This window comes from Gracilinanus agilis, chromosome 1, assembly GCF_016433145.1.
Source record: "Gracilinanus agilis isolate LMUSP501 chromosome 1, AgileGrace, whole genome shotgun sequence".
NCBI classification, from domain to species: domain Eukaryota; kingdom Metazoa; phylum Chordata; class Mammalia; order Didelphimorphia; family Didelphidae; genus Gracilinanus; species Gracilinanus agilis.
The window spans coordinates 187035111-187107199 of NC_058130.1; the positions used below are offsets into that span (position 1 = coordinate 187035111).

Consider the following 72089-nt stretch of genomic DNA (forward strand, 5'->3'; position numbering starts at 1 on the left):
ATCCTGTGTTATCCTAACTGTAGTTCCCCGATATCTGAATGACTTCTTTTTGGCAGCTTGTAATATTTTTCCCTTGGTCTGGTAGTTTTTGAATTTGGCTATAATATTCCTGGAAGTTGTCAGTTGTGGATTAAATGTAGGAGGTGATCTGTGGATCCTGTCAATTTCTACTTTTCCCTCTTGTTCAAGAATTTCTGGGCAATTTTCTCTGATAATTTCTTGTAAAATGCTATCTAAACTTTTTTTTATCATGATGTTCTGGTAAACCAATAATTCTTCACTTGTCTCTTCTAGCTCTGTTCTCCAGATCTTTGGTTGAATCAATGAGGTGTTTCATATTCTCCTCAAATTTTTCATTTTTTAAATTTTGTTTAATATATTCTTGCTGCCTTGGGAAGTCATTTTCTTCTAGTTATTGAGTTCTGTTTTTTAAAGACTGAATTTCATCCCTTGCTTTTTGGTCATCCGTCTCTTTCTGGTCTGATTTTCTTTGTAGATCATCTTTTGCCTTCTTTGCTACATTTTCAAGCTGGCCAATTCTGGCTTTTAAGACTTTATTTTCTTGTTTTAGCTCATGTATTTCCTTTTTCAAATTGTCTTCATCCTCTCTTGATTGTTTTTTGAGTTCCTGAAGTTCTTGAATTAATTGAGTTTTAAATTCTTGAGTTAATTGAATTTTGAGATCTTCCAAAGCCTGTGTCCAGTTTGCTGGAACTACTTCCTCTTCTTCATTTCTGTTTCATTTGCTCCCTTTTCACTTCCTTGAAAGAAGCTGTCAATTGTCATTTCTTTTCTCTTTTTCTGTTGCTTACTCATGTTTTTTCCCTTCTTTGTTCTGCTAGTTTGAGCAGATGTATTTAATTATCTTTGATGAAAGATCTCCCCCCCCCCAAAGGTTTGTAGTTACTTTCTCTGCCCTTAGAAGACTTCTCTGTCAGTCCAATTGTTGGGATTAATCCTGTATTGATTGGATTAGTCTGCCCTGGGGCTAAAACCTCAAAACCTAGAGGGGAGGGAAAAACAAACAAACAAACAAACAAAAAAAAACAAAAAAGGTGGCAAGAAGGAGAGTTTTCTCTGAACTGAGCTCTCCAGCAGTGGGGTTCCCCTGCACTATCCTCTGTGTTTTATCTGGTTTTCTTTCCTCTTGAAGCCCTGAGTTCTCTATCTCAGTATGAGGAAGCCAAGCTGTCTGAGCTCTGGGGTTTGGCTCTCTCTAAGCCACCATCTTCTGGGTGTTTTTGCTGTGTTTCTCTGGTTTTCTCCTCCAGTCACCTCTCCAGTGCCTGTGTTTGACTCCCTGAGTCCTATGCCAGCAAGGCCCTCTCTCCTGACCAGCGCACCCACCAGCCCTGAGATTTCCTGGCCTCTGTAGACTCCGCACAGCACGTGAGGGATCCTGGGATTCCCCTTCTATGCCCTCAGTCCTGATAGTTCAAGTATTGAAGCCTTTTTCTTGGCGTACCTCTTTAGTTGTGCTGCAGTTGGGTTCCCCCTGCTCTGTCCTGTTATTAGATTTGGTCCTCTTTCTTCTCAAAGCACATTGTTTTCTATCTCAGTGTGTAAGGGTGCGGAGGTTTTAAGATTGGCTCCATCTACCCCGCCATCTTCCCAGAACTCCCCAAGTGATTTTCTTAAAGTACAAATTTGACTATGGCATTCCCCTAAATCAATGAATTCTGATGACAAGTTGTCCAAAACTGGAAAATGGCAAATGTTGTAAGATCTGTGGAAAAACATGCATATTGATGCACTGTTGTTGGTAGAACTGTAACTTTATCCAGTCAGATTGGAAAAATTCATTTAGAACTATGCTCCAATAAGTATTAAGTTATTAATATGCTTTGATCCAATGGTACATCTACTAGGCCTAGTTATCAAAGAGATTAAAGGAGGAAAAGTTCCAATATATACAGAATTCTTTTAGTAGTCCTTTTGGAATAAAAAAAAAACTGAAAACTAAAAAGATAACTATCAGTTTGAGACAGGATGAGCAAATTATGGCATATGAATGTAATGGACTACTGTTGTGCCATAAGAAGTGACAAAAGGGACAGTTTCAGAGAAACTTGGGAAAACTTTATGAATTGACGCAAATGAAGAGGGTAGAATTGGGAAAATGATTTGTATAATAATAACATTGTAAATACAGAAAACACTGAGAGACTTAAGAACTCTGATCTATGCAATGACCAACCACAATTATAGAGGACCAATAATGAAACATATCACCTACCTCTTAAAAGAGAGGTGATGGATTCAGTATGCAGAATGAGCCATACATTTTGGGACATGACCAGTGTGAAAGTTTGTTTTTCTTGACTAAACATATTTGTTACAAGAGTTTTAGACAGAAAAAATAGTTAATTTAAATTGTGAATAATTAACAATTTAAAATAGCATTTTAAAAATAGACTAGTTCAGTGATGGGCAAACTTTTTAAAGAAGGGGCCAGAGGAAAGGAAATGCTCATCTGTCAGTCTGTTTCTAAGGCAACTCTTTCAAAGTTTCATTGTATTGTATCCTACTCATTCTATTTGTCAGATTAGGAATAATGTCATGCAGCCAGATAGAACATTTCAGGGGACTGCATCTGGCCTGTGGGCTGTAGTTTGCCCAACACTGGATTAGGTGACTGTACATTAGTTGGCCTTCCTCTGATGGGCTATTATCTCCCTGGACAATATCACCATGAGAAAGTTCCTCTACTGAGTGAAAGAAACTGAGAAACACAATCAAAGAGGCTAGATGTCAACAACCCAAGGAATAGATCCTTATTGAATTGCTACCTGGCAAGTGCTTCTGCAAGTGCTGCAGACCCTGCTCCTTCAGCAGCTATTGCTACTGACGATCCAAAAAACCAATTTCTGAGTTCTCTACCCAGATGACCAATGTAGGTGATTTGTACTTCACATTTAAGTTGGATGATATAAACCTGGAGTCACATACCCCCAGGGAACTAGAATAAGCACAAACCAGGGGACAAAATGCATTGTTTCTCATCTCTTATGACACTAGCCCACAGCAACAGACTCCAATGTTGTTGGAATTTCTTAATAAAAGTGAAACAAATGATTAGTTAAATATATAAAACTCCTCCCAAACCAAGCCCTGTATTGGCTTCCTATCTTTTCTAGGATCAAATTTAAGCTTCATAACTTAATCCTAACCTACCTTTCAAATTTTGTTCTATAAACCTTACTGCCCCTCTATGGTACAGCTAAACATACTGTCTTAATTGAATGTGTAGTATGTTCGAGAAGGACTATCGCTTCTGTTGTGAGGGCTTCCTGAGCTGTTTTCAAGGCTGCTCATCCACCTTTAACTTAACTCACACCTGTTGCTCCAAGAAGTTGCAGTGCACAGTAGCCACACCTGGCTAAAACCTTCTCAGTAGCCAGGCTAAACAAGGTTAAGGGTAATTGTTGACAGACCTCAAATTGGTGAATTATGGGGATGTTGACCTCAAGCATGTGAAAACTTCCCCTGGTGAAATGAGTAGTTGAGAACAATTTGTTCTAAAAATCATGAAGGAGGCTGAAGTAGTCAATGTGAAATGCTTAGAGCTTGGTCAGGCATGGAAGATGTCAAGTTCATCCACAGCATCCTGGGCCATCACTAGTGGTCCTGACTTTTGTCTTGCCACTGAACTTTGGTGACTCTGGAAAAGAGAGCGAAGCTTATGACTTTGAACAATTCTGACTCACTTAAATTCAATTTATGTGCAAATCAAGACATCACCCAAGGATGTCATCAGTCCTCTTCAAAAATGAAGGACAAACAATACCTTCTAGCTGCTCCTCAAACAGGACACTAAATCTCCAGTCCATGTTTCTTTGCATTGGCTGTACCCTACACTTATCTCACCTTTGCCCCTTAGAATTCCTTGTTTTCATTCAAGGTACAGCTTTTTATGATTCTCTCCACACAGTGAACATTGTCCTTTCCCTTCCTATAATTTGTATTATATTCATTTTTAGTATGTTTTATGCACAGTTCCTTGTATATGTGTTATTTCCCTCAGCTTGAGAACAGAGTCTATGTAATTTTTTTCCCCTTTGGTATCCCTACCATCTAGCACTGTACCTGGCATATAGTAGGCATCTAATAATGCTTATTCATTCATTGATTGGTTAAAAAGGTACTAGGGAAGAATTGAGGAGAACTTTGTGTGAATCATTTAAATGAACTAGAACAAAAAAGCAGGAACAAGATCACCTGAAGGCTGGGGAGAGATCATATCTGGGTTCATAATTAAGATGTCCACTTGGTGAAGTAGAGAACTTGGACATATGCAAACAATCATCATTCTTAATGCTGATGCTAACTTCCTATAATAATAAAGAAATGAGAGAGTGTTCTAGATCCTACTATCATGGAATTGAGATGGGACAGTTGAAAGTCAAAGGACTGAAACATACCATCTTGGTTACTTTCTAATTCTGCAACATTAGATATTTCATTTTAAGCCTCAGTTTCTTCATCTGTTCAATAAAGAGAATGGGTTATAAGGACTTCAGGAGTCATCTAGTCTAACCTGCTCGTTTCATTTTCTCATTTATTTTATTTTTATTCTGAATTTAACCTCAAAATAAATGAGTCCTGCCATATACATTGTAGAACAAGAGAAGATTGTACATGAAACTGTAACTTTCTATTTGGGTAGAGTTTGAAAAGAAATTTTTTAAGGGCTTGCGGGAAGATCCAAGCATGTTTATAAGGAGTAGAAAAGGAGTCACTAGACAGTAAGAGGTTGAGGATAAAGGAGAGAAAATGTAGACTAGGGGAAACAGGGAAGGAAAGGATAGAAGGCAGAAGCAACAGAATTTGCCTTGGTAAAGAGAAGAGCCCTTTGTCACTCAGAGATATGAGACAAGGAAGAGAAGATAATCAGATCATAAATCCTAGATTTAGGTCTAGAAGGGATCTTAGAGGTCATTTAGTCCAACAATCTGACCTCCTATCCCAATTTATAGATGAAGAAGCTGAATCCCAGAAGGGTTAGTCTGTATTTGAGGTATAGAGGAGGGTAAATAGCTAAGGAATTCACAAGGGATGTCCTTGTCCTTATTTTAGCTAAGTTGGAGATGAGTTATTTGCTTAATGAAATAACTTTATTTTGCTTAGAGAAAGAGGATGCTATTAGGAGCCTGAAGAGTGGGGTGGGGGTGGGGGGTTTTAGCCATTGAATGTGCCATGATAGGGAATTAATCAGGGAAGAATGAAAGGATTACTATATAATACTATGTACCTAACTGAGATGAGATGAAATGAATGTGTAGTGGACTCAGCCAGAATAGCTGCAGGGCTTTCTCCAGTGACTTTCAGCAACACAACAGTGGAAACAGAATGGGCTTTAGTGTTGAATGACGTCTTAAGTATGGCTACTTCTCTAGCTGACTGTGATAGAATAAAAATTTAAGATATGGAAGTTGAGTAGGTCAGTAAACTGGGAAACCAAGGTATTCAAGAGGATTTTAAGGGTTGAGGTAAAGAAGACTGTGAGTCAAATACTGAATTCTGTGAAAAAGGAGGATGGATGAACCACACCACATCTGGAGGCATCTGGTAGCAAATAGTGGCATGGATATTTGAACAAGCTCGGAATCATGAATTACAAACCTTCTAGTGACAGAACCTTGCCATCTGCCCTGATGCTGTGCTCTCTAGATATCTGACTTGTCAATGACCCTAAAAGGGCATCAGACTTTTCCATTGGCCCCCTTTTTTATATTTGCATCTCCAGAACTTAAAACAGAGTTATGTACTTAATGCTTTTTTATTTATTTCTTCATTCAACATAGAGGTAGATAAATGAATATAACAAGGGTCTGGACAGGGTGATATGGGCAGGTGGAGTGAAAGACAAAGTTTCTAAGTAATGGCATCAGAGGAAAGATCTGAGAAATGGCAGTGGAAATTAAATAGTAGACCAGCTCTTCTTCCTGGTCCAATGTGTTAGTCGGCATGAGAGAAGGAGCATTTAGCTTTGGAGAGGACAGGGGTGAGCTGACTCTTAGTGGGAATCAGGCTTCTGTGAGGGCAGATAGCAAGAATAAGACATGAAGAGTATAAGATGAAGGGAAGTTTGCCAGGAGAAGTTCAGGGGTTTTAGAAGATACAGTGGAAAGAGAAGGCAGAGATAAATTGGGATTGGAAAGATGTACGGTTAGGCTAGAAAGAAATGAGAATACATAGAGAGGTAAGAGAAGGAAAAGTTTTTCACCTTGTGGACTCTAAATTAGAAGGTTGGGTTAAAAAGTAGGAGTTGTCTATCCAAAAGAAAAGAGAAGTATTATTTTATCAAGCCCCCCACTTCCTGGAGCCTGTGTAGGACCTGGAGTCAGTGGTTGGGTAAGAGAATTGCTGTCCATGCTATGTCCTTTCTCCAAATATAAGGAGATTGAAGCTGAATAAGGCAGAAAGTTGGGAGCAGATGTTTGTGCCAACAGGCACCTGAAACTTGGGTCCTTGAGGGATGGGACAAGGCTGTTATAGGCCAGGTTGCTCTAGGCCTTCATTGTCATTTGGGCAATAAGGGTAGACTTTAAAGGAAGTTTCCATGGATACTATTAAATGGTAATCTGGGTTATGTGGTAAAGATATCCCAGGAAGCCCACGGTTGTGCTTTCTCTTTCCTCAAATTAGGGGTAAGATATCCCTTATTTTTTGTGTGTATTCTTTGGGGTTAAGGAAGTACTTTGAGGCCCGTAAGAAAATCTTATTATTTTGAAGTCATGCCTCAAGAGTAACCCTAGCTAGTTTGGTCATCCACCTTGGAGACTTAGCATAGTTCTAAATGATTTTTGGGTAATTCCAAAAATGAAATGTAACCACAAAGAGTCAGGGAATTTTGGGATTGAGGGGAGACTCAAAGACCATCTAAATCTAATCCATATCTCCAAAAGTACCTCTCCACCATCCAGGTTTTGCTTGCAGCTCTACGGAGAGGAAAAATTTGTTACCTCCCAAGGCTGCCCATTGTACTTTGAGATTACTATAGTTGTTAGGAAGCCTTTTCTTTATTCCAGGCCTAATTTACTTCTTTCTCATTTGTATCTATTGGGTTTGACCATGTAGGTCAAACCGAATTAGCCTAATCACTCTTCCACATGTCAGCCATTCAGGTATTTGAAACAGTTTTCAAGGTTTTCTCATCCTATTCTCCAGGTTAAGCAGCTCTAGTTCTTAATCTATTAAAGATGTGCTGCATTCAGAACTCTTAAAGGAATGTACCACAGTGTCTGGCTACTCTTATATAACCCTCATTTGGATTTATATGTTGTCAAATTTTTGGGGAAAAAAATCACTTTATATATGATCATGTGCTTCATGGGCTAGTGAAGGCAAAAAGTGGCCTTTAGGTCTCTCTGGTTCCTAAAACTCTATCTGAATTTTTTTTTCCACCAGGGTCAAATAGTACAAAACAGTCCCTCAAGTTATAGATGTGAGTGTAAGATACCCCAAGATACAGTTGGGCCACTAGGTGTGGGGAGCGCCATGGGCAGAGCCAGGTAGTGGCAACTGGGAGCAGCAAACTGTCATTTATTTGGTAGCTTCCAATTTTTATTAATTTTTCTAACTGGTTAAATGCTAATATCACTGCTCAATGAATCAACCAAACTTACTTAAAAGAGCCAGGCACTATTCCAGGGACTGACTAGAAAGACAGAAATGATAGTCCTTGCCCTCAAGGAGCTGATAGTCTTAGCCTTGCTTCAAAGATGTTGAAACACTGAAAACAAAGGGTCCCTCTAACTTCTGGAGTCCTGACAACCCTACTGTAGCCCTAGCTATGATGATGCCCAGCATATCATTGTTGTTGTTTAGTCATTCTCAGTCATGTCTGACTCTTTGTGACCCCATTTGGGGTTTTCTTGGCAAAGATCCTAGAGTAGTTTGCTATTTCCTTCTATCATTTTATAGATGAAGAAACTAGGCAAACAGGGTTATATGACTTGCCCAGGGTCCCACAGCAAATTAAGTGTCTAAAGGCTACTAGCTGAACTCTTCTTGACTCCAGGCCCAGTACTCTATCCACTGAATGATCTAGCCCATACTAGGGCCTTGCTAAAGTATTAAACAAAAGTATATCTCAAGGAAAGCACGTAGGATCCCACCTCATGAATCTAACAATGTGATGATTTTTTTTTTTTGTGAAGCCTTGAGAACCTCTGGGTTCTTTTGTGCTTCGATGACCTGAATAGTAAGCTACTTTTGATTAACTGGCACTGTAGAATAAACCCACTGAAATCTTATCTTTCTCATTAGGAAAGCAGTTCACAGAGTGCCAAGAACACAGTGTCTGCCATGGGGGAGGAAGACGTGAGGGAGAATGGCACGTAGTCTCTTCATTGCAAGTCGATCTTTCTTAGGATTTTCCTAAAAGCAATTAAGTATTTCAGTTTGTGTTTACAAAAAATTGAGATATAGGTAGGTTATCTCTCACTGTGTAGAAGCACAAACTTGAGGGAATTTTCGAGATTGTTTTACAAGTTATTCATTCATGGTCCTCTTGTTGTAAAGGATGCTGCTAGATAGTTTCTTCATATCTTGTCTAACTAAAAAGGCAGCATAATGCAAGGGATAAAACTTGGCTTTAGAACCAGAGGCCCCAGGTTTGAAACCTGGCATTGCCATTTTAAACCTTTCTGACCTGGGACGATATAACCTTTTTGCACCTCGGTGGTGTTCTCTATAAAAGGAAGGCAGAAGTAAATTAAATCATCTCTTTGGTATCTTCTGATTTATCTATGTTGCTACATTTATAAGAGTGACATTTGTGTGAGGGAATTCCTATTGGACCATGTTCAAGTGAAATCTGCTGCTTTTTGTATTAAGTAGCACAGTGTTGTTTATGGAAACAGCAATGGACTTCAAATTCTGGAGATCTGGGCCTGAAAGCCTGCTCTGATACTTGCTCTGATACCCCTATGTGTTCCGAGGGAATTACTCTATCGTTCTCAGACTCAGGATCCTAATCTGTAAAATGGGGAAAATACCGTAACTGCTCACCTCACATCACAGTAAAGAAAGCTTCTTTGTAAACCTTAAGATGATAATGTTGAGTTCCTCACTAGTCTCTCATACCTTATTCACACTGATATAAGGTGTTGTCTGGTGAGCCAGTTAGAATGTCAGCTTGTCAGATTAAGTTTCCTTTTTGCTCAAACTAACATTTATCTGGGCCAATTCATTTGGCTCTGGACAAGTTGCCTTGTGAGAAGGAGAAGTCCTTGTTGGGATAAGAAAGACTTGCTTTAGGTAGTCCAAGACTATCTTCTTTCACTGGGTTTTCCTCATCGCCTTGGAGAGGAGAGAGACTTCACAATTCTTTAAATGAACTTCTATTCATTTAGTTCAGCAGTTTTAAACTTGGGCTCCATGAACTTTTAAAAAATTTGATAACTGTATTTCAGTGTAATTGGTTTCCCTTGTAATTGTGTGTATTTTATTTTGTGCATTTAAAAACATTCTACCAAGTGGTTGGCAGAGAAGTAAAAAAGATTTCAGAACTCTATGATTTAGAGAGAGATCTATTTGAGGGAACCAAATGGTTCAATGGACAACCACTGGATCTGGAGTACTTGTGCTCAAATCTGGCCCCAGATACTTACTAGTTGTGTGGCCCTAGGCAAGTCACTTAACCTTTCTCTCTCTCAGTTTTCTCCCACTATAATAAAATGGGGATAATAATAGCACCTATCACACACAGTTGTGAAGATCAAATGAGATCATATTTATAAGGTACTTAGGACATATAGTATTAAGCACACAGTAGATGCTTAACAAATGCTTGTTTTCTTCCTACTTCTTTAGGGTGTCCCTTCACTACAGGAAATGTCTGCCTAGCCTCCTTTTTCAGTTCTGTAACTGATGCTAGGTTTCCATTTTCACCTTTGTAGTCAGATAGGTACTCCTATTAATAGCAGGTAGTTAGAGACCCTGTTGGATATGGTGGGTGTGGGGTGTAGCTCTCCACCCAAGAGCAATGCCTTTAGGGCATGTGCATCCTTATTTGATGAAGAGGAATTGCTAATGTTGGCAAGTTGTAAGGCAGGAGCTTAACTTCTGGAGGATCCCATTTCAAAATCTAGTAAAAGAAAACAGTTTATGAGGGGACTAGAAACCAGTAACTTGATGGGATGCCACAATTGTGGATGCTTAACTTGAAAAGAGAAGGCTTCATTGGGTGGGGTAGGGTCATAGTCATAATCACTGACTGAGTATTTTTAAGAGTTGTGAGTGTAAGAGAGGGAATAGACATGTTCTGATTGGCTCTGGAAAGCCAAACTAGAACAATGGAAGGGGCAGGTGGGCGTGGTTAATTGTAAAGAGGCAAATTTGGGTTTAAGAAGAGAAAAGACATAATTTGAGCCATTTTAAGTGGAATGGACTGAATTGAGAAGTTAGTGAGTTACTTCTCACCAGAGTCCTTCAAAAGAAGTACCTCTTGTCAGGTATACTGCTGAAGAGAATTCATTTCAGTGCCCGGCACATTGTAGTTCTTGTTAACTGAGGAGATTTTTGTCCTGGCTCAAGTTGGAATAGAATACCTCTGAGATCTCTCCCAACTCTGATATTCTCTATTCTCCATATCAGGGATGACTAACCTTTTTGAGATTGGGGGCCCAAACTGCAACCCTCATGCTGCAGACAGGGGAGGGAGGAAACACTCCCATTAGGCTTCTGGGCAGGGGTGAGGGTGATGTGAGAAATGTCCTCAAGCTCAGGAGAAGGGAGCAGCCCCCTCTGGCACACTCTGGCACGTGTGCCATAGGTTTCACACCATGGCTCTATATCCTTTCTCCTTAATTTCATCATGATTTCTAGATTTTCCTATACAGCATCATCTTATAGTTGATAGTTACTTTGAGTCATATTATTTATTAAAGACCAGCTATGTGCCAGGCCACCTAGGTGTTGCCATGGATAAAGCACTGGACTTGGAATCAGGGAGGTTCAGCTTTCTGAGTTCAAATCCAGCCTCAGACACTGGCTATATGACCCTGGATAAATCACTTGATCCTATTAGCCTCAATTTCCTCATCTATAAAATGAGCTGGGGAAGGAAATGGCAAACTATACCCCAAATGGAGGTCACAAAGAGTCAGACATGACTGAAACACACTAAGGATTCAACGAAAGGCAACCAAAAACATCCCTGTTCTTAAGGAACTCACAGAATAAGGGAGGGAGACAACTCAAAGTAAATAAGATATATACAGGTTAAACTGAACATAATCTCAGAAGACAGGCAGTAAGAGTAAGGAAAGAAGCATAACATATGGTGGAAAGGGGTCAGGTTATAAGGGTTTTAAACAAAATGAAAGTGGATTTTGTATTTGATCCCAGAATTAACAAGGAGCCGTTAGAGTTTATTGGTAGTGATGGTGGTAGTGGTGGTGGGGAGTGACATGGTTTGACCTGTGCTTTTAGGAAGGCCAATTTGACAGCTGAAGATAGGATGGACTGGACTGGGGAGAGATTTGAAGCAGGGAGATAGGTAGTAACTGTCTCTCAAATTCATTTTTATGGAGTGACCAACAGGAAATAATTAAATACCTACTATGTGCCTAGTATTGTATAAAATCCCTGACAGTGAGGGGAAGACAATAGTCAAGAGAAACATCACCCTTCAAGCAACCATCATTAAGGCTCATTTTTTTTCTAAACCCTACTCAAAGAAATTACAGGACTTCTGGTACAGGTGGATGCAAAAAGGTTTTTAAGATAAAGAATTAAGCCATAGCAGAGAGCCCATGAGTACATATGATGGTCAAGTAAGACAGAAAATAGCATATATATTTAGCAACAAAGAAGGTCTTTAATGGAAGCAAGGGAATTGTAATTCAGGGTCATCTCTTGGCACTAGTGGGGTTGGAATGTCCCACTTGATCTAGTCTAACTCCCCTTCCTTTTTTTTTCCCAATCAGTATAGACAAACTAGTCATTCTCCCAGTCATATAGGCTGTACCATGCAACTAGGGAAGAAACTCAAGCTCCGGCCTATTCTCAGTGGTTCAATAGGATTGTTTTTTGTTTTCTCTTTTTTTCCTCTAAGTACTCTGGAAATGAAATGCCCCATTCATATTAACTTTCTCACTATTAAGATTTGCAAAGGCTTAAATCTAGGGGGATTTAAAATACAAGCATTCTGATCAAAATTAAAAGCTATAACATCTTCTGTCAAAATGTTAAACAGCTCACACTTATGTCATTTTACAATTTGGAAAGCTCATTTACATACATTCTCATTTGACCTTCTCAGAAGGTGCTATCATCTCCATTTTACAGATGAGGAAATTGAAGCTTAGAGATTGTGACTTGCCCTGGGCCATACAGTTTCAAAGGTGATTATTCGAACCCAGGTCATTCTGACACCTGGTTCAGCACTTTGCTAACTAGCCTTTTCTTTTTGAGAATTCTTCACACCTTCCCTCTCTCCCATCCTTTTGCTTCACCAGACTGACAAAGGGAATCACAACACAAAAATGGTCTTCACCACTCTGAATAGTTTTTCCGTAAACTTTTCTCACTCCCTTTCTAGTTCTCTTGGGGGTATTTAGTCATGGAAGAGCTCAGGCTAATACTGAAAAACAAACAAGGGACCCTAGGTGAAAAAAAAAAGAATATAGCTTTTAATTAAGTTTTAGAAAGGTGTGATGGGGAATGGTGGCAAAAGGGGAGGGGGGACAGAAGAGAAAGGAATTCCTCTGGATTATGAGAGATGATAAAAAGAGAAAGTGCTTCAGTAAGTCCTAGTGACTTTATAAAAGGGTTTTGTACTGTCTTCCTAAGCCTTTGCTTAGTCAAATAAGTCACATGAAGCTAGGTTATGGTTAAAAAGTGTTTTTTTTTCCAAAAAAGGAAGTTTTGTGAGGCTCTTAAAAAATTATACCCCTATTGCCAGGAAAGAGGGATGCAATACCCCAAGTTATATAGTCTCAGTGGAGCATGCTTCTTAAAACCTCATTGCTTACCTTTTGGGCAGGATTGCAAAGCCTGGCTCTAGTTGTTCCCTAGATGTGGATGATTGAATAGTATTCAAAGAATGAATCAGTCAAGAAAAAGGGGCGAAGTAGGAATGTTTCTATTTCTACACCCCTATCTTCAGAATCAGCAATGAAGGGAGAGGCTTATGACAAGATTTTTGAAAAATAGATTTTTATTTAATCATAAGGGTGATTAAAAGGGTTAGAGGCTAAAAGCTCTTATCTACAGATCAGCAGCACTGTACATTTCCCAAGTGGGCTAAAGATCCCAATGTGTGACAGTGGTTTTCTCAGACTGAATTCAGTTTCCAAAAAGTATTATAGGCTTCAGATATCCTAGAATATATTCAAGGGGCTAAAGCAGGGGTTTATAACATGGGGTCTGTGAATACTTTATTTTTCAATAATTTTAAAAACTGTATTCCAACATAATGGGTCACCCTTGTAATTCTATGTATTTTGCGTACTTAAAAACATTCTTCTGAGAAGTGGTCTATATGCTTCACCAGACTGACAAAGGGGACCATGACACAAAAAAGACTAAGGGCCCCCCTGGGTTAAAAGGTTAAAGTTTATTATAGACCATGACCCAGGAGATGAGTTCTCTTCTGCAGGTGTAGATTGCACACATTCATGGATGTCATGGCTGACTTTCAATACAAGAATATGCAGATCCAAGGTTGCCTCTGAATCATGACATCTGTCATACCAGAACGCAATAGTTCCTGCTTGGCTCTGTTCTCTATCATTGTTTTCCTGTACAGTCCCCCCACAAACTCCCAGACCTGTATGCCAGATGGCTAATATTTTTATGATCAATTCCTGTGGTAAAGGCATGAGTAAACATACAAGACAGAATTTTATAGCTGGCTGGGACCTTAGAGATCATCTAACCATCCCTCAAAATTTACCTTTGGGAAAACTTTGTTTTTAAATTGTTCATCAAATAACTTGCTTATGAACACAGAATCCCCCAAATAGCTAGCTAATAACATCCTCCAGGTGTGAAACAGTGCTAGCTCAGCAAAGAGTTAAATCAAAGCTGACATGTCATGGGCCATGTTACAGTCTTGGAACACTGCTATGTTTGGAAGTAAACCTGGACACAGCATTCTCTTACTTGGGCATTAAATGTGAAACATCGTAACAAAGCATTATAAAATTTACAATGGATATCAACAGAGAAAAAGACAAAAAGTGGAATTCAACAGTTATTCTGGGACTGATCATATTAGTTGATCACCTTAAATCATTCACGACTTGTTATTTTTGTTTATCTGTGGCAAAGTTAAGCATCTTAGAGCCAACCTGGGCTCTTGGCTATTCAGTGAAAGCTATCGATGGCCAAACAGAATAAACAGCTCAGGCAAACATTTAGCAAGAATGAAAAAGTCTGATTTTTCCTCTGTAATGTCCTATCTAAAACAAGACCCATTTCAAAAATACTTAACCAGTGGTCCCCACCAGAAGCACCCTTTGTTCTTAACATGAGAGTACCTATTTAATACTTTGAAGAATTTTGAAAAATGGAAGCAAACTTGTCAAAGCAGTTTAATTTGTTCTAGCCATTCCCTAGTTGTGGCTTTTTAATATCTCTATTTTTTACCCTCTCCCCCGAAACTCCATCTTTTAGCTTCTGGCTCTTCCTATAACAAAATCCTAAAGAAAGAATGGGCCTTCCTTTGAGATTGATTTCACATTCTCACTTTACCAAAGAGACAAGATAAATTGCCCAAGGTCACATTGCTAGTAACAGTGCAAAAATTAGAACCCAGGCCTACAGACTCCCTAGTTTAAGGCTCTTTCAAACTGGATAAAAAAGGTCCTGCCTTGTTGTACTTAGAAATTAGACATCAGGGAGAGGTAATGTGTTTGATGCCATTATGTCCTCAGCAGGCACCACAGACAGGAAAAGCAAGCCTACCTGGCTAGCATGCTTCAGTTAGGAACTCTAGGTTAGTTCTGATCCCAGCTTTCATTATTGTTTCCTGCTGAGTGGGCTCCAAAATTGCATGAGCTAAGATCCTAGACACACACACACACCCTACCAATTAGCCTGAGGGGAGAAAGACCTCAACAACTAACCACTGAAGAGATGCCATTGTAAAGATTTTACTGGTCCCTTTTTCTCACTGTATTTGGTCAGGTTGATCCATGTATGTAAACCCTTATCTTTTCTCAGTTACATGAGTGTTGAGACAGTTAGCTATCATTGACTTTATTTGAAGCGATCTGGGGACTCCTTTACTGCATAGCAGAATAATGCAGTTTGCTTTAAATTTTCTTCTACCTCCATGTCCATGTAACCCATTTCGTGTGTGTGTGTGTGTGTGTGTGTGTGAGTGTGTGTGTGTGTGTGAGAGAGAGAGAGAGAGAGAGAGAGAGAGAGAGACCTCAATGCTGCAGTAAGACATTCAGGCTGATTTTAGCTTCAGAACAATATAAAATGAATATACAGAGTTTTATTGACAGTTTTCAAGTTAATCCTGTTTTCCTGCCTTTTAACACCCTGGAAAGCATCATTTATATGTTCCTTCAGGTTGTTTATAGAGTCACCTCCTGTCTTCTCATTCCTCTCCTAATCATTTTAGTTTTTAATGTTTAGATATTTTTTGGCATTCTTTTGCTCACTAGTTCATAGTATTTGCAATTTTGATACTTATTGAAAAAAAAGATTTCAAGAGAATTGTATATAGATTTTCCATATGACCATAGAATGATAATGAAAATATGACATTTGAAGTTAGTAAAGAATGGCCATATAAATGCTTTAAAATTTTCTAAGCACAGAACAACAATCCAGACTAACTGGTAGAAGATAAGAGATCTAAAATAATGATTTTTAGAATAAACTTTAAAACATAAGCCCCACCTCAATTTGATCCCCTAAGGGCAGAGTGAGCAGTCAAATCCAGCCCATCCTTGTTTTGTCCCATGGCTAAAAATGGTTTTCACATTTTTGAAATAAAGTTTTATTATTTAAAAATGTAAAAGCCATTCTTAGCAGTGAGCTGGATTTGGCCACAGGGCCATAGTTTGCCAACCCCAGCCAGTACAAAGACAAGCTATTAAGTAACTTAGATCCTTGATCAGGTAGTTCTTACTCATTTGCTCAATATATTACAAGCAGCCAAAGGAACGTTAACATTATAAAATAACTTGACATGTGATATGATATGATATGCTCTCATTCAAGACATGGGTTTCCAGTCAGAAAAAAAATGCCTTCATAGGGCTTGATAGTTTCATAGAACTTGGAAAGTTATAAATTATACTCAGTTTTAATTTCTTGATACTTCTATACCACCTTCCCACTTCCTGCTGTGCTTACATGGGGGTATAATTTTAAGGTTTGTCTTTAATTGTATTAGGTAAGGCTTGAAATAAATTTATGATGCAATCTAAAGTTCAATATACATTGTTTTGGATTAGTACCAGTGTTCACTTGCATTACCTTTTGTGGTATTTGCCAACAAAGGATCAACATGAAACATCTGGAAGACTTTGTAAAACGTTCCTCTCCCTTTTATCTTAAAATTTTAAAATATGTATGCCAGGGCTGAAACCCAATTAACCTACCTTTTCAGCTATGAGGTACAACTAACAACAAAACCCAAGCAATACCAGAAATATGGCCACCTCAGTGATTTAAAGTAGCCCAAAGTTTGAGAAGGAACTTGATATGAATATAACAGATTTTTTAGAATTAGTTGTACAGTGCCAATCCTTCTCATTAGATAGGCAGAAAGAACAATTTACTCCACTTGTTCTTTTATAATCTGTTAACAAATGAGGTATATTAGTGGATTGTAATAGATAAAAGGATAGCCTTTAACAATTCCAAATTAGCTATATTTTAAAATAAACTTCTTATTCACTCATGCCCATAGTTGCAAAAATTCATTTATTTTTAATCCTTTTGGGAAGTTAGAAAATGGCCAATTTTAATATGTAATTTGTCACTTTTAGTTCTAGCTCATGCAAATGATTATGTAAGTACCCTACCTTAAAGCCAAGACATTAATGGGATCTTGGTTACCTTATATAAAGCAAGAATTTGAGATGGGACTAAACCTAATTCTTCATTTTCTTCTCAGTATTTATGCATTCTTAAGTCATGACCCTTAAACAGCTTCAGACTATTTAGTTATTACATCTAATATGTTTACACATTTGACAAGTTTTCTGATGCTTTCATTTCTATTTTTCTAAGATTAGAGTTATATTGCCAAATCAATAAAGGCTTCTAAGCAATAAAGAGGTGTTTCTTAACTCTACCTTGCTCTATGAAGAAAAGCTAATACTTCTTACTTGGATCCTTCTCTGCTGCCCTGGTCTTCCAAGAGCTGATCTTTTTTTGTTTTTTAGCTTATTCTGCATTTCTCTAATATCATATACATTGACCATCCTTTTAAGAAACCCCCACTGTAGCCTCTACGTCCTATGTATATCTCTGGTCCGTCATCTTTATTAAACCATGGCTCTAAAAAGAGTCCTCTACTCACATGAATACAATCTATGCATGGATTCCATGCAAAACTAATTGTATACTTAAAACTTAGCCTCTTAAGGAAAGGCAGATCATATGGGCAAATAAAGCAGGAGATTTCAGACTGCCAATTCAAGCAACTTCTCACCACTTATCTTTCATGACCTACAGAATGGACTTTCACCTTCCTTCTGCTGCCATTGTTTCTCCTAAACACATTTTTGAGTCTTTGAGAAAGCCCTCTCTATCGAATACATCCTTCCCAGGAGTGGCTCCCTAATTAGCCACTGTCAAAATGAAATCCTTCTAAAAGAACTTCAGAAAAGCAGACTATTCTCACTTTGTCCAAGTTGGTCAAGTAATCTGTAATTCTTGCCTGATGGATGAAGTAGTTCCCCAAACCCCAATACAAAATATTTTCATTTTGACTCCTGGAGTTTTTAAGTATGTGGGAAATGTAAGCATTGCTAGGAAAAAAGCACAGGCTTGAATAGGTGTCACTAATGAAAAATGGACTGAAGAAGGAATATTCTCCAGAGAGAATACTAACAAAAACTATTTGCCGATAGTATAAAGAACCCACTTTTTGGTACCATAAGTAAAATTGAAAGCCAAATTCCCTGGTCCTGGGACATAGATGGGCCAAAAATTACTTCCAAGAAGGATTTGGTGGGTCTAAGTTCTACTTCTCTCCCCACCCCTAATCCCAAGATTAAATAAAAATAAAGATATTAAGCTAGTGGGATTCAGTCCAAAGTAGACATTAAAGTCTATAGACTACTGCATCTCATAGTAATTAAACCTTAAAGCTTTGCTTATGCTTTGCCAAATAGACTAAGCCCAAGTAATGCCACTTGAGGTGGTGACACATGAAATGCACTCCCACCCTATAGGAATAGGCACAAGCCATTGTTAAGCTGCTTGGTTTAATTTTTAGCACTTGGAAAAAAATTGTACAGTGGTTTGCTGAACACTCACCCTCTGCAAGCCTCCATGGAGGTGACAAAGATTTCACTCGCACGTACAAAATTAGTTTACAAATTTTTTTGGCAATTTCATCTTAGTAACCCGTTTTCTCCTATTGCCATTGCCCCAACCATTGAAAAAAAAGTTTACAATAATTTACATAGAAATATTTTCAAAGTGCTTAAGAATAGTGATTGTTCTTCGGGATATTTACAGATGGCCTATACAAGTTATGTACAGGTTGTATACTATATAGCACAAATTTCATTGCTGGAATATGGCTTTCTATGGAAAGTGCATATTTGGCCATTGGTGGCAATACTGTCTAAAAAATTCAAGGGTTACAGATATTTGGTAACCACATCCAGAGCTGAACTAAACTGTGGACAAGAATATTTACAAAAACGTAGAATATAAAAAAGTCGAATACACAAGCTTGTTCCACACAGATAATATGATCATGTTCTTCCAGATGGTAGGAAGAGAACTGTTTTTCAGCCACTGGTTTGGTTACCATCCCAAAAAAATAGGTTTAGGATTTAGTGTAGATTGAAAGGGTTTTCTCTTGTTCAAGCATTCAAGCTAGGTCATCATCTGTGCTTACAACTGATATCTGAAAGGAAAGAAAAAAAAAGGTTACTTATTGGATATATCACAGTAAGTCTACATATTACATTTGGCATTTGTTTGTGAAAAAATAAAGCAGAGAAGGAACAGAAGAAAGTAGCAAGTGTTTAAAGGTAGTATGGGTCACTTCAGGCTAGTTCTAAGCATCATCACAAAATAAAAATTTAACTGTATTTTCTGATAGAAAGTGGAATAAAAACTTAGTCAAACTAATGCTAACTCTTTGTTCCCTGCATGGTGATGGATTAGTCATAGAACAGTGTATATCATGCTAGAACTCCCCAGTAAGAGCTACTGAAGTCTAAAATCTCCTTTCTGTAGGTGAAGGATGGCCCGGATTGATCACCATGAATTATGAATATACACATACATGAATTCATATGGAATGTTTACAAAATCTGATTTGTTCTCACCATTGTTTCTTCCCAAGAGCACCGAGAAAGTATTATTCTACACACATGTGTGTACAGAGGGAGGCAGAGGCAGCACATTTAAGAAACAGCTTCAGATTTACTTACCGCTGGATAAGTATGTCCCACAGAAGTACTGTGTCTTCCGATATCTATCGTGAGATCTTCTTCAGTGGTTTTTAAGTAGACAGGATTGTCGAAGTTCATGCTTTTCATGTTCTTGTGTTGCCAGTTCCTCCACATTAAGTAACCACCAGCAGCAGCCATAGCCAAGAGCACTAGAAACCCAATGGTAGTTTAGTAAGTCCATAGTAGGGGAAGGAAACATGCATGAATATAACACCTACTATGTGCTAGACACTGTGCTAAATTGTACACAAGCATGCATGCATATATGAAATCTTTAATTCAATATTACTTTGTAACTTGAAGACCATTCAAGGTATGTGTTTTGTGTTAGTGAAGGAATAGGAGGAGTTTATGGAAAAGTAGCTAATTAGGCTTACAATGTGCTTTGTACATACATGCCTATTTATTTAAAGTGACATTAGATCACTGAGGCAAATTGACAAGTTATAGAAATGATTAGTTCAGTGGCACTTCCAGTGCAGAAGGATTCACTGCAGAGCTCTTGTGAAGAGGTCTAATTTGCACTGTATTTGCTGGTTGTGTTACTTACAGACAGGAAGGATGGCCCAGGCAGCTGAAGTTCCTCCTAGAGAAACATTTACTCCTGATATTGCAGTCGTCACATTGATTCCTACAAAAGGAAATAACATCTAAGATGCTGCTATATCCATTTGGATGATCTGAGACTTTTGTGCCCTAAACTGAAGGTAATTCAGAATTGAGAATTAAAACAATTGAGATAACTGTGCCTATTGTTCTTTGTTATATAAAGGAAGTATTAAAACTTTAGCATCCCGTGTCAGTTAATAAATATTTATTAAGCACCTCTTCTATGCCAGGCACTGTGCTATGTGCTGGAGATGTAGAGAGAGGCCAAAGACAGTCCTTGACCTCAAGGAGCTCCTAATCTAAAGGTATCATGTAATATACACATTGCTTTAGACTAGGGATTTTTTTTCTTTTCTCTTTAAATTCTTACTTTTGGTCCTATACTTGCTACTATGTATTGGTTCCAAGGCAGAAGAGCTGGTAAGGGCTAGCCAATGGGGGTTAAGTGATTTGCTCAAGGTCCAACAGATAGGAAGTGTCTGAGGTCAGCTTTGAACCTAGGACCTCCCATCTCTAGGCCTGGCTCTCTTTCCACTGAGTCACCTAGCACTCTCTGGTCTAGTGATTTTCTTTAGGATTCTTAAGGGCTTCAAAGGTCTTTAAAGCAGGAAGAAAAACTTCAACCTTTATGCCTTTGCACATTAGTTTTTAGTAAATATTTTTCAAGCACTATTTTTAAATGAATTTCTATATACATTTTATAGATAGGCTTCCTGTAAAAGTTAATAGTCACTAACATAGAAGAGAGGTGGTTTTTTAAATACCACACAACAGTAATTTCTCAATGCTCTTATAAAGGAAGAATGGTGAGAAAAATACATTTTTCATAAATTATTCTATATATTTTAGAATTAGAATCATTTTGAATTATTCAGCCCAACACTTCTAAGAATCAGTCTACTATTTGCTGATTTATGTTGCATTGGAGATCTTTGGACTTATTCTAATTCATAGTTCTTTAGGGTCATCATAGATTAAGAACCTGGTTAACCCAGGTCATAAGAAGATCTAATGTTAGGCAAGCAATACAAGCAGATTAATTTTCCACTTTTTTGCATGAAGTCCAAGAAATTTACTTCTGGAAGAGAAGGTTATCATAATCCAAGTCACACAATAACATCTAGTCATTGCCTATTTAAAAGGGACCTGATATAGACTATTTAATAAGGCCAAAGTGTAAGGCATCTAGGATGCTTCACTAAGAGAAAAGCCTGGTATTAGACAAATTCAAGTAGACTTTTTGAGTATTCTAGACTATTTAGAACTGCCAGGAGTGTGTCTGTGGTTAAATGAAATATGATTATAGAGGCCACACTTTTTATTCAAAGATCCTCAGAACAATCACAATTTATATCTTACAAAAATTTGTTTCTGTACTCTTTGATTCTATTTCTTGGCCAAGAGGCATCACCACGACTAGATCATAAGAAACCCTTTGAAAAATGAAGAGTTAAATAGTGTTTCCAGGTGAGCTTGTCAGTCTTTGGAATGATTCAGCATAAGTCAGAAAGCATTACCAGGTCTTTGTTCAAGTAGTAAAGTGGCCATCTTAATACTGTACCATTTCTTTAAAATAGTACATTTGAAATCTGAGCTAACTTGAGAATTTCAGGCCTTCCTGTAAGATAAGGTCATTTATTGAAATAGAAATAAAGCAATGAAGACTTTAGGTGAATCAGGACAAGGCCAGTTCCTTCTTTCTTAAATCATATATCCTTAGTTCTTTGTATAGAAATCTATGTTAGAAAATATTTCTACAGTTATTATTTGCCAAAATGATTAATTTAAAGAAAGCTGGGTATTGAAGGCCAGCTTGGATTTCAAAGCCACACTCCCTTAGATCCCAATTGATATTTATATAGGCCTTCTATGCTTTGCAAAGTCCTTTATTTATGCTCTCACTTGAACCTTATATAATAGATGATATTTATGAGATGGACTGGGTCCTATGTAAAGACAAAGACTCTTAAATACTGTGTACTTCTTTAATGAGCTTGGACTTTATCTATAGCCCAGCAAATTCCTTAAAAATCTGAATATTATGTGAAGCTTTTTGTTTTTGTTTTTTTTGGGGGGAGAATGGAGGTAGGTGGGAATGAGCGATAGGACAGTCATGCCAAGTATTCACCTGAACAGAGACACTAATTTTCAAATAAAGGAAAACTCACTTCTACATGCCCTGCCATCACCTTCCAGATTATACCCATTGGGACAGGAACAGGCATATTTTGGAGAATGATCATTGATCTGTGGTGCTGGTAGACATAGGTAGTCGCAGCCTCCATTTTCAGTGTCTTCTTCACACCAGTTTTTACCTATTGGAATATAAGGTAATCCTTTTAAGGTTATCTCTATGGCATTTTCTAGTTTAATTTTTGAATCTTCATCTTCCATTCAAGTGGTTACATTCATCTGAGTCATGTCCTAACATTACTATACTATTAAATGTACTTCTTGGAAAAACTGTTTCAGACTAATCAGAATATTGATTTTTGTGTGGCACAAAGGCAATATAGTAGAGGCAGATTGCATAGCAAGTCTATTTGGATGTCAATAAAATTAGAAGAAAAGCTTCTGGGGCTTGCCCACAGTATAAGATTATCCTAAGATTGGTTTTTATGGTGGTCATTAAAAAACATTAATTATCTATTTTTAAAATATTTACATGTAAAAACAATTTAACATTCATTAAAAAAATTTTGAGTTCCAAATTCTCTTCCTCATTCCCATCCTCTCTCATTTACTCCTTCCTTCCACTCCACCTCCTCCCTGATATAAGCAATCTGATAGACTTTACAAAGACATTAATAATCTAGAGATTACCTGCTGGTTGTACGAGTTCATGGTATACAATTATATCTTGAGCATCATTGAGATTGTTAACCAGAGTAGCCAATTCTGATCCTGTGAATTTGTTGGCACCATATACTGCTTCATTCTCACCATCTATCCAATAGACACGGTCCTAGAATAGAATTTTAAAAAATTAGTATTGTTGAAATTGTTTCATACAATAATTAAAATGTTCAGAGTTTGGGGACAGGTAGTTCTTAATAAGGGGACCTTGTTCACAGTCAGAATTAACCTAAGGTTTTCACAAAGTAGAACTATAGAATAAATAATATTTTTCTACACCGTGCTGTGGTAAGTTTGTACTACTGAAATAGCTAATTAAAGAAATGACCACTCCTTATATGAAAACTAAAATCCTATAATTTTTTAGGCATATATTGTGCTTGGTTAAATTTTGATAGAGATTAGATAATAGTACTTTTTTTAAAGATTAATATGTGTTTCAATTAAAGTTGACTCTCAAGCCAGGATTTCAAAGATCTCAAGAAGAAAATAGTCTTAAATCCAAGAAAACATACTCCTTAGTCTTCCATGTCATTTAGAATAGAGAAAAAAACAGTAAGAACTTCTGAATCCATACCCTTGAGTCAAGAGGTGAAATATTTTGAATCCTACCTCGAATATTGTGACAGCGAGAGGATGAGCTAGGAACTCAAGAGACTTGAGTACTATTCTCCGATCTTGACCATTCAAATCCACACTGGACAGCATGTGTAGTTTAGAATCGAGCCAATAGAGACGACTTTTTACAAGGTCTGGGTAGGAAAAATGAGTTACATTGTTAGCTAATGCATTCAACATAAGATGAGCCTAGAGTACCTGTGGTGCTTTAATGTAACTTAAACCAAAGGATTTTCATCAAAAATTTTCAGATCTAAATGGTTTCTTCTATAATGCTTTTTATAATTTTGAAGAAAACATAAAAAATACTGTTAATTGAAATAGTATATTTTGCCATTTGTACTTTGACATAATATGACAGTTATTCCATTGTTTTCAGTATTGCTAATTTTTATTCTAAAATCAAAAATGGATGAAGGGATACAAAGGATTTACATTCATACAAATGTCGACATTCTATCACTCAAGAGATTATGCAAAAAAAACCCAAAACAAACCTAGCAGGATACCAATATAATTAGTGTGATTCTTCTCTGGTCAAATTTTTTCTCTTAACTTGTAAGTTTAAATTCAAGTCAAGATTTGGTAAAAAAAATAATAACACATCTTTATATGGACAGATCTCTTTTGGTGTGCAATACTTTAGTTTTAAGTACCTTGAATCAAAAAGTTAGGCAAAAACTAAGAGTCATACCAAGTGTAATTCCATTAGGCCATTGAATGTCTACGGTTACCAGTGGCCGTCTGTCAAATCCATTCATTCCTGCTTTTTCTATTTTAGCTGGTTCTCCCCAGTCTGACCAGTAAACAAAGCTGTAAAGAAAACATTGACCATAAGCAGAAATTATAGCACCAACCCTGTAAAGCAGTAGCTAAGAGTGTCACATATTATAAGTTAGATTAATTCTTGAAAAGTTGACTGCTTTATTTCAGTGAATAATTCTTTATTTTCCTAATATCATTGATCATTGGAAGCAATTTGCATTATAAATCTGGGCACCTAAGACATAATGAAATATAAAATAATTTTTTAAAATTATGAATGGTTAACATTAATTACCTAGATGTTATATTAAGAGATGTATTAGTGTTAATTATATTAAGGGATACATATATTTATCCTTTGTATCTAATCCTAATGGCTTTCATTATTACATTATATATAAATGTAATTTTTAGAGCATGTATCCCTTTAAAAAGCACTTAAATATTATGTAGACAATTTTTTCATAAATGATTATTCATTTAAAGGAAAAAAACTGAGTTAAGATGTCATCAGCTCTATGACCATTGAGAAAATCATTTCTTTGGCTCCCTGTTTCTTTCTGTTGATCTATGGGTAGGGGAAAAATTATATACCATTAAAGCTAGTTTGCAATTTATATCCACAAAGATGAGTATTATTCCTAAAGAGAAGGAATTCTAACTCTAAGAACTCTTTAGATTGAAAAGTATACATTATTAATGCTACTAAATACCAATTCCTAAAACTTCTGTGAGAAATTATCTTAAGACTTTACATTATCCTATTATGACAAGACTAATGCTGGTATTTTCAATTTACATAGGAGGCAAGGTTGGATCAGTTAACAGTCACGATAAATCAGTTATCTTCTACTTATGAGATATATACTTGGGATAAAATCCATGCTTTCAAAAGGCTGAATTACGAAGTATGTGGTGTTTATATTGGGAAATTATGTATGAACTTAAATTGCTGGGAATAAGTGGGAGACACTTTTAACATCCTTAAATGGGGGTAAAAAAAGAGTTAACATGTGGCTCAAGTTATAGTTTTAAAAATTAAGTTTTTGATGACCATCTGAAGTAAACCATTTGGTAATAATTAATAGCAACAACTCAGCTTGTTATATAGCAAATGTGAGCCAATTGTCATGGAACATTTCCAACCAACATTAATTTATCAACTGCCAGCTTAGTCCAATGCCTTTCCTGGGTTACCTCTGAAGATATTGTAGGTATTTGCTATTAAACTCATTGGGAACTAATTACATAGACTCATTGATAGAAGAATCATGAAGTTACTGGTTGTCACACTAAACTCTACTTTGATACTGTAGCCTCCAGGTATTTTGATAAAGATGCCTAGAAACTAACCCAGACAATGGGTCCACTGCTATGGAGGCAGGCTCTCGCAAATCGGAATTGAATAGGATCTTCCTCTTGGTTCCATCTAAAGTAGCCACTGAAATAGTCTTGGAAGCCACATCGGTCCAGTAGATATTCTTGTAGACCCAGTCAACAGCAATGGCTGCAGGATTATAGACATTGTCGATCATTTTAACATGTCTACCAACTTTGTCACGAGCATCAATTGGGGCACTGCAACAGAACAGGGTCACATAAGATTTGAAAATTTGACAAGACACTTATGCCTTCAGATGGTTAAAAGCTTCATATGATAGTAGGTGGTATTAATAGATCTTTGCCTGAATTTGAGTAGATTACAGTGTAATTCTGATTTTGGCATCAAAATATCTGTTGATAGAAGCTAATATTAGTTCATTGACAAGCCATTTATGACTTCTAATAGTAAGAGTTTGAATCAAATTTTATAATGCAAATTTCAGATAATGACTGAAAAGGGATTACTGGGAAAGCTTGATACCACAAATACAAGAAATTGTAGCACTCTTCTTGCTTTAAACTTGTAGAATGGCTAAATATTCAGTTGATAGTGAGGGTAAAGAATATTTTAGTTTGGTATTTTGATCCTTATTGGCCACGGTGTGCTGGTAAATGTCAAATAACTGGCTTTCCCTAGGGGGAAAAATGTGCTTACATACACTCCTAAGTGTAGTCTACATCATTCATATTTTCTCTATCACTTTCTTAAATCTGGACCATCAACAAAACAATATGTCAAACCCTGACATAGTGTTTGCCATTTTCTGAGGTATAAATGCTAACAAGGAAAACTTTAGCATTGGCTCTCACAAACCAGTATGAGTTGGTTCCATTATACTCATGCGTATCAGTCAGTCATTTAGATTTTTCTTCCCTGATTCCACTTTATGCAACCAGAATTAGAGCCAATTTTATGATCATACATCATACAACATCATATCAATGCTACAAAGGTTTGAAACCAACATTTTTACTTGGAGTTATCTTACCAATAATCCCAACAGTGATAGAACAACCCAGTTATTCCAATATGGCCAAATGACCCACAGGGAGAGTTACCTGAAGATTGCTTTTTGGCTTAGATCAGCCCAAAATAACTTCTGGGCAGCTATGTCAGCATCTAGTGCTATGGTATTTCTTAGTTGTTCTACAAGTTGAATGTATTCTTTCCTTTCCAGACCAATTTTTCTGATGTCCCTTCGATTAGTGAAGATTAAGCTTGGTTCTTTTCCTGAAAGCAGAAAATTAGTCTTTAGACTTACTGTAAGAATTTTTTTTCTCCCACAGGGCAATAATATGCCAAAATACAATTGAAGACTTGTAAGTACCACCTTTCACTTCAGTCCAGTCTTCAGGTTCGGAGCACTTATTTTAAGAATTCAAGCACTTATGGTTTCGATATTCCATTTGAGTAGGAAGGAAGGTCAACTAGTCAAAAGTGAACTTTTAATTCTTCCTTTGATTTGCAATCAAAGAGACTAATTGAATCAAGACTCATATCAACAAAAGCAAAAAGATACCTGAAAGAGGAATGACTGTTAAAACTTCTTTGGAAAAAACCTACCATATTAGTATATGATGGGAACATTTTCATGAGTTGCCATGGCCAAAAAAAAAATGAAACAAACATATTCTCTATCTTGCTGATAAGGAGATTCTCTGTTTTGTTTTTGTTTTGTTTTGTTTTTGCACCCTAGGACCATTCTCTAAACCTTTCCAGGTTAGTGGAATATGATGAAGTTTATACTTTGCTGGCATAGCATGGAAGAATCCAGGGTCCCCTCTATGTCACAATGGAAATATTATACCTTTTTTATAGAAGAACCTTAGTATATGATGCCCCATTTGATGCCACTAACTTATTGCTTTCAAATAAGATTGCAGTCAGAGCAAAATGTCAAGCTAAGACTTATTGTATGCTAGTTGTACCTTTTGTAAGCACTTGCTTACAAAGGTAATCTATATTAAAACACTACTTTGAGTTTCATTTACCTACTGCCTTGCACACTCCAGTGGCAAGATCCATTTGATAGCCACGACTACATTCACACTTGTAACCGCCTTTTAAGTTGATACAAATTTGACTGCAGATTCCAGGATTTTGGCATTCATCAATATCTAGGAGGGAAATTTAGAATTAGTCTTGCTGTTCCTACTCCTTACTAATCATACCTTGTCTTTTGCCCTTTCAAACCCCTTGTAAAAATAGATTTTTGGAATCTTACCACCACATGTCTTCCTATCTATCAGCTCAAATCCAGCAGCGCAGTCACATTCATAACCTATAATTAGATCTTTGCAGATGTGGGAGCATCCACCGTTGTTAACCAAACACTCATTTACATCTGGAGATAAAAACAAACAAACAAGAATTTGGGGCAAAACTTTTTGTTGTTGTTATTCAGTTAACCACTAGTTTCGGCAATTATTTTCAAAACCAGAATTTTCCTAATGATCAGTCTCAATTTCTTCAAGTTAACTATGTGACTGTTCCAAGGGAATCATTTGAGATTTTAAGCACCTTAAGGGCAAGAATAATATTTTAAAAGCTAAGTTTACTATGGATGTGGCTAATGATATGTTCATTTTAGAACATGAAAGTGCTACAAGTAAAAATGAGATAGGCATTGGGAAGGAGAGAAATCTTCACTTCTCCCTTTGAATTGCCCCTACAATGACATCTTATTTTATAGGAATATATTTTTTCTTTAATGAAGATTTTGTGTCTTCAGGCACACTACAGCTAGTAGTGGCCTTCAAGAGGCATTTCTAGCAAAGGAAGAATGGGAGGAAAATGGAAGAAACTTGGAATTTGAAAAGCCTTGCTTTACATGAAAACCAGCTGTTGGCTAACATAACCAAAAATTCACTAAAACCTTAGTTCATTCATAAGTGGTATTTCCCACTTGGGAAAGTAGGATTCAAACAGAAGCAATAAAGGTAAATTGTTAGAGGTTCCCCTGAGATATTTCAGGAAGACTTGCTACATCAAAGCTAATCAACTTTCAAGTTTCTCTGTACTTAAACACTTCCACTTACTGCAGTCCTTCAGGGGTTCATCACTCCAGTCCTTGCAGTCTTGTTGCTGGTTACACACTTTGCTGATGTCTATGCATTCTCCACTTCTGCACTTGAATTTTCCAGGTCCAGAACACTGATTAGCTAAACATGGTCCAGAAAAAGATGGAAGAGAATATCCATCAGAAAGGTCCACATGGGGTGGGGGGAGCAGCTGGGTGGCTCAGTGGATTGAGAGCCAGGCCTAAAGATAGGAGGTCCTAGGTTCAAATCTGGTCTCAGACACTTCCGAGCTGTGTGACCCTGGCAAGTCACTCAACCCCATTGCCTAGCCCTTACCAGTCTTTTGCCTTAGAGCCATATATAGTATTGACTCCAAGACGGAAGGTAAGGGTTTTAAATAAAAGAAGAAGAAGAAGAAAGAAGAGAGGTCCACATTGGGGGCAGGTAGGTGGCTCAGTGGATTGAGTCAAGCCCAGAGATGGGTGGTCTCGGGTATTTCCTAGCTGTATGACCCCCATTAAGCCCTTGCCACTCTCTTTTGCCTTGGAACCAGTACATAGTATTGATTCTAAGAAAGAAGGTAAGGGTTTAAAACAACAACAAAAAAGGGCCCATTTTACTCAGCAGTGAGAAAGCATGCTTACCATTTTTGCAATTGATTTCGTCTGTGCCATCTATACAATCTCTGACCCCATTGCACTGTCTGCTGCCGTGAATACAATTGCCATCTTCACATTCAAACTGGTCAGGCCGACATGTTCGAGAAGCTAGGGGAAAGGGAAGAAATGTTTCTAGGTGACTAGCTATCCCATTAGGTTGGCTATTGGAGTGGACCCTCATTGATTCTGGCTTTAAGGTGGATACACTGAACTCCAAGAAAACAAAGAAACTACTTACGACAGTTTATCTCATCACTTCCATCTTTGCAGTCAGGGTCCCCATCACAGCGCCACTTCATATGGATACACTCCCCTGAACCACACTGGATCTCACTGGCTGGGCACTTTTCATGAGGCACAGGTTGGCGTCCACACTGCTCAAGGGACTCGTCAGACTGGTCAGAGCAGTCGGCATCATCATCACATACCCAGCTGATGGGGATACAGGAAGAAGTGCTGCACTGGAACTCATGGGCACCACATGTGGGAGGAGCACAATCCAATTCATCACTGCCATCACTACAATCATCCTGACCATTGCAGACAAAGTTTTTAGAGATGCAACGACCACTGGAACAAGTGAATTCTTCTGGACTACAAGTTACATTGCCTAAGAGAAAAATGGAATAATCCCATCAACATTTAAATAATTTTATTAACCTTTCCCAAGCTAAATTATAAACGTTAAAATCTATAGTCATACTAGAAATTAAAAACTATAATTTATACTTATTTTTATTACTATAACTGATATTTCACAGTCAAGTTTCTAAAGTACTAGTCAACAGGGATAAATATTAGGAAAGCTTCTAGGAATATAGATAAAATGAGAAAAGCACTGAGGAAAGATGGAAGGACAGAGATCTGTTCTCTTCAGAATGAACCAATGTATTATTATGAGCTGTCATTTTCTTTCCAAAATCAGGAAAGCACTAAGGTGTTAGAATTTAGAGATTTAACAAGGAAAGCATGGAACAGGTATACCTCTGGGATTAGGTCCTCTCTTCATAGTCAACCCCTTATATAACCATGAATGCCATGTACCTATTGGTTGTCAGAAAAAAAAGTGTCTCTAAAATAAATCTCTCATACCCATTAGATTGGCAGAGACAAAAAAGGGAAAATGACAGTTGTTTGGAGAGTTGCAACAAAACAGGCACACTAATTCACTGATGGTGGAATTGTGAATTGGTCTACCTATTCTGGAAAGCAATTTAGGACTATGTTTGAAAGTCACTGGACTGGCATATCCTCTCACCCCTTGATATTATTACTAAGTCTATATCCCCCCCCAAAATAAAAAAGTAGAAGAATTAATAGAAATATTTATAGCAATTCTTTGTCAAAACAAAGAACTTGAGACTAATGGAGTACCCATCAGTTAGGGAACGTAAGAGGAAATCATAGCATATGAAAATAATAGAATATTGTAGTGTTGTAAGAAATAACAAAATGAAAGTTTTTGAGGAAACCTGAGAAGGCCTGATTGAACTGATGCAGAGTGAAGTGAGGAGAAAAATTTATACATTATGAAAAAAAAAACAACTTTGAAAGCCTTAAGAATTTTGATCAACTTCAATTCTAGGAGACTGGCTACCTCTACAAAATAAGGCATAATATTTTTAGACATGGTCAATGCAGGCATTTTCTATGTTTGACTGTATATTTATTGTGAAGATTTTCTTTTTTTTATTTGGGGGAGGGAAAGAAAATAAATGCTTAATTGAAAAGATGAAATTAAAACTAAATTTATCAGCATCGTGGCATACCTTTTAGAGCTGGATATAAGTAGGATAATAAATGGTGGACATGACATTCAAGTTTGTGTGATCAGGGGAAAGTCACTTCACTGAGTCTCAGTTTCCTATAAAATGAGTGGGTTAGGCTAGATGGCCTCTGTGTTCCCTTCCAGCTCCAACCTATCAACTTAAATTTAGGGCAGCTTGGTATAAAACAGCACTGGATTTAAGAATGAGAAATGAGTTAAGAGTTTTAGCACCAATGTTTATTATCTATACATAAAGGAAAGTCAACTTGACCTCAATATCGGTGCTATCTTCTTTTAAATAAGAATATGTATACTATTACAACATGGGGATATTGAGAGTAAAAAAAATTCTGAAAACTAAAATGTTATACAAAGATGAATTATTTGCTCAATCTCTTATCTAATGGAGGAGAAAGCATAGAGTGGATAAGCACACTCCCTTCCAAATCTCTAAATCTTATTATTAGACCAGGAAGCAAGTACTAACATATAAACCTTTTGAATTCTAAAAAGCCAACATTAAATCCAAAATCCAGGACTGGATTATAATCCTAGGACTAAAAAAAGAACATGTTAATCCTCATTATAAAACCAGTTCATTTGGCAGGAACTTCAGCCAGATAAAAATGCAAGTACTTATAGGTTACAACTTTATATAATTATAAGAATTAGAGTGTAAACCATTGCTCTCTTGGGAAGCAAAATCCATTTTTTCACAGAAGGAAACATCTGGCAGCTATGTGACTTTCCAACATGAATTCAGAACAAAATATTAAACTTGACTCCAGGGACGAACTGGAGAAGAAACTCATTGGACTAGGTGCAGTTGCTTTAACCTCAGAAGTCTTCTTATGTACTGTTTAAAAAGACTGATATTCCTGTTATTAATGCCTAGAATTTGTTTACCTATAGCTAGAATCAAAAGGCCTCAGATTTGTTGTATAACAGAAGGGCTTGGAATCTTCCTTAAAAGGGGAATCAAAGTTGACCACGGTAATGTTTATTCAACCTAGCGTTTCCCTCAGAGCCTCACCTTTAACATATAGCATGTCACTACATATTTTCAGAGGCAGAAGGGTGAAAGAGGAAGAGAAGCTAGGCAAATGAATGAGAGGTCATTGAAAAGCCCCAGGGAAAGAGAACCTGACGAGGTGGTGGCCAGGGGCCTAGAAGAGAAGACACCATTAAAGTTAGTTTGCTTTGGTCACCTGCCATCAAGAAAACAGGTTTACCACCTTACTCTGTGCCAGGCAAGTAAGAGAAGGAGAGAGTAGAAGTCAGAGACCAAGATTCGCCTAGAAAAGGAGAAACTAAGGCCAATTTTTGATAAATTTTCATAGTAACAGTCAGATTCAGAGAAGTAAAAATTTTCATATTTAGAATAGAAAAGAAATTTTGGTTCCCCAACCCCCAATTTTGGCTTGACTGAGTTTGGGTCAGAAATGCTCCGGTGTTAATGACAATATGGTAGGCCAGGCAATTTTCATTTCCAACTTGGTAGTGGTCCATCTCAGATCTATTTCTTTACCCTCTTCTCCTCTGGATGCTAGGAGAATTAGGGATGTATTGGTTGATAGACCTGGTGACTTTTTAAAATAAAAAATGAAGAACTTTTAAGAAAGGGATTGTTAAAATAAATTTGAGTTCTTTTACTCTTACACCAATAGCCAAGTGCAAGTCACTGAAGTGAGTCAAGCTGTTTAAGTTACAGCTTCTTGTCCCTTTAGCAAAGAATCCTTGGGATAAGCCATTCAATGGATTCAATACTTGCATCTTCTTACCACAGTTTTCTTCATCTTCTCCACTGTCACAGTCGTTTTCACCATCACACTTCCAGGACACTGGGATACACTGAGTCGATCGAACACCACAGCTGATCTCATTTATTCGGCAGGTTCTCATATCTGTTGAGGACACATAGTCTCAAAGGAACCTCAGAACTGTGATAAGTGATACAAGATGCTGAGGAAGATTACTCTGAGTTGCTTCGTACTGGTGATGTTCATGATTCAGTGATCAGAAGGGCATACTCATGAACTGTTTGATTTGGGATGTTGGTATCTATTTCTAAGGCTACTCCTTAGGACCATGAAACATTGGAGAAACAAGCTCATTTCAAACCCTTAAAGAATTTCAAGGTGACCAAGCTCTCATATTAGTTTTGAGGCTTATTCACTTTACTGGTTTTATGTCTGTGGTGGCTTATAGTTGATTTAACAGAAACTGCTGAATTTGGAATCAAGATTTGGATCCTAATCTCTCTGTACCTCCTTTTATATCATCTTGGCAAATCATTTCCCCTCACTCTTTACCTAAATAGATCAGAGCAATAAAGTACTTTATATAGTTATTTTTTTTCACTTAAAAATTTTTTTAAACCCTTAACTTCTGTGAATTGGCTTATAGGTGAAAAAGTGGTAAGGGTGGGCAATGGGGGTCAAGTGACTTGCCCAGGGTCACACAGCTGGGAAGTTTCTGAGGTTGGATTTGAACCTAGGACCTCCCGTCTCTAGGCCTGACTCTCACTTTATATAGTTATAAATAAAATCAATTATTATAACAATTGCTAGCGTTTATATAGAACTTTTAGGTTTAAACAGTGCTTCACATACTTCATTTCATTTAATCTTCACATTGCTAAGGGATAGATGATGCTATTTCCCCCACTTTATAGATTAAAAAAACTAAGGCAAGTAGAAGTTATGATCTAACAAAATATATCATGTTGTATTTTATATCAATGTCCGTTGTTATATCCATTTCTTATATCTTTGGGATCCCCTTTGCATTTCTACCTCCTTCCTCCACTTGTCCCCAAATTTCTCTAGGCAAAGGTTTTCATATTAATTCTAATTTCCCCTACCTTTCCACATAGAGGATGTTGATTTTCCTTTTACTTATTTTTTTAAACCCTTCCCTTCCCTCTGAGAATCAATACTACATATTGGTTTTTTGGCAGAAGAACAATAAAGGTTAGGCAACAGGGTTTAAGTGACTTACCCCATGGTTACACAGCCAGGAAGCATCCGAGGTCAAATTTGAACCCAGGACCTCCCATCTCTGAGTCTGCCTCTCTATCCACCTATTTACCTCTAATTTTCCCTTTAGCCACATTTTCCTTCCATAGGGTTTGGGGAGGGGAAGAGGGAAAAAAGAGACTCATTTTTAAGTTCCTGAGAGCACTTAATCAAATTTCAATTATTAGGAACTCCCATGTGAAAGATACTTTCTGAACCAATGAATGGAATTGTGCATTCTAAAATCATTTATAGATTATGCATTGCAATTCAAATGAATGGGTTTTGCTCAATTTAGTTTGTTTCCTGAACATAGCAAATGAGAAGACTAGAAAGGAGATCAGAGATCTAAAATTTACAACAATTTACGATAAGCTAACTGTTGTATTTTGTAAGTGATAAAGAATGATTAGTAAGATTTGCTTAAACAAGTTGATTTTATTTCCTTGTTTTTCTCTGTCCATGACAAATAATTTAAATATCATTTTACTAAAGCCTTTTCATTAAAGTAAGTGAAATATCAGACCTCAAGTTGTTCCTATTATTTAAAAAATATAATAGTTGTAAGTTTACCTTTAGCTATACTATTTTAGTTTTCATTTATTTGCAAGTTGTTTTGCAGGTCATTTGTTTCCTCATCTGGATACTCATAAAGACAAGGAAAATGGGTCCTCAATTTCTTTTGTATATACTCCTAAGGAATTCCTACTACCTCATTTTGTTACTGTGGGATTTGAAATATTAAAAGCTTTCAGGATTAAGTTCCATTTATTCAGAGTAATCATGATCAAGAACACACGGGTAATTTATGCACCTAGTCAATGAGCTCTCAATAGGTTCAATGGGCTTGAGGCAGCAATATGAATGCTCAACACTACATCTAGTTACCCAAGAGAACTTTAGTTTAGCCAGAGGCTCACAAATTGAAGTGGAGAAAATCAGCAAATTACTTGTGTTTAGATTAATCAATGACTTATGTCAATAACTGCTTCCTGGATAATGAAGATCCTTAAAGATATTGCAAAACATGTTTTTAAAAGAGAGGTAAAAAAGATGAATACCAAACATTGAATCTTAGAAGCAATAGTTAACTTTCCCATGGCAAAGTAGAAAGAATTTTTCTAGTTGACAATCCATGAGTTGAAACTATACCACATAATGGAATTCAGTCTTCTAGTGTTGGAAGAAACTTCAGAGGCCATCGAATTTAACCCATACCTGCCTGATCAAAGTTCCCTTTAACATCTCTAGTTGGGTCATCAAGCCTTTGCTTGGAAGCTTTCAACAAGATGGAACCCATTACTTCCTGAGGAAACCCATTACATTATATTTTTTGGTATGGCAAGGATTTTCAAGGAATATTTTCCTTATATATCCATCAAAAAAAATCTCTGCATTATTTCTAGTTCTACTTTCTTTGGGCAAATGGAACAAACTTATTCCCTCTTATGTGACTGCCCTTCAAATACTTGATGATGCCTATAAATGTGCCCCCTAAATCTTCATTTTTAAGTTCCAAATAGTGCTCATAAGAACACTGTCACCTTGGCAAGTCAGCCAACAAAGTAGCAGCACTTACTACATTGTTCTGGCCTTTCATCAGATCCATCTTCACAGTCTGGGTCCCCATCACACTGCCATCTGTTCGGTACACACTGGCCATTATTGCATACAAAGTCAGATTCAGCACATGTCTTCTTCACTAAAAATAAAAATGTATACGAAGTTGCAGGATTAGTGTTGAACTTATCCAATATTCCAATTGTTTGCTAGAGTATAAGCCGCCTCTCTGGAGAATTACATTTTAGTTTCTTTATTGCTGAGGTTTCTAAGTCAGCCAAATAAATCCTTAACTGTTGTCACGTTGTTCAAAACTGATTAGTGCCAATATCCAAGGGTGGCTCTTATCTTTGGGTATAGCAGGTGCTATTCCTAACAATGTTTGGCTTTGTGGAAAATTGCCATATGAGGATATTGGAAACTGAGCCTCACCAGAACAAGAGAAAAGGAGAGAAAACATCCTAAGTAAGACTCCCGTGTGAGAGATTCTCCTATAAGCTAGGGAATTAGAAGGTTTTTTTGCTAAAAATTAATTCATAGGGGGCAGCTGGGTAGCTCAGTGGAGTGAGAGTCAGGCCTAGAAACAAGAGGTCCTAGGTTCAAACCCGGCCTCAGCCACTTCCCAGCTGTCTGACCCTGGGCAAGTCACTTGACCCCCATTGCCCACCCTTACCAATCTTCCACCTATGAGATAATACACCAAAGTACAAGGGTTTAAAAAAAAAAGATAAAAAAAAGCAGAAAATACAAATATCAAGCTAATTTAAAAAAATTAATTCATAGTTTGCTGCCATTTATCCCAAGATATACTATAGTAAATTTTATGTTAAGTTGAATTTATTAAAAAGGGACATCTACAGAGCAAGTGAAATCCTCAAGATGAATGGGTAACCACAACAGATGAGGCAATGTAGTCAAAGTTAAAAGTTACTTCCACATTTCCTTATGGTAAATAATAAGCTAGGAATTAAAAAATTTAAATCCAAAGGCCCTAACCAGTTTGCTACAAATAATAGTTTGACCAAAAAAGGAGGAAAATTCCCATTATTTTGACTGAAACTCCCCAAACGCTCAAAGTACATTTCTCTAAAACAGCCAAATCTAAGAGAATGATTATGATAAATTTTCTTCTTCTGTAGTTTGAATGATTCTTAAAAGAATGGAAATGTGTTTTAACTTTAATAACTTATTTGTTTTGGACCTGAATTTGTATTTTCTTATTGCCTCACCTGTCATTTCAGTCCACTTAGTGATAAATACTACTTCCAATACAGACCAGCAAATTCATCTCAACTTTTAATTTTTTGAAAATTGCTTAGAGAAGGAACTGAAAGGCTATGTATAACTTGCTTATAGTCACAGAGAATGTCTGGGTAAAACTTCAACCTGGATCTTCTTGATGCCAAAGCCACCCCTCTATTTATTATATCATGCTGACTTTTGCTTCTGGTGAGGATTATTTTGTTTATTCCCATATTGTTACAATTCTAATTCTGTTTTATAATCATAGCTTTATCCAAATAGTTTCTAAAAATCTCTGGCTCCAGAAACTAGATAAAGACAGTTAACACTAAGGGGTTTTTGCAGCTTTTAACACTCTTCAATGGAGCCAAGGAAAACAGATAATGGCCACTTGTGGTTGTTCCCAGTCAGGGCCTTCTCTTCTATTACCTTCTCCCACCCTTACTTCTATATCCTCCTAAATTTAGCTAGAGATAGTATTCTCATTAAACTTATCCTTTACTTGCTAAGTTGTCCTTCACTTCTCAATACTACTTAGTAACCATCTATGGCAGTGATGGCGAACCTATGGCATGGGTGCCAAAGATGGCATGTGGAGCTCTCTCTGTGGGCATGCTCCCATCCCTCCCATCCCCAAACCCTGAGTTCCTTACTAGAAAGGCAGAGGGATTCAGGTGGAGCAGCTCCCCTCCCCCTCTCCACCATGCCTGACACTATTATTTTCATATCTCCCACCCCTCTGCCCAGCAGCAAATGGGAAAGCACAGGGGGTAAGGTGGGAGGCTCACGGGTGGCAGAGCTGGAGGGGAGCAGAGCTCTTGGACCATTCCCCTCCCCCTTGCTATATATTCCTGAGGACATTCCCCACTTCACTCTCTTCTCTACCCAACAATGCAATGGGAGTGCTTTCTCCCTCCCCTGTATGGGGTAAAGGGGGTGGGGCACACCTGGAACTCAGTGTTGGGGAGGGGTATGGCATGTGGTCTTGGGGGGGTGGATACATCACTCAAACTGGGGTGGGGGTGGAAGGCAGGGCCAGGCACTCCATCTCTAAAAGGTTCACCATCACTGATCTAAGGGTACATATCAGCATATACCACTACAGTATAAAGCAGACTCTTAAAAGCCCTCTACTAACTTAATTCCATCAGAGCTAAGATTAGACTTAAAGAAGGAGTTCAACTTTGAGTAGTGTGAGCTTAACTGGGATAAAGGACAATTATATACTACTTGATATTTTCCATTTAGAAATACTAAATGAAGAGCTTAGGAATACTATGGCCTAGGTACACAAGGTAGGAGTTAAGTTGATCCTTGAATGATAGGAATTAGATGGTGAGATCTTTTTAGTCTGGCTTAACAATTTTAAAATGGTGAATCAAGTTATTTAGAATAAGAATAGCCAAGTCTCTGATCTCATTAAAAGCTCTGAGTGACAAAGGGGTATCTATGTTGATATTTAGACCAATTATCTTATAGAGTTTGTGGGTGACTGTACTAAGGCAGTTTGCTTTTTAAAGTCAAAACTATATTCTATAATAGAAATTCTATTCTAATTCTGGTCCTTATTTGCCACACAATCTTTAGAGTAAGAGGACAGGTAAGGTCATAAATACTGAAGTTTTAACATTCAATCATTTTTATCATTTTTATTTTATATTTTAAAAATATAAATATTTTATGTTTTTATCATATTTTATCTTACCTAAAAAAAGCCCTACCCTCAAGGCCAATGTTCATGTTCTACCTCTCCCTTCTTATATTCTGATCTGAGGAAACCCTTATTGACCTCCTAAGCAATAAGACTTATTTTGGATCTTGACCAAACTTAGACTTTTGTTATCGCTTTAGAGAGAGAAGATACATATTAGATAAGTTCTTTGAATACTAGTGGCATTTACCTCATTCTACCTACAACAGTACTGTGTAAAAAGAAAGGGCTTACATTATGTAAAACTGAGCTCCTCAATAGTTAAAGTGTTGTGTATGCATTCTATGTAGATGAACAAAAGGACTTCAGTTTTTTAACTTAAGGTTGAATTGAGATAATTTATGCTGTATGTTTATAATAGTGAAAAAAAGCAAACTAGTGACTTTTATTCCAGGAATGGTGATTTTTCTTCCTAATAAATGGGCTCTTATAGAACTAACCCATTGGACTGAAGTCTAATTCATTTAAGCCACAATATAGTCATACTGAGAAACAAGAAGAAAAGTTGCTCTCAGATGGATTTCTTGGGATGGCAAGGAATTCTAAAAAATTTTTATCACTGTTTAAATTATCTGTGGGCAACTAGAGGTGAGGTAGCAGACTTGAGAGTAGTAACTTCTGAAATGGAATAGAATTATATGGAATAGAATTATATGCCTGTGCCTCCTCACCATCATTTTATAAATAAGGAGATTAAAAGATTTGTCAAGGTCATACAAACCTATTCCAAATAAGGATAAGGTTAATGTCAAGTAAATAATGTGCTGTGGAACATTTCCTTGGGGCATACTGATTATAGGAGATGTTACTGAGGATACACAAAAGGAAAATTAGTATAGCCTTTCCTGTTCACTCCACCACCCCCATAGATTAATGATCTTTCTTTCCTTAGTACTTATAGTTTCTCTTATGAGAATTGTAATAAAAGAATAAGACAAAAAAGAACAATGGTTATTATAAGAGTAAGACCACCATACCTAATCTTTCTCTCTCCTAGCAAAGGCATACTGGACATAGGTGATGAGTATTTGTTAAAATGTGAAGAATTGCTTATTTCTCATTCCATTCTATGTACTTCTAATTCATTAGCTTCCTCTAATATTATTTGGAATCAAGTAATTATAACTACATTTATATAGCAGTCAAAAGAAAGTTAGGAATTCTGTAGGCTCTTCCATCTCACAAAGAAAGTGGCTACAAAACCGGGCTTCACAAGGAATGAAATTTGCTACCAAGGGAGATTATGGTCACAGGAGATGCTTGTTAAAGTTAATACTTAAAAATACCACTGCCTGATAGTCTAATAAAACTATAGCTTCTTCAGAGAAAGAATGGTATGATGGAAAGAGCACTGACCTTGAAGCAGAGAATCTGGGTTAAAATTCTGTCTTTTACATTATTTTCATGACTTTGAGCAAGTCATTTAACCTCTATAGGCCTCAGCTTCCTCCTTCGTAAAATGAGGGAGTTCAACTAGTTGGCTTCTAAGCCTGTGGTTCTCCTTAGACTCTACTCGGAGACCTTGGGGTTACATTGATTTTCTATAATAGAAGGGGCTGAGGGCAAATACAAGTCATAGTCCAGACTGGAGTGTTTCTCTGAACACATTTTCCACAGACCTTTATAAACTGTAGGGTTAATGTATTAAGGAGAAAGGACAAAATATATCAAACTTTTTTTTTTGTCTAAGAGTCATATCCATCATTTTTATCAAAAGATGTATTTTTATCTTCCACCTTCTTACTCAAGGAAAGTATGCTAGTTCCAACTGATTTTAAGACAACATTAGGAAGACTTATCTACCATTAGTAATTATAGGAATTGAAATGTTTTAAATATGTGTTTTAAGCTCAAAGCAAAGTCCCAAAAGATTCTAGTTTAATGGCTTTAGTAATTTTATAGAAACATAAGTCAGGTTTGACAAGGGGGAAAACATTTAGTAGATTCTCTAAGGCTACTTACCACAGGAGCTCTCATCACTGCCATCACTACAGTCTTCATCACCATCACACTTCCACAACAAAGTAATACAACGGCCATTACTGCACTGGAATTGAGATGACTCACATTTTGTTCTTGTCCCTAAAGTTAGAAAGACCTTAGTTAAATCAGTATTTTTTGGAAAATAAGATAAGTAGAGAACATTAAAAAATGTAAAATGAATAATTTTGACTATTAAATTTAAGGGGTTTTGTACAAAACTAAAACCAAAATAACCAAGATTAGAAGGGAAACAACAAATTGGGAAAACATTTTTATAATGAATTTCTCTGATAAAATCTCATTTCTCAAATATATAGAGAATGAAGTCAAATTTATAAGAATACAAGCCATTCCCTAATTGACAAATGGTCAAAATATATGAATGGTCTTCAGATGAAGAAATCAAAACTATCATAATCATATGAAAAAAATGTTCTAAATCATTCTTGATCAGAGAGATGCAAATTAAAACCATTTAGAGGTACTACCACCTCACACCTATCAGACTGGCCAATATGATCAGAGAGATGCAAATTAAAACCATTTAGAGGTACTACCACCTCACACCTATCAGACTGGCCAATATGACAGTAAAGTGATAAATGTTGGAGGGCATGTGGTAAAAACTAATGCATAGTTGGTGGAGTTGTGCACTGATCCAACCATTCTGGTGGACAATTTGGAACTATGCCCAAAGGGCTATAAAACTGAGCATATCCTCTGATCCAGTAATTCCACTATTAGGTCTGTATTCCAAAGAGATAAAAAAGGGGGAGGAGGCAGGGAAGAACCTACTTGTACAAAAATATTTATAGCAGCCCTTCTTGTGGTGGCAAAGAGTTGGAAATTGAGGGGATGCTCATCAATTGGGGAATGGCAGAACTAATTGTAGTATATGATGATGATGGAATACTATTGTGCTATAAGAAATGATGAAGAGGATGCTTTCAGAGAGAGCTGGAAATACCTATATGAACTGATGCAGAATGAAATAAACAAAATCAGGAGGACATTGTACACTGTAACAGCAACACTGATAGCAACTTTTAGCAATACAATGATCTAGGAGAATTTTGAAGGACTTATAAAAAGAATGCTTTCCACCCCCAGAAAAAGAACTGTTGGGAGTCAGAATGCAGATCAGAGCATATGATTTTTCACATTAGTTTATTTGTGGGTTTTGATTTTACACTATTATTCTCTTAAAAAGATTAACAACATGAAAATGTTTTGTATCACAATACATGTATAATCCAGATCAAATTACTTATCATATATAGGGTGGGGAAGGGAAAAGAAGGAGGGAAACAATCTGGATCTTACAACTTTAGAAAACTTGTATGGAAAATTGTTATTACATACAATTGGTAAAATAAAATATCTACCAAAAACAAACCAAAAAAAAACAAACAAACAAAAAATCAGATAAGAGGGCTTGCTATATCTTGAAGCTAGAGATGCAGTCCATCCTAGGTTCTTAGAGAAGTGGGGTTAGTGGGGTTATTATACCCTCACACTTATTTAGCAGCAGCCCACCTTCAAGTACTTAGTGTTGGCCTATCAAGTGCCATTTCTTAATTACTAGTTTGGAAAATGAGCACCCTTTTAGATCCTTCCTCTGAACTATCCTTTCTCTTATGAGGGTGGCAGCATCTTTCTAGTTCCCTTGGATTCATATCATCAGACATCTCCCTCTGCCTTATCCTATCAATTTGCACATTCCCACTTCTATCTCCATAACATCTCTTGCACCTGACCCGATCCCTTTTCTCAACTCCCATGATCATTTATGAACTACCACCCCAGTTCAGACCTCTCATCTGGGTGCCTATAATAGCCATCTGATTTTTTTCCCCCAATTTTTAGTCTTCCTTTTCCAACTGACCTTCCACAACTGCTAGTCTGATCATAGCATTACCTTACTCAAGAAATTTCAGTAGACTTAAACTATCCTTAGGATAAAATGCAAGTTCATAAGTGTGACATTTAAAATCTATGCAATTTGGGTTCCAATACCTCTCTTTCTATGAATATTTCATATAATTCCCTCTAATGGACTCTATAGTCCAATTTGCATTTCATAAATTCTTTTATTTTTGTATATGTATTTCCCTGATCTTGTAACATTTTCTCTTCACTTTTGCCACCTAGAATTCTTAACTTCCTTTGAGGTTTAACCCAGGTGCCACCTCTACCTTTTCTATTTCTTTTCTCCCCTAGTTGTTATTATTCTCTCTGATGGTATGCTGGTAAATGTTTAACAACCATTTCTTTGGGGGATATCAGGGGTAGGGTGGGAATCAACCCTTTATGCATGCACTTAAGTTTAATTTGCATTATTAACGTGTTCTCTATCACTTAAGCCTAGTCTTAAAAAAATCCAGTAAATCAAGCTCTGTAATTTGTAGTATTTACCTATTTCTGAGGTATATATGATCACACTGAAAATTGAACGGTTGACTCCCTGGAGCTTATTAGAATTAGTTCTAGTACACTTTGGTTTTCTCCAACCTCAAATTACCTTCTCTTTACCTTAGTCAATAAGTACTTATTAAGTGTCTATTTTGGGCCAGGTGCTGGAGATAGATAAAATGGGAAATGACAATACCTAACCACAAGGAGCTTACAATCTAACAAGGGAGACAACATGCAAACTAATTTATACAAAGCAAGTTATATACAGGATAAATAGGAGGTAACAGAGGGATGACACAAGAATTGAGAGGTGGGAGAAGTTTCCTGTAAATGGGATTTCAATTGAGACTTAAAGGAATCCACAGAAGTCAAGCAGAGTTGAGAAGAGAGTGCATTCCAGGCATGGGAGGAAGCCAGAGAAAATGCCCCGTGCTGAGAGATGGAGTGTCTTGCTAGTGGAACACCCAGGAAGTCTAGTGTCACTGGATCATAGAGTACATTGTGGAGAATAAGATGTGAGAGGACTGAAAAGGTAAGAGGGGACTAATTACAAAGCACCATGAATGTCAGAGAGCAATTTGTATTTGATTCTGGAGGCTAGACACTGGAGTTTATTGATTAGAGGAATGTCATGATCAAACCTGCACTTGAGGAAAATCACTTTAGTGGCTGAATAGAGGATGGATTAGAGCAAGGAGAGATATGAAATAGCCAGACCCACCAGCAGGCTTTCAATAGTCCAGATGTGAAGATCGGTACTAGAGTGGTGGCATACAAGAGATGTTGCATGATGAAATTGGCAAGCCATGATAATAGATTAGATGTGGAGGATCAGAGATAGGAGTGAAGGATAATTCCTAGATTTAAAACCTGAGAGACAAGGAAGATGGTGTTGTCCCCTATAGTAATAGAGGATGTAGGAAGAGGGAAGGGAGAGAAAGACATGATTCCAGTTTTGGATATGTTAATTTAAGATGGCTGAAAGGCAGTTGGAGATGCAAGACTGGTGGTCAGCAAAGAGGTTATTTAGCTATGTGTTGTAAATTATTGGAGGACAGGGATTATTTTTCCTTTGGCCTCTCCATTTCTAAGTAACTTGTAGATAAAAATCAGAATCTTACCTATAATCTGAAAGTAGCTTAAATTTAGGCAAATGCTAATAACTTATTTGTACAATGCTCTAAGATAGGGATTCTTAACTTTTCTTGTGTGTCATGACACATATATAGCAATCTATAGAAGTCTATGTAACTCATTCTGAGCATGTTTTAAAATAAAAAATACATAGAATTACAGAGGAAATAAAAGAAAATATGGTTATTAAAATATATATTTTTTAAATTTATAGATCCCAGGTTGAGGACCTCTGCTTTGAGGTTTATCAGTATTCTGCACAGCATCCAGATAAGGGGAATAGTATAGCTATCCCAATTTTACAGTTAATTAATATTTACTAAGCACCTGGTATGTGCCAGCGACTAAACTAAGCAATGGAGACACAAAGAAAGGTAAAAACCAGTCCCTGCCTTCAGGGAGCTTACCGTCTTGATTTTAATATTTTATAGATGAGGGAACTGGGCTAGATTTGAAGGGATTTGCCCAGAATATCATAGATAAGTGTTAGGACTAACTCAGGTCTTCTAATTTCATCCTCTGATTTATTATATCAACTCTTTTTAAAAAAATTTCCCTAGATCTTACAGTGAGGTCATAAACACAGTGCATCAAAGCTCATCATTTTGCCTTAATATGTAATATCTGGAAAGGAGCTGCTCACTTTCTATAGTTCTTTATAAGTACTAAGGCTAGATAGGATGATTTATTTACTTGGTAGTCTAGTTTTTGTGAAAGATTTAGAGCCTAATAAAGCCCATCTAGATATCAGGACCTATACTCAACATAGTCTATAATCAGAGGTGTTAAACTCAAATAGAAAGGGATCTTTGCATGATGTAGGGTCTTAGAGTACTACATATTTACTTTAGCTGTGTTGTATTCCATTTTTGTTTTATTAGATATTTCTCAATTATATTTTAATTTGGTTCAAGCTCATTTACACACATGCATGTAACACACACAAGGAAGCCTGTCTTAGGGGATAGCTTCCTCATTACACATCCTCTACAAATCAAGTTGTTTTCACTCTCAGACCTTCAGGTACTTTTGTTAGCAAGTTATAGGAAGATGAAAGATGTGAGGGGAGGCTTCCAGAGCTTTTTCCTTACAATGTCTAATCTGTAACTGTTCAGCAGCTGGAGTACATTTGTGAGAACAGATAGAACAGTGACAGGCACACACTGTTACTTACATTGATGCAGCAATAAACAATCAAATGGGATGCTCTTAGTAAAAGCTATGTATTCTTCCCAACAAATAAGGGAAATTTTTATTAGAGAATTTGGTATTTATAAGTTTAATACATCTGAAATAGGCAAGATCTTTTCCTTCCAGGACAAGTCCATTGATAAAAAGTTAATCTAAATTTTTTAAATGGAATTTTTTTAGGGGGTAAGTCATTTCTGTTATGAATTTTGCTCCATGACTCTCCCTTATAATAAAGTACAGTTTAACAAAACTAACCAATGGAGACTATACTTCTTTAGAGGATGAGAAGCCAATCAATTTAAAGATTTAGGGTACAACCAGAAAACAAGGTTCTTTTGACTGTGTATCTTTGCTTTAGAACTTGTTTCTATTTGTCTGGGAATAATGACTTCTGCTTCTGTATATTCTGTTCTACCTAGCTAGAACAGGAGTATGCTGAGCAAAGTTGGAACCCAAATGCTAAACTACCTTGGCTGCATCATGTTTTTATAGTCTCAGCTACTAACACTCACCTCCATTGGATCATTTTAGGCATTTTATCAAACAGTAGGCATTTTATAGCTAAAAGCTGCTTACCCAGGAATGCCTTCCTTCATAGAATATATTACATAAGATGTTGCCAGGCTGTTGGAACAAGTGAGAGATAGCTAAGAGGCATGGCAGATAGAAAGCTAGACTTGGAGTTAGGAAGACCAGAGTTCGACTCCGACTTCAGACAGGCTTCAGTAGGGTAGCTGTATTGGACAAGTTGATAAATTCTCAGCCTTCGTTTCCTTACATGGAAAATGAAGCTAATAGTAGCAGCTATCTCTAGGTTGCTGTGAGGATAAAATAGGAATTTGTAAAGTGCTTTACAAACTTTAAAGTGCTATAAAAATGCATGTGATGATGATGCTTTTTTACTTGTTAGTTTGGAACTGTCAGTTGGTATCTTCAACTAAAGTTTCACTCCAACTTTTACTAATTCAGAATTGCTGGAAATATTTTTATATAATAGGCTCACTTTACAAGTCAAAACACTATGTGCTATTTTTTAAAAAAAGAGTCACAAATTTAAGCTTAATTTGAACAGTTATTTTGTCTAATTTTAAAAAAACAGTAGATGATTTTTTAAAAAAGGAAAAAAAGGCATAAGAAAAATTAAACCAAAGGTCCCTAAAAACACTAGATGGTAGCCTCAAAGTTCTTTTCACTTAATAAACATCGTTAGATGTCTCTATTACCATATTCTTACCTAACAAAGGGAGATTTTTATTCTCTATATATAATACATACACAGACTCTTTTCTCTCAACCCTCCACCTTTACATACTCCATTTAAAGCAAGTTTTCTTCTTAAAAGAATTTCAACTGTTGACCTGGTGAATTTTGTGAGACCCAGTAAAGCTAAGTGGATGAGGAACCACCCCAAGATAATACCCAGGTACTGCCACTTCCTTCTTGTGAAAATCCTGTGTTTGTGTGTTTGTACACACAGCCTTTAGATATATATTCTATATATTCACACTGCATACTTCCCAGCTGTTTAGTATCAGAATAGCTGTTCTGACCCTTATTCTATAGCTCTCATGTGAATTGAAACACTGTAAGTCAATGTAGATGCTTAGATTCATATCCCATGTTGGGTTCACTGTCTTTAAGGAAAACTATGTTGCTGTGGGCAATGTTGAATAGGACTGTTTCTTTAAGTCTTGAAAGGGCTGCTTGGTAAAATAAAATCCAGTCTAAGTACTGGGAGGAAGGGGAAAAATGGTATATCATTGAAGCTGAAATCAGCAAAGTTTTAGAAAAGGTGAATCTAGTGGTTTATATAAGGTGGGAACATCCAAAGTCTCTGATCTTCTCAAAATCTTAGTTACTGGGGGATGATAGGAGATGAATGAGTGAATGTGAGGGCCAGGAGCTGGAGTTAAACCCACCATCACAGCTGGGGGGTGGGGAGGGGAGTGGGGAGAAAGATTGGGGGAAGAGAGAGAAAGTCAGCTTTACAGGAGGCCAGCTTCTTGCAAGTTAAAAGATAGTGAAAGAAAGAAAAAGATAGAAAGAGAAAGAGCAAGCACCTGATTATGAATGACTGGGAGAGATAATCGAGAGGGCAAAACACACAACACAATGATTGTAGCTAGGTCTTCCATTTATTATGACAAAGAGAAAGGTTTTTATAGAAAAGTATTTATTAAGTATTACAACATGTAAGAAGCATGACTTTCCCCACAGAATATTGTTTATGAAAAGACTTTACCCAAAACATTTCTATGACACTTCTATAAACCCAAACAGTTGAGAAATATTGACAATGACTTGGGGGTTTACAGGAATCAGGGGAAAATCGAGTCTGGGTCATTTGGTCATGATATTACAAAAGCTTCTTTGGTCATCAAAATAATGAACAACTCAAGGATTTCTGTGGAGTAAGTTTTCAGGAGTTCTCTTTATCTGAACTTCAGTCTAGACAATACTTTTGAGCTGCTATATTAAGATCCAACCTTGCCATGAAATCCCAGGCAAACTCATGAGCATGTCTTTGATGGCTGCTTTTTTCAATGGGTCTAATTTGTCTTAGGTTCCTTCACAAGGGGATATCCACTGTGATATGTAGAGAAGTTTAATCTGTAGTCTTATGGTCTAATACAGTAAAATGATAGAGACTACCTTGGTACTATTTTAAAATCAAGTATATACTCATAGATTAGAAATTCTATCCTGGACCAGTTCCTTATCTAATCACATAAGCTTTGGGGTGAGAAAATACAGTCACAAAAACTGAGGCTTTATCATTATTTAAAAAGGTAGACATTTACTCTATCAGATGTTGAAATTTATATCTTAGAGTACTCTGAGGTTTATTGGGCTTAAAAAATGCTTATATATGTATACCTTGATATATATTGTTCACAATATATATGTAATTAATATTTATATACCATATCACATATATCATGCACAGGTAAATTAATAACCAATTATCTATGACAAAAATACATTATTCTGTATATTGAAATTAGGTGATTCCAGTATCCTAAGTTGTGGGTTCAGCAATAACTAAGTTTAGGTATAAAATATAAACTCCTTATTAAAAAAAAGGCTGGTCTGATGGAACACCAGCACCAAGTATCAACATTTCCCATCTCCTCATTGCTTGAAGCCTACTACAATTCTCTACTGGAAACACTCGATTTATTTTGGCACTTCCAAGACAGCCAAGGGCATTTATTTTTAGTCTTGTTCATTCCCACTGCTTGCTTTAACTCCAATCTTTCTACACAGACTAAAATGTAGATTAGGATTCCTAATGCCTGAGCTAGCATGCCAGAGTGGCAAAATAGTTTTTAGTAAAGGGGGAGGCAGGTTATATTTGGGGGAAGGGGCAAGGTTAAGGGACAAATGCCAAAACTGTTAAAAACTACTTTATATTCTAGCTCTAAGTCAGGTGTTCTGGAGAGAAAAAGATTGTACAAGGGTCATTTTAATACTGGCCAGTTAATAGAGGAAGGCATAGCACACCCTGTCAAGAAAGTTGACCTTTCTCATTTAGGTATCCTAGATTAAAGTCTAATCTCTCTCCGTCCCTGGAAAACTCCTAGTTTGCTCCCATGTCACTATTTACCAAAATAAATACTGGATATCTTTTTGAGGAGTCTGGCAGAAGTTGGTGGCCTCTCAGTGCTGCTGGTTAGAGCAGGTTTTCCTCCTCAAGTCTGAACTGCTGACCTGATGAATATTAGGGGGTACATTAAGGCTAAGTGGATGAGGGAACACCTCATACTGACTCCTAGGCACTGCCATTTCCTTTTGTTTGTAAAAGGACCATTTCAATACAGTAAAGCCTCATTAAATTCAGAAGCCACTAGTTAAAAAGGTGATATTTGCTAAGCTAAAAAGGCAAGGTACAGCTTGTCTCTTAACTGAATTAATATAAAATATGGGGGTGGGGTGGAAGATATTTAACCTACTTAAAAGAAACTCCTTACAAATAGAACCATCCTTATCTATATTGCCCAATAGGTTGGGTGCTGAAGCCAGTTCTAACAGATTGTTAAATTTTCAGTGTAATCATTTATGCCCAGGAAATCAGCAAATGCTACAAAATCAGGGCTTGGGTTTTTGTTTTTTTGTTTTTTTGTTTATTTGCCAGCAATTGTCTAGACTTAAGTGATGAAAAAATGTTAATAATGCCTATTAAACTTAAAAGTTTATCCTGCATGGTTCCTCCTTTCCCTTGAATGATTGATTAAAAAAATAATAACCTTACATTCTCTTTTAGAATTGATACCATGAATCAATTCTAAGGCAGAAGAATGGTAAGGCTAGGCAATTAGGGTTAAGGGACTTGTTCAGGGTCATGCACCTAGGAATTGTCTGAGGTCACATTTGAACCCAGGATCTCCTGTCTCCAGGACCTGGCAATTCCAATCAATTGTTAAATAGTTTATCAGTATACCTCTATAGTATAAATCTAGTAGGTCCTCTATTTAGCTCTGCTTTAGCCATTATCCAAGATTATTTGGGTCAACTATAAGATAACTATGCTAATGTGATCTTGGTGTGTGATTTTAGAATGCAGATAGTTATAACTGTTCTGGGCACACAAACAGGATTAGTGAGCCTTTTGGGTCCTGAATCATAAGAAACAGGAGAGATCAAAGCTTTGCAATCATGGCTAGAAGTTAAAGGGGATGATGCCCTTACACTGGCTATTTACATGTTTATATTAAAGGACAGTATTTGTTTCCAAATATTAAGTTTAGATACTTCTATGAGATAGATTTTCTATTGAACTATGACTGGGGACATGATGGCCTAAGAGGGAGACTGTGGATTTTCTTTCTTTTTTTTTTTTTTTTAAATTTTGGTTAGATCTAGATACCTATCTGATAATAAATTAATAAGAAAACATTTTAAAGCTTGTACTTCAGACTAATTGCAAGGGAAAGCTGGACTGAAAAGTTGTAACATCAATAGGATGGATAGTATTTGAAAGTTGTTGTAGGGAGTACTTAGATAGGAGTAGGGGGTTTTATTTTAGTTAGGAAGGTTTGAGTTTGAGTCATACCTGACACATGTTGGCTATGTGATCTGAGGAAATTTACCTAACTTCTCTCTGCCACAAAAAATGCTAAGGTTTTACAGAACAGTTATCAGTTTACATTGGTAGAAAGAATTACCTCTCCCAAAGTATAGGTCCAAACAAAAAACACATTTTACTAATGTTACCAGATCTTAAGCTGACATAAGTCCATAAATGGTTTGTATCCATCTATTCTACTCCATCAATATCTAGCAAATGCTTTGTATGTTAGAATTTTGAATATAACTAGCATTCTAGTAGGCAAACCATCGTACTGCCCTTCATTTTATTTTAAAAACCTAACCTTCTGTCTTCATTCTAAGTATCCATTCTAGACACAAATATGGCAAGTGCTAGGCAACTGGGGTTAAGTAACTTAACCAGGTACACAGTTAGGAAGTGTTTGAAGTCTAATTTGAACCCAGGTCATCCTGATACCAGGCCTGGCCCTTTATCCACACTAAGCCACCTACTAGCTGTCCCGATTGTCCTTCATTTTAAAATACATTTGCCAAGGTTCTTAAATGAAGTGATTTGATAGTCTGAGGCAGTCCTGTACTTAAGACAACTTTAAAGTCCTACAACAGAGACTAGCTGGTATCCATCATGTTGGAGAGTAGGTAGAGAATACAATATACAAAAGAGCATGAATCTAGGAGTCAGAAGAGTGAAGTCTGTGTTCTATTTTCACTACTAATTTGGAAACCTTGGGAAAGTCATAGAACATCTATGAGACACTGTTTCCTTATTTTGGAAATAGGAATAATTGTACTATTAATTTTAAGCATGAAGATCAAATGAAATTACATGTGTAAAATACTTTAAAAATCAAAGCACTTTAAACCAATTATGCTAGATTTCCTCAGGAGAATGGCTTAACTCCTTTTCTTGTACTGGAGACTCTAAAAATCTATCTCCAATCTACTTTTCTAATCAAATCTACTGCCACTCTTCTCTACATGAGCTCTTCACTCAAATGAAGTAGACTGTCCACTCAAATCATAAGCATTTCCAACTCTATGTCTTTTATATACCATGTAAGGAATTTTGTCTTTTCCCTACTCCAATCCATTTTCCACATAGCCATCAGCGGTTGTCTTAAAGTTTATAGGCCACATATTTCCCTACTCCAGCTCTAGTGGCTTCCTTTTATAGCTAAAATTTTTAAAATTCAAAGATATTTTATTTTCCTAATCACATGTAATAATTTTCAACATAAGTTTTCTGAAATTATAAGAGCCAAATTGGCTCCCTTCCTTGTCTCCCCCCTCTCAAAGATGGTAAGCAATTTGATCTGGATTATACATTTATTATCATGCAAAACACACTTCCATATTGGTCACTGTGGTAAGAGAATATTCACATAAAACCAAAACCTGTGCTTAGCATTTAAAATCATTCACAACCTGGCCCCACCCTCCATTTCTAGTCTTGTTATAACTTATTTCTCCTTCATGTAGTCTGACATAGAAATACTTTCTTTCTGTTCCTTGCATGAGATCATCTTCCATTTCTGAACTTTTGCATTGGCCATAGACTAACTTCTCACATCTGCCTTTTAGATTCCCCTCATTTCTTTCAAGGCTTATATTGAGGACAACTTTCTACACGAAGTCTTCCTTATCCCACTGGTGATAGTGACTGATCCCAACCCATCCCTAAAATTACCTTATGTCCCTCCTCATAAACTGTAAGGTCCTGGAGGACAGGGATTGTAATTTCTCTTCATATCCTCTCTGCCTAGTAGGGTGTCTAACAAGTGGAAGATTATTGATTAACATTTTCCATTCAAAAAGATTAAATACCTAACCAAAAAAAAAAGCCTAATGAAATGAACTGAGGATGAAAAGTAATACTCTAAGGGGGAGGAACACTGAAGAGAACAAGATTGGTATGCAAAGTAAAAGTTAAATTTTGATAAAGAAAATTTTAGATTTTTAAAGATTTTACCAGAATCCACTTGAATTCCATTGACCTATTTAGATCCATCCCCAGTTCCATCTCTTAAAAACTTGCTGAGTATTGAAGCCATCTCCTTTCCACTTCTATATCACCTCTCCTAACTAGAAAGAAAGTTTACAGGCAGGAACAGTTTCTCATATCAATATTTTAGCATTTGAAGAGTGTAAATTTCTAAACTTGCTAATCACACAGCATTTCGCAGATATTCATCTGTGGAATGGATAACCAAAGTGGTAATCAGGAGAATGGAAACTAAATGCTCTCAAAAGTGATCTATTTTATAAAGACATTAGGAATTCTTTTTTATTTTTTTATTTTTTGTATCATTGATCTCTTTGCAAGTAAGTGTTTTTAAACACAAAAATACTTAAGATCATAAAGGAAACTGATTATATTGAAATACAGCTATCAAAATAGTAAAAAGATAAGTTGTTAGACTTTGTGAACTCTATCCATAGATTTAACTCTTATTGGGAGATTAAGAGCCCAGTTTCCCATAACTTCTAAAAGCTAAAAGGATCACTTATTTAGAGAAAGAAGGGACCTTTAGAGGCTACCAAGTCCAGCTTCCTCATCTTATCTATGATATCCAGAGGAATGAAATGATTTGCCCAAGCTGGTAGAGGAAGTATTCTAAACTCCGAAGCCAGTGTTCTTTGCACTTCAGCATTGAGGATTAACACTTGTATTACTAGTGCAATAATAAGAGTTCAGGAGAAAGCATCTCAAGAGGGTAATCAGAAAAAGTCAGGAGCATGAAAACAATGTTTGTAACAGAGGGGAAAAAATCACAAATTAGGCACCCTAGCTTTTAGCCCATTAGGTTAATGCCCTGAAAACTGTCAGTGGGCAACTACAAAAGCCTCTTTTTTTATGCTACTTCAAAAGTCCTTGGGTATTAGAGATACTGCTTGGGTAAATAACTTAAGATATTTTCACCTCTGATGTAAATTTAAGACAACTAGAAGTGTATAACTTGACATTTAAAGTCATCTACTCACTGCCTGGAACACTGATTGCCAAGTGGCAGTCTGCAAAACTTAAAATGATCAACCAAGGTCTTACTTCTTTTCAAAGGGGGGAAACAACTTACTCTTCTCTCTACCTCTTGAATCTCCTTTCTGCCCCAAATCATGCTTCCCAACTTCAGTGTTGCCCAGCTCTGACTACAGAGGGCCAAGTTTATAATGACTAATTTAGCCTTTACTAGTTTGTAAGATAATTTGTCCTGGGAAAGTGGTCTAGCAACCTTTTGTCATCCAGGCTACATCAACATTTTAAAAAAAATATTAGTATTTCAGTGTATTCCCCCTATCCCTTACCCTTCTCTAAAATCTATTTAGTCCTATAATCAAAGACCAATATTTTTACAGAGTTTGCAACATTTTGTAACCATGATTCCTACCTCTCTGAGGAAAGAAGGGGTATATCCTCATGATTCATCAAGGTTCAGCTTCTACAAGCTGAATTATGAGAATAAATTTACAGGATTCCTTTAATTATAGGAGCAGTGAAACAAATACATGGGTACTGGCCATTTACTTTCAGGACTCATGACAATTGATTTCCTATGAAGCATATTAGCTGTGTGACCCTGGGCAAGTCACTTATTCCTGTTTGCCCCAGTTCTTCATCTGTAAAATGAACTGGAGAAGGTAATGGCAAATTACTCTAAAGTTTGATGATTTTTGTTTATTGTTGAGGAGAAAAGAGGTATCTAAGACACACCTATTGTTATTTTTCTAGAAATGATTTAAAAGACAATTTTCTTAGAATGTAGCATGTTTAGGCTCCCCCTACCACCCACCCTTACCCCCCCCTTTTTAGAATTGCCTGTTCTTTTCTTCTTACCTCTCCCTCAAAAAGATGATTATTTTAGTGGTTGCAAAACTGGCATATAGAAAAAGACTACAGGAAGAACCCAGAGCATATACCACTTAGGGAACTGTGTTCCTCTTCACAGGTTTTTAGTTGCTTTTGACTAAATGAATTCCATAGTTTGATACATTTTAAAAAATGTAGCATTGTTAACCCTAGAGCTCTCTCCAGGTAGGAAGGAGACAGGATGATGGCATGCCACTATTTCTTTGTAGCCACTAAGTAGAAACTGTAACATCTCTATAAAGCAAATAAAATTTAGTTGTGGTTAGGCTAAGACAGCCTCAATGAAAACTTTATTTAAAAATGCCTAAGTTTTAATATATTTATTATTGTACACAGAAACCAGCTTTACATATTTAGCATCACAAGCTTGTCATTATTTGATTGTAACAACTATGATCTTGAGGTTACTACCCTTCCTTTGCCCACTTTGGGGCAAAGAAGTTAAAGATATATGCCCTTCCCATACAAGATGCTTATATTTGTCTAGTAGTTTCAGTTACTTAAGCACTCACATTCTAGTTTTGTTTTCTTTTTCCCTGTACCAGGTCACAGTAATTTGTTTTGTTTTAAAGAGAAGTATAGAACTGAGGTTTAAGAGAACAACACAATATTCATCCTCAAACACAGGATTTCTTAACTTGGGGTCATGGGGTTTTTTGAAAACTGTTTCAATATAATTAGTTTTCTTTTTAATACTGTGCATTAAAAAATATATTCTGAGAAATGGTCTCCATAGACCTCACCATACTGCTAAGGAGGCCCAAAACACACAGGAAAGTTTAAAACCTCTGCTCTAGCAGTTTATAATGGATTAGTGTTCCATGTACAGATAATTGTTATTAGGTGAGCAAGACATGTAGAAATAAAGATAACTGTCCAAATAATAACTAGAGTAGCACTTTAAGATTTGCAAGATATCTTAATATATTTATTTACTCTTTTTGTCCTGGTAACAATTCTATTGGATAGGAGTATCTTAAATAAACTAATCAGTTTTTCTTTTACTACTCAACAGAAAGCCAAGGTCTGTAGAGGTTTAAAAGTAGATGCGGGGTGAGCAAGGAAGGGAGAGTCCTTAAAAATAAATAAATAATGGTCAGACTGGCATTTCTACCTTCTAGTATACTTCCTTCCCTCCCTCCAAGAGATAATCCACCTTAACAAGTTCTGGAAATGGTAGAACCTTCGCACACGCCTTTTACAACATTTCATGGCAAAATAGATTAAATTATTACTTGAAAATGTTAAAAGCTGGTCCTTACGGAAAAAATTTGATACAGTAACCAATCGCAGAAGGTAGGGGAAAGGAACCTGTCAGAATACAGAAGGATATTGTTTAGAACACTCTTTGGTAACCAAGATGAGAGTGGGCAGTTTTGAAGATGAAAGTTACACAGTACAATTTTTTGCACTTCAGATTTGAAGTTGTTTTTCTTTAAAGCCCAACTTCTATGGGACTGATCGACGATAGTTTTGTCCTCCTGCCTATAAGTAAACGCTGTCTGGGATCCCGAGCTTCAAGCCAGGGATTCGGACATTCTCCTTCCCCTACTCCAACTCTGCTGCCAGTAAACGGTCAACTTAGCGCCTCATCAATCCTTAAAAAACCCTTGGCCAGAAACTCCTGGGTCCTTCTAAGGACAAAGATGTTCGTAACTGAAGTAAGGGATATCATCGATCATCCAAGGTGTGAAGAGTAGTCCATAAAACCTCAGTGCCTGGGGTAGGACAACAGACACGTATCACCTTCCTCCTCCTCCCCTCGCTCCCAAAGAAATTCTACCACATAATCTCGTGCTATTTCCTTTTGCTCCATTGTTCGGAGAGAGCACTAATTACAGTCACTAGATTTCGGACTCTTTTCCAGTCTTGGAAAGCCTCCTGAGAAAGCCGCAGGACGACCAGAATTGAATTAAGTCCTGCATCTTCCACTTCCCCCTCCCCCTCAGTATAGAAGGCCCGGGAGCATTTTTATTGGAGGGTGGGGGGCATTTAGAGAAAGGAGGTAAGGATGGAGCTATCAGAAAGGACCTACTTTAAAAGCCTCTGCTCCCACCCCACATCCCAAGGAGCGACCTGCCCCCAGACCGGGACTACTCAAGCCTAGCAGAAAGCACAATTTACACTGTTCCCTCCCTTACACGAGCAAGAGAGAGAGAGAGAGAGAGAGACTCCGAACGTGCGCCTGCTCACGGCAGCTGTAGTACTACCCACTGGGCTGGGTACGACTTCACCACCACCACCACCACCCACTCCCTAACCCCCTAGCCGGCCCGTCCTCCCCCACCCTCAGGGTAGCTCTGGAGGATCACTCCAAGAAGCATTCGCACCAGGTCCTAGCTGGCCTTGCCCTTTACCTCCCTTCTTCCTCTTACTCCTTGGGGAGGAGAGAAAACCATTGTTGCAATCCTTCTGAAGCTCACGTTCAGGGAGTCCCCGAAGGGGGTTGATCAAGGAGAATATGATTTCTTTAGATCTTCTTGGATTTAAGAATGGTGCTTTTGGGGGGGGGGGGTGCGGGCGGGCGGAAGGGGGTCAACAGTCAAAGTGTGATTTTAAAGTCAGATCAGGATCACACCATCTCTCCTGTCGACCACCTCCTTTTCTCTCTTCCCACCCCCATGGCACTGACAGGCAGAGGGGGCTCTGGGGCGCCGCCAGGGTGGGCAGGGAGAAGACAGGAAGGGAAGGAGTGGTGAGTAGAGATGAGAAAGGGAAATCACACCTAGGGTTATTTCTCCAGGGCCAGCAAACTCAGGGTGCCCCATTCTCACTTACCCTCCACAGTGCTGAGCTCTCCAGACAAACACCACATCGCGACTAGAAGCCGGAGTCCCCAGAGCGAGGACGTGCCCATGTTGCCCGGCTCCTGCTGCTGCTCCTGGGCTGCTGGTGGTAGAGGTGGTGCCGACACCGCTCCCTGGCACAAGTTAGCAGCCCTTAGGAAAGGGAGACGGGGACAGGGCCTGGGGGTGGGGGGAGGAGGGGAAAGGGGGAGGGGAGGGAGAAGGTAAGGGAGTTAAGAGGGAAAGTGGGGGAGGGAAGAAAAGAGGACGTCCCCCTCCCCTACAACTTGCACAATATCCCCCCCTCCCCACTAACCAACCCACCTCCCCTCGCTGTTGCAGCTGTGCAAAACCCAGCCTGCTAACCGAAAATAACGCAGGCGATGCAGAGGAGGGGAAGGAAAGGGTGAGGGGGTGGGGAAGGGAACCGAGGAGGGAGCCGGAGCCAGGAGCCGAGCACAGCGGCGACTGAAGAGGGGGGTAAAGGGAGGGAGAAGGAGTGAGAGTGGGGGAGCGGGAGGAGTGGTCAAGGAGGAGGAACAGAAGCCGGCAGACTTCACCCCTCCTCCCCCCACGCCCGGCTCTTTTTATACACCCCAACCGGGTGCCTAAACCCTGTGTGTCTCTGTGTGTGTACGTATGTATGTATGTGTATGCGTGTGTGCATGCATGTCTGTGGTGGCTGCTGCTCCAGCTGCCGGGCCGGGGCTGCTCCCCTCGTCCGCTCGTGACTCACTGGGGCCCTGTGTGGCTGCTGGTTGGCTCGCGCGCCTCTCGCGCCTCCAATCCCCCGTGCCTGCCCTAATTTCCTGATCCAGGGAACCTGCCGCTGCTGCCGCTGCTGCCGCTGCTGCCGGCGCCGCCGCAGCTGCTGAGCGCTCCATACAGTAATTACTGTACCCTTCTGAATGCTCAGACGTGAGGTGGCAAAGTCAGCCGCCGACAGTAGCTACAGCGGGCAATCTCAGCCACCCCTCAGCACCACCATCATCACTTTTGCTGGGCTTCCATACAGGTGACTGCTGGGTTGTACCTGCTGCTTTATGGATCAGCAAACATCCCTCTACTTTCTTTTCCTTCATCTTCCAGGGACTTAACACCCCTTTCCCCCAAGAGTACTTATTACAAGAAGAATGGTAGGTAGCCTCCTAGTGTCCCCACATCTTGGGTAATGCAGAAGAGGGGAATAGTCCGTTTGGACTAATATTGCATGGGGAAGGGGATGCCTGCTAAAAGTGCACTTTGGAACAGCAATTTGCTAAAAATAAATGTCTTTGAGTGTTTCTGTGAGCATGTGGTTTGTTCTCTGTAACAGAAAAAAGACTAAAATAACCGAGGCTGGTATGGAGGAAGGAAATTGCCAGCTATGCATTCTCTCATCAAGGATTTTAGTTAATTGCTAATTGCACAAAATGAGAGTTGGAGGTGCTGTAATTAAAAACTTAACCTTTTATTGAGAGGAGAAGCAGATTTTTGCCTGATACACTTTGGAACATTTGATTACAAGGCTTTAGAAACAAAACAAGAAGATAAGGTAAGAACCCTATTAAAATTTTTGGTTTTGCTCTTGGCCATGCTGTATATTTCTAATTTTCCTATTATTCTCTCCTGATTTCCCAAAACTTCTTTCTTCCATTTGAGTTGTCTTGCTCAGTTGTTGCTTAGCAAGTATTAAGTATAAGAAAAGTATCAGAGTTTTAGAGGAGAACACATCATGCAAACTCATCGAAAAGAAATGCTAATAGCAAGACAATCTTTGAAAATGGTACAATTCTTATTAACTATTCTGGGTTCTTTAGAGCAAATGATAGCTTGAACTTTTAAAAATATAGACATTTACATGGTGTTTATACTGGGTCTTTTCTGTTATGATAATTGGGTGTGGGGGAGGGGGTTGTGAGTAATATACTTAACTGTAACCAGTAGAGACTGAGAGAACATTTTCTTTAATGGGACCAGAGTATCCATTTGGGGCCTGATAAAGATAGAGAGGTTTTAATAGACCCTCATCTATCTCTCTTCAATCGAATGTAGTTATTATTTCCTTATTCTCTTATGTTCATTTGTTTGGCCCAAATTGCTCTTTTTGACATTTGATCTTGTGATCCTTGCCCCCCCCCCATTATAGTAGTTAAAATAAAACATGTTGCATGTGAGATGTGACTTAAAAGATTTGAATAATGATAAATTTTATGGTATACAGTAAAAATTCAGTTTTGAGTTAAAATAGGATATAATATTTTAGGGTGGGAGAAGGGATTAGAATCATTGAATCAACCTCTTCAAAGCTTAGATATCATCTTGTGATTGATAGGGATCAGATAGGGTTTGACGTGAGGTAAGTCCTAGTGCAACCCTTTCATTTTCCTAAGGAGAAAAGGTGTGAAGGAAAGGCATATTTTGAGAGTTACTCTAGAAATAGTTTTATTGCAGGCTTTTAATACTTCATTTGGAATTAAATATGCACTAAAGGCTGAAACCTAATAATTATTACCAAAAAAAAAGGAATTTCTAACTCAAAGATTCATTTGTTAAAGAATCCCCAAAATATTAAGCTCAGTTAACTCTTCAGTTTAAATGGTTTTCCTTTGTAACTAAGTCAAAAGGAAACAACATTTTTAACTTTGCCATTGATTTGCTTTGTAACCTTGGAAAGTCATTTTGTCTTTTGATAGTTCAGTTTTTCCTACATATAAACTTGCCTCCACAATAACTCACAAGGATATACTAAGGATTACCAAGATAATGGACACCTCCCTGAATGATGGTAATATATAAGTAACCTGCTAGTGGATCAGATCAGAAGAAGGTGTAGGTCTTAATTTTAAAAATATGAGAAAAGGGTGGAGAATTTCAAACTGTTATCTTTAAGTTTGACTTTGATTCCTGGCAAAAATTCAAGAACATTTTATTAAAGAGATGATGATTTAACATTTCAAAAGGGAAGTAGTGATTGGATTCTGCCAGTCTAGCATCATTTTCCCTTTTTTCACCAGTTACCAGACTGCTAGAAAGGGGATTGCTGTAGACATTTTATACTTGGGTTTTAGTAAGAAACCACAAAGTTCTCCATGCTGTCCTTGTGAATAAGATAGGATAGCTAAGGTAGATTCAGATCTGGTTCCCTATGGGAGTTATACCATTTTGGACCATTCTGGGGATACAGCTATCTTTGGCTCTCTGAAATTCAACATTTTTATGAATGACTTAGATGGAATGTTTATCAAATTTGCAGATGGCATGAAGCTTGGAGGGATGTTGAAGACACCAGAAGATGGGATCCAAAAAGATCTTGACAAACTAGACTGATGAACAGAATTCAATAAGATAAATTTGAATTGAGTTAAATGTGGAAAATCCCATTTATGAATTTAAAACTGAACCACATAGGTACAGAACAACTGAGGATACCTGGCCAAAAAAATGATTCCTGGACAAGAAGTTTTTAGGAGTTGTATGGCACACCAGCAGCAGCAACAATAGCTAAGGTGATTTTTAAACTATATTAAGAGACATGGTTTTCAGAACAAGGGAGATAAAACTCTTCTGTTGTATTTTGTCCTCGTTAGATCACTTCTAGAGGATAGCATTCAGTTTTGGGTAAAAAATTTTAGGGAGGATACATTAATCAAACGAAAGAAGGGCTATGCCATAGAATCAGTGGAAAGGAGGAATATTTAGATTGGGGAAAAGAAGATGGGGTGGATCATGATAGCTGTCTTCAACTATTTGAAAGGTTATTATATAAAAGAGATTAGATTATTCTTTCCTGGTCAGAGGATGAAGCTAAAGGCAATAGTTGGAAACTGGAGAAAGACAGAATTAATTCAGTTTTATAGATACTTATTAAGCACATTTATTAGAAACTAAGGATACAAAGACTAGCTAGGTGGCACAATGGATAGAGCATTCAGCCTGGAATCAGGAAGACTGGTCTGACAATAGACACAAGTTACCTGACCCTGGCAAGTCACTTCATCTTGTTTGCCTCAATTTCCTCATCTGCAAAATGAGCTGAAAAAGGAAATGACAAGTTACTCCAGTACCTTTGCCAAGAAAACCCTAAATGGGTTTTATAGTCAACTGAATACAAAGTCAAAAAGAAGAGAAAAAGGTACTTGTTTTCAAGGAGTTTACACTCTACAGCAGGGGTCGGCAACATATGGCTCTTGAGCCATATCTAGCTCTTTTGAGGGCCAGATATGGCTCTTTCTGCAGGAGCCATAAAGTCAATTTTTTTTTCAGGCGCTGTTACAAGAGTGCTCACTGTGAGCACTGTAAGGCTCTCACGAAATTACATTTTAAAAAATGTGGCGTTTATGGCTCTCATGGCCAAAAAGGTTACCGACCCCTGCTCTACAGGGAACCTGCACATAAATCCCAAGTAACTTTGAGACAAAAGATAGTAATAACTAGGGGGCTTAAGGAAAGCTTCCTGGAGGTGATAGCAACTGAAATGAAGCATGAAAGCAAATAAGGATTCAGATGCAAAGTTGAGCAACTCAATATGTTCCAAGCATTAGCTGGGGGAGAACAGATGAAGACTTATATGAATTCACAGACAAGGAGATGGAATGTTGAATTTGGGGAATAGCTAGCTCACTATGCCTGGAATCTAGAGTGCAGGACCATGAGCAGGACGGGTTAAGTTTGGAAAGGTAAGTGAAGAGGGAAGTGAAGTTCAAACCTATACTTTAGAAGGATCATTTTCCTAGTAGAAGGGAGGAAAGAATGGAAGCAGGAAACTGTTTAGGAGGTTACTGCAATAATCCAAGAGCGAGATGATGGAGACCTCAACCAAGGTGGCTGTGAGAGTACAGAGAAGATGATATGAAACATGATCCAGAAGTAGAATCAGCACAATATGATAATTGATTGGATATTGGAATGAGAGAGTCAAGAAATATGCTGAGGTTATGAATGTTAGATGACTAGGTTGGTGGTGTTTTTCACAGAAATAGGGAAGTTTGGAGGTAGGAGGAATAAATTATGGAGAGAAGGCATGCTTTTTTTTTTTTTTTAACCCTTACCTTCCATCTTGGAGTCAATACTGTGTATTGGCTCCAAGGCAGAAAAGTAGTAAGGGTAGGCAATGGGGGTCAAGTGACTTGCCCAGGGTCACACAGCTGGGAAGTGTCTGAGGTCAGATTTAAACCTAGGACCCTCCCATCTCTAGGCCTGGCTCTCAATCCACTGAGCTACCCAGCTTTCCCCAAAGGCATGTTTTTTGAACATTTGAGAGTTGTAGATGCTTAGGGGTCACATATTTGGAGTTGTCTAGCTGGCAGTTCTCAATGTGGAAATAAAATTCTAGTAAGAAATTGAGACTGGATCTTTAATTGTTGAAACCATTTTCAAAGACATAATTGAATCAAATACAAGTGGATGAGATCACCAAAGGGGAGGGTAAAGAGGAAGGAAAATGGAATACTGGAAGGTTAGAGGACAGGGGATGGATGATTCAGCAAAGGCGATTGAGAAGATGAGAAGACTAGGTGAGAATGGAATCATGGAAGTTAAGTAAGAAATGTATATGGAAAAGGAGTGACCAACCAGGGTTGAAGAGAGGTCAATGAGTATATGGACAAAGAAATAGTCATTGGATTTGTACTCCTTAAGAGAATGTTGGAATTATTTTGAGAGAAATTGGAACTATTTCAATAAACTGGTGGTATCATAGGATAGATTCTAAGAGTTTTTTGGTGAGTAAGTGATAAGGATATGGAGGCAGGGACTAGAAGTAGCCAGGGAAGCTGGGCATACTCAGAAGAGATAAGAAACATAGCTACTGATAAGGGAGAATTATAGGAAATCAATCAGCTGGCCAAAGGTAGAATGGGCTTCCTGGAATAGTATTCTCTTTACAGGGTATTTTCCAAGTAAAGGCTGAATGACCATTTGCCAGAGGTATTTAGAGAAGATTCAGCTTCTGATATGGGTTGGACCATATGATTTCTGAGATCCTGTCCAAAGCTTTGATACTGAGAAGATTAATCAGTATGTGTACATTCAATTAATATACTAAGTACATAAATGATATAAAATATAAATTTGTCCCAGTGGAAATGAGTATAAATGACCTGGCCTGAGAATAATGAACTCGGTGTTGCCTATTTAAACGTGAGTAATTTAAAAATTCTTTGAGCCAATGACTAAATGCATATTATATATTCATCTTTCTTTTCAACTCATGCCTAGAGGCTCCTAAAATGAGGAGCAAATAAATGATATGTGGTTTTCGGAAGGGAAATATTGGTAAGGAATATGCCATTTACAGAGTGTTGATAATGAATTCTCAAGTCCCTATAATCCAAAATAGCCTCATTTCTACAACAATCTTCCTTCTTTTCTCTTCCAGTATTCTCCAGTCAGTGTGGCTCCAGGGTGGCTCCAGCATGTGTATGAGTTAGAAGCTAATGAAAAATACCCTGGGTAAATTTTGTCCCAAACTGTTGGATATAGTTCATGTATATTTGTGATCAGCAAAAGCAAAACTGTCTTTTTCAAAAAATCTTTTCCAGTACGCAGCGAGAGAAATAAAAAAATGCCTAATATTAAAATGGGCTCTCTTGAATGGGCTAACAGTGAGGAATCTACAATAGTAGGTATGATTTTAATGGAGTGCAGATTTTGTCACACTATGGATAGTTAAAATTCTTTGGTGAAATCTGAGGTTTCTTTGAAACAGTTATAAGTACTATTTCTAATGACTTTCTTTGCTGTTTCTTTCCCCCAATACCCATCTCTTATAATCTAGATTTACATTTTTAAAAACTGGGGGGTGAGTAGTGGGCATTCTAAAACTGTGATTTCACCCATGTGTGGAAATCCTGGTGAAGAAGCCCATGTAGATCAACAGCTGTTATACAACCCAATAATTTTAGAGCATTTTGGGGTGGGTAAATACTTACCTATTTAGGGCTTGAACCCAGGTTCTCCTGACTCAAAGATCCAGTTCTTTATTGTGCCAGGTGACCTCCCTTTAAAAAAATTGTAGCAATATATTTTATTTTTACTTTTCTTTCATTTCTAAAGATATACCCCCCTTCATTCAGAGAGTCATTAATTCAAAATTAATCTTTAATTAAGAATTAAAAAGGAGTGGAGAGACAATTCAGCAAAACTAACCAACACATCAGTCACATCTAACAAGAATATGCAATATTCCACACCTATAGGGCCTTTGGAAATGATGGAAACTCATCTTTTCAGCTCTTCCCCTTGTCCGAGTTTGGCCACAATAGTTACAAAGTATTCAATGGGGGTTTTGTTGTCATTTTTTTCTTTTACACTGCCATTATTATAAATATTGTTTTCCTCATCTTGCTTACATTGTTTCAATTAATAGGTTTCTTCTTGTTTATTCATCTGGTGCAATATAACATCAAGTTTATGTACCACAGTTGAACCATTCACCAATTAATGGGCATTTACTTTATTTCCAGTTTGCTACTACTATAAAAAAGTGAATGTTGTTTTAAGTATTTTGCTACTCTATAGGGCTCTATTTGGGGCATTCTTTGACCTCTTTGGGATATATGCCTAGGAAGGGGATCTCTGAGTCAAAGAGAATGGACATAGCTTTAGTTCTTTTCTTAGAATAATTTAAGGGACAGCTAGGTGGCTCAGTGGACAGAGTGCCAGGCCTGGAGTCAGGAGGACCTGGGTTCAGATGTGACCTCAGATACTTTCCTAGCTGTGTGACCACGGGAAAGTTACTTAATTCCAACTGCCTAGCCCCTACCACTCTTCTGCCTTAGAAATGGATACTTGTATCCATTTCTAAGGCAGAAGGCAAGAAAGCTTAAAAAAAAAAAAGAATAATTCAAAATTGCTTTCCAGAATGGTTGGAGGCATGTGACCTTTTAAAAATGAAATCAGCAATGAAATTCACCCTTTTTAGATAATGTCCAGTCAGTCATCATTTTGACCAGAGTTTTCTGACATACAGAATTCTTAGGGCTGAATGAAATTAATGTCCTGCTGGACAGGAAGTAAACCAGCATTGAAATAAGACATTTTGGAAAATAGGCAGAAAAAGGTTTATTGAACAGGTGGTGATGGTAGAGGGTCAGGAAGCAAATTTTTCCCTGGGCTCTCAAATGGGTGGAGTGTCATGGAAGATTTATGAGGAGGGATTGGTAATATTTCTATGGAATGCATGAGTGATAGTGTTTAGTTGAAAGAGTACTCTGGTCTTGGTTATGTTGTCATAGGAAGATTTCATTTCTCCCTGATGAGAAAGAAAAACTGAATTAAATTTTATTTGAAATGATGACTAATGTGATTTTTGTATCAGAGGATACAGTAAAGAAGTTTATAAACCTGGGAAATGCAACATAACTATGTTTCATCTAGAATTTAAATGAAAATTTATCAAGATTGTGCTCTTAGACTATATTTAAGAAGTAGGCTCTTTTCTATATGTTATAGACATTTTTCTGTCCTCCTCCCCTTTCTTGGTAGACAGATTGTTTCTCTGGGTATCAAGTAATTCCATCAAGTAGTTTTTTGGGGGTAATTATGTTGTACACACATCACATTCTATGGTCAGTTCAAATTAAATAATCCCCCTTTTAGTAAAAAAATAATGCATGTGAAGTATGGAATTTTTAGAATTTAATAATTCTGAAAATTTCTTATGCAAATAATCTTGCATGAAAAATGTGATTTTATGTGGCCTCTGGAGCTAATTTTGATAACATATTTAATTACTTCTATGGTATCTTTGTATATATAGATAATGATCATCTGTAGGTTATGAGTAATGGAGCAAGTTTTTCAAGTATTTGGCTATGGTATTTCTAAACTGTTAATTCCTTTATGGAAGTAGACAGTTGACATTCCTAATATACTTTCTTTCTGTCTGTCTTTGTCTCTCTGATGGGTAAGAGTTGTTTCGATATACATCAGCACACTGTCCTTGAATTGGCTATCATTTTTTTCTAAGGAAACTGGTAATGTGCTTAACTTCAGTAGTGTTTCTTAACACACTTTCTTTTATTTCAAATTTACTTCAAAAGATCTGTAATTTCTGTGGCCACTCCCTCCTCCAAGGCAATTCCCAAGCCTTCTATTATTTAGTAGTTTTGTGATTTAATGTAGCCAAAATAAATAAACAAGTATATGTATGTGTGATCTGTCTGTGTACTCAGTGGTTAACATTTTGGTGATGAGGTTTTCTAGTAGGTACAGTAGAAAGAGCCCTAGATTTGGAGTCAAGAAACCTGATTTCAAATTCCTACTCTGACCCATCTTGTGTGAACAGGCATGACTTAACTTTTCTGTGTTTCAAGTTCCTACTCTGTGAAGTGGATATAATACACTACCTATCACATAGGATTATTATATGGATAGTGCTATATAAAGATGAGCCATAAATATGGCTGGTTTTGGACAAGAGCAATACAATACTTTTCTGAGCCCATATTTGGAGTCTTTCCAATTTGGTCAGACCTGCCAGATTTCATTCTGCCAGGATACTTTTGAAAATTGACTATTGTCTCTGTGTTTCAATGAGGCATTAGAGTAGGTCTTTAGGTAGAAGCTCATAATGAGATTGTTTTCAGCATACAGTTTCTTATTCATAGTCTTACTAATAGTAAAAACTAGAACTCAAATGCTGAGTAGAGTTCAGGTCATAGGATCATCTTTGGGAATTCCTTATACTTGATGCTATCTTAGCTAAGTAGGACATTTGGCCTATGGTAAAAGAGGTGTTATGTGTGTAGGGTAAGGAGAGCTGAAGTCACATATCTATTTCATGGATTTTTTTCTTTTCAGTCGTGGGAATGCTTTTTAGAGTAAATAATATGGGCAAATGGATGTAGTTTATGGACTCAAACCTGTATAAATTTGGTTAAAAAATCTTTGACTTAAAATTACAGAAGAAAAAAGTTTAAGCTAGGCCTTTTGCAAAGAATCATTCACTTTCAGTGTTAGAAGAGACTTCAGTAGACCTCTAATGCAATAGACTTCTGAGCAAGAATGCCCTCTATAGCATTCCCAACAAGTGGTCATCTAGTTTCTATTTGAAGACTTCTAGTGAAGAGGAAGGGGCAGCTAGGTCGTACAGTGGATACAGCACTAGATCTGGAGTCAGAAAGATAAGAGTTAAAATATACCCTTAGACACTACCTCTGTGGCTCTAGACAAGTCACTTAACCCTTGCCTGCATAAAACTGGAGAAGGAAATGGTATGCCATTCCAGGGTCTTTGCCAAGAAAACCTCATGGAAAGTCGTCCACAGGGTCATGAAGAGTTGGGCATGACTGGACAATGACAGAAGTGATAAGGAAAATTACCTGTTAAGAAGACAGACCACTTATTTTTGAATGGCTCTAATTGTTAGGAATTTTTTTTCTTCATATACAGAGCCCAAATCTTTCTATTTTCCCTCCTCCTCCCTACATCTCACACACTTGGATACTAGTGCCCCTCAACCCTCTTTTCCCCTTTATGCTCCTATTTATGGACTTTAAAGCCAAAGTAAAAAAAAGTCTGGAAAGATAGTTTAAAGTATTTATGAAGCACTTATAATATTCCAATCATTGTACTAAATATTGAGACTACTAATACAAACCAGCAAGACATTTCATATCTTAAAGCAGCATATGTTCTAATGGGAAAAGACAATGACAAGAGATATAAAAGGTGAGACTGAGGAGAGGGAAAAGTTGTGAGTTAAGTGGAGCATTGCAGGAAGACCTCTTGAAATATGAAAGTTTTTCTTTTTCTTTACCTTTTTAAAAATCCCTTACTTTCCATCTTAAAACTGGTTCTAATTATTGGTTCTAATGCAGAAGAATGGTATGGACTAGGTAATTGGGGTTAAGTGACTTGCCCAGGGTTACATGAAAATATCTGAGGTCAAATTTGAACCCAGGACCTTCCATCTCCAGGACTGACTCTCTCCATATGCCCCTGAAATATGAAAACTTTTCTACTACTTGAAGATGCCTATTATTTCTCCTTTTTCTCAGCCCTATTATCTCATCCTGTCTTATATTCTCCAGTCTAAAATTCCCAGGGGACTCAGAGCTGGAACAGACCTTAGAAGCCATCCAGTCCAACCTTATAGATGAGGAAACAGACACCAAGAGGTTGAGTTTGTCCAGGGTTATACAACCAATGACTGAAGGATTTGAAACAAGGTTTTTCTGATTCTAAGTCCAAAACCTCATCCAGCATAGTATACTGCATCTTCAATGTACATTCCTTGAATGAATTTTGATGAGATATTGATAAGAGTTTGGAGTCTTTCTTAGCATACTAGTCTCTCTTCCTCTGGATATGTTCTAGGTTTGTTACTATTACTTCCGAATACATAGTACCCATAATTGAACATACTACTTCTTCAGAGGAGATCTCACCAGGGCTGATTAGAACAGAACTATCACCTTTTATTGACATTATATTTCTATTAATGAAATCCAAGATTTCTTTAGTTTGTTTTTTTTTAATTTCCACTGTTGACTAATAGGATCTTGAGATTTAGAGCTGAAAGGACATAGAGATTATGTTATCTAACTCCCCTATTTTATAGAAGAAGAAATGAAGACTCAAAAAAAATGATTCATACAAGTAATATGGATAGTAAATAGGAAATATCAGATTTGAATTCAGGTTTCTTAACCTCCAAATCTGGTGGTGTTTTTCCTTCTTTACAAACTGTGCTGCTGCATATGTGCTTTCCCCCCAAAACTCCACATTTTTTCAAATAAACTGTTATGGAATCATGCTTCTTTCATGAAGTACTTAAAGCTTTCTTGAACCTCTGTAGGGTTTAGTTTTGATCACTCTTAAATTTTCTAATCTTATTTGATTAAACCTATTGTTTTGGCCTTTTAGGACCTTTCTGGATTCTTGATTCTGTCATCCAACATATAAATTATCTCTTCCATCCCTTTAACCTCTACATGTGATCCTCAGATTGGTAAGCATGCCATGTATTATTTTATCTAAAACATTAATAAAAATATTGAATACCAAGGGGCCAAGGACAGAGACCTTTGGTATTCCACAAGAGATGTTCTTCTATACCAACATTTGTTCATTAATCAATACTCACTAACTACAATGATTCAACTAATTTTAAATTCAATGTACTACTCTCATTCAGCCCGTATCTTTTCATTTCTTTCATAAAAGTATCACAAAAGATTTTTCAAATGCTGGGATTATTCACTTTGCTCTGGACAAATCTCTAAGACTCTAAGTTGCAGGGAATCTGCATTTGTGGAGGGAGTTTCCTCACCTAGGAGTTCCCTATACTAATGCAATTGTACATTCAGTCCCTATCCTCAGCATTTTGAAAATTAGGACATTTGCTTCTTTCATTTTGTATCACATTCCCCATATTCCATGATTTTTTTTAACTCCTGGACAAAGCAGATCAGCAAACACAATTTAAAGTTTTTATAGTGCTTTAGTGTGTGTAGTTTAATTTGCTTCCTAACTAATTGATATCTCCCTAAGCCCAGCTATGCTAATTAAGGAATGGGGAAGATAAGAAATATTGACCTGCTAAATGAATCACAAAGATGTCTGTCCTGCCATCATTTTACAGAATGCTCAGAAGTATTCTTTTTATTAAAAAAAAAACAACAGGGAGAATTAGAAAGGAAATTTGCCTTTAGATGGTTAAAGATTGGCCCCACACTGGTAGCTTGGAGAAGCTAAGCTTGCCAGTCCTGAGAGAGAGAATTAAGACAGTCAAAGAAAAAAGGAAGCAATTTTGTGGAGTATGACCCTGTCACCTCTAGCAGAATGCTACAAGGGAAGAAGGTAAAAGTAGATTACTTTGTCCTCCAATGCCTAATAAGCCATGATGGCTTATAGGAGACACTGCTTCTAGCATCCTGAGAGGGAAAGCTGAGGTTGGGGCAGGAAGGAGTTTCAAACAATATGATCCCTGCCAGCAAAGAATAGAGTCATCTATGAATTCAAAGGAAAATTATCCCTGGCACCTGGGAGTTGAGATGGGGAGATAAGTAGTCTCAGGTAGTCTATCTGATTGACCCAGCAGAGATATTTGGTCTTGGAGGACGGGACTATGAAAATAATACAAAAGAAGAAGACATCTGGACTGTGATTTCGGAGTCTTGAGTTTCTTTGACCACATGTATGCCCCCATGTGTGTGCCTCACTATCGATATACTCTAAGTTTGTATCTACTCTTTCCATTTATACTTTGCATATTTATATGAGAAGGTACTCAGTTTTGTTGTGGAGGGGCAGTTGTTTTATAGCTGTTATTGTTATCTTAATAAATGCCTTTTCTTTAATTGTGTCTACTGGCTCACTATCAAAGGCAAGTACACTGTTGAAGAATCTTGAGATTTTTAAGATTTTGGATTTAAGAGTACCACCGAACCTGAGGTAGTAGTTGTCTTCCTGGGGATCCATCATGCAACTTGTGAGTCCTGGGGTAGGTGGAAAGGTATATCATAGGGAGTACTACTCTAGGATATGCCAACTGGATCTGGTATTTGAGTTTACTGAGTACATCTAAATGCACTTTTATCTTCTTGTCCTTAGAGTTAGCTTCCTCATTAACCATTTTTGTTCAGTCCTTTCCAGCCAGAATGTCATTATCTTTGGCAGAATAAAAATTAAAATGGAAGTTGAGAAATTCTGCCTTATTTTATCATTCATTATCATTATTTTCATCCCCTCATAACGGCAGTCCTAACTATCTTTGATCATTTTTGTGGCTAATAGCTTAAAAGTCTATTGTCTTTAATATTTGTTGCCAACTCCAATTTATTATAATATTTAGTGTCCCTGACATTCTTACAAGACAGACCTATTCTGTATTCTCAATGCTACTTTCCCTTTACTTTCATCATATGTCTTTAAAAAAAAGCAGTTGCAGATCAGACTCCTCTGTAGTCATATAGGATTCCTTATAATATCATACTTTTTTCCTTAATAAAATACTTTGTGTTTGTCTTCAGAATTTCATTTTTCAATGCCATCTTCCTTTCTTCATTAAAACAAAACAAAACCTTACCTTATGTCTTAGAATAAATACTGTGTATTGATTTCAAGGCAAAAGAGTGGTAAGGGCTAGGCTGTGGGGATTAAGTGATTTGCCCAAGGTCAAACAGCTAGGAAATATCTGAGGTCATAGTACAACTCAGGGCCTCCTGTTTCTAGGCCTACTTCTCTATCTACTGAGCCACCTAGCTGCCCTCACACATCTTTTTTGAATCAATTTCCCTTATAGAGTGTTTGACTATGAGCTCTATGTTTTCCCAGAATTCTGAAAATATATATTTCCATGTATATATCCAATATTCACCATGTTATAAAAAAGTAAATAAGGTAATCTGAGTGGGTCAGTGAGGCAGTTTGGGTGTGAGGAAGGATAAAGGGGATATTAGGTGATTATAAGGTGATTGGAGGAGGAAAGACGGTATGGGAAGGTATGTAGGAGATAAAGGAAATGGGGTATGTAGGAGGGGGCAACTCAAACAGGTTTATTCCCAGAGGCTTGAGACAGAGAATACAGGGAGGAAACTAGGGCCAGTAAGAAATGTTTAGGTTTGGCTGGAGGGTTTCTCTTGTTAGTTTCCAAGTCTCTTGAGGGAGGAGTCTAGAGGGCCCCTCCCTGCCAGTCAAACTGATGGCTGGAGGAAGTTTAGGGGAGGTACTTCCTGCCAAGATGGTTGCCCCCAGCTTCCCTCAAGGGAATAGAAGAAAATGATTCCTTCCCCTTGAGCCCTTGTCTTAATTTTTGACACAATGATTTACCAGAAGGTTTGAATAGGTAACAAGGGGATTTATTAATACCAGGGTCAGTCAGAAGGGGAGAGGGGTTCAGAGTTTTCTAATTGC

General features: G+C 37.3%; 1 protein-coding gene across 1 annotated transcript; it reads right to left on the reverse strand.

Annotated features, from left to right (window-relative positions):
• Positions 1 to 18391: 18391 nt before the first annotated feature.
• Positions 18392 to 57482, reverse strand: VLDLR (very low density lipoprotein receptor). Its single transcript, XM_044657350.1, has 18 exons — positions 57241 to 57482; positions 40788 to 40907; positions 35892 to 36014; positions 33077 to 33199; positions 29766 to 30137; positions 29513 to 29635; positions 28887 to 29009; positions 28073 to 28192; positions 27840 to 27965; positions 26907 to 27078; positions 25818 to 26042; positions 24394 to 24512; positions 23694 to 23833; positions 23049 to 23190; positions 22394 to 22540; positions 20167 to 20247; positions 19596 to 19765; positions 18392 to 19063 (listed from the first exon to the last, which is right to left on the reverse strand). The coding sequence occupies exons 1-18, from the start codon at positions 57317 to 57319 to the stop codon at positions 19028 to 19030; spliced, it is 2541 nt and encodes an 846-aa protein (XP_044513285.1). The 5' UTR covers positions 57320 to 57482; the 3' UTR covers positions 18392 to 19027.
• Positions 57483 to 72089: the final 14607 nt, after the last annotated feature.

Coding starts and splice junctions, on each gene's coding strand:
- VLDLR (XM_044657350.1), bottom strand. CDS start 57,319: ATGGGCACGTCCTCGCTCTGGGGACTCCGGCTTCTAGTCGCGATGTGG. Junction 26,043..26,906: donor AGCCAAAAAGCAATCTTCAG/GTAACTCTCCCT, acceptor GTTCTGTTGCAG/TGCCCCAATTGATGCTCGTG. Junction 20,248..22,393: donor TGATGGCAGGGCATGTAGAA/GTGAGTTTTCCT, acceptor TTCCTTTTGTAG/GAATCAATGTGACGACTGCA.